Source organism: Aulonocara stuartgranti (assembly GCF_965226115.1).
Source record: "Aulonocara stuartgranti genome assembly, chromosome: 3".
Taxonomy (NCBI): domain Eukaryota; kingdom Metazoa; phylum Chordata; class Actinopteri; order Cichliformes; family Cichlidae; genus Aulonocara; species Aulonocara stuartgranti.
In genome coordinates this window covers 13,678,401-13,750,489 of record NC_138941.1, presented here as the reverse complement: position 1 = coordinate 13,750,489, position 72,089 = coordinate 13,678,401, and the positions used below count along the sequence as shown (strand labels likewise).

The 72,089-nt window shown below is 42.5% G+C and overlaps 2 protein-coding genes and 1 long non-coding RNA gene across 4 annotated transcripts in view; 2 read left to right on the top strand and 1 right to left on the bottom strand.

Annotated features, from left to right (window-relative positions):
- The window catches only part of LOC309702297 (uncharacterized protein), an 18,592-nt gene extending 11,053 nt beyond the window's left edge, over nt 1–7,539 (bottom strand). For both annotated transcript variants that reach the window (XM_082526912.1, XM_082526911.1), the window contains exons 1-2: nt 7,087–7,539; nt 2,983–3,088 (exon numbers count right to left, since the gene is read on the bottom strand). In XM_082526912.1, the coding sequence (XP_082383038.1) occupies nt 2,983–3,000 (18 nt within the window). In that variant the 5' untranslated portion in view covers nt 3,001–3,088; nt 7,087–7,539. The remainder of the gene's footprint in view (nt 1–2,982; nt 3,089–7,086) is intronic.
- Nucleotides 7,540–36,171: 28,632 nt separating this feature from the next.
- On the top strand, nt 36,172–49,206 carry LOC309703023 (protein NLRC3-like; the record flags this gene model as incomplete). The annotated part of the gene is made up of 8 exons (XM_082527731.1): nt 36,172–36,312; nt 39,789–39,859; nt 39,935–40,064; nt 40,320–40,421; nt 41,414–41,492; nt 41,654–41,840; nt 41,969–43,434; nt 49,177–49,206. Exons 3-8 carry the CDS (start codon nt 39,946–39,948, stop codon nt 49,204–49,206), a joined length of 1,983 nt encoding a protein of 660 aa, XP_082383857.1. The 5' UTR covers nt 36,172–36,312; nt 39,789–39,859; nt 39,935–39,945.
- Nucleotides 49,207–56,483: 7,277 nt separating this feature from the next.
- Nucleotides 56,484–70,059, top strand: LOC309704065. Its single transcript, XR_014276139.1, has 3 exons — nt 56,484–56,556; nt 69,383–69,542; nt 69,762–70,059. It is a non-coding gene; the product is annotated as an uncharacterized lncRNA (long non-coding RNA).
- The last annotated feature ends 2,030 nt before the right edge of the window (nt 70,060–72,089 follow it).

The window sequence follows — 72,089 nt, the reverse complement described above, 5'->3', positions numbered from 1 at the left end:
GTGGAATAAAAGTATGAACATGTGTTTATAAGTTACACTTGTGTTTGAATCCTGCAGCTTATCACACATTTGATTTCCATGTGTGACGACTGCAAGTGTCCAGAGTGAGGACAGACTGAGGGACCCACTGCTGCACATCATCTGTGAGGCTTTGCAGCCCTGATGATCCACCAGGACAAACTCAGCAGTGTGTGAGGAAGAGGAGGAGGAAGAGCCAGCAGCAGCTGACAGATGGAGAGAATAGACAGACTGTTCCCTGTTTGTGAAGGAGTGCTAGGAAAGTTTAACATAACTGTCTGTGCTGAATCAGTCTTATTAGGTAATGTTCAAATAATGTGATCATCCCAGTGTTTCCAGTGTGGGAGAAAGTACTCAGGGCCTTCAAGTTACACACTATGAAAGGCAGCAACAAGTTTAATGTTCAGAAACCTAAAGTCTGTATCAGCAGCAGGATGGAGCTAAAAATAAATGTTGGTTTCAGTTCTATGAAGCTTTGAGTCTGTGAAGGTTCTCAGTCATCCAGGTCATCGTAGTCAAAGGAGCTTGCAAAGAAAAGCGTCTGGACTTCTTTAAGTTACTTGAAGACGTTTCACCTCTCATCCGAGAAGCTTCTTCAGTTCTCTCTCTTCACTTGCATACCCACCACGGAGGCCGTGGAGACGGTCAGAAAACGACTACAAGAAGACAGCTCCTTGGAGGACAGGACCAACTTCACAGCCGATCAGATTTGCACACTGTTAGACCTCTGCCTCACCACTACATATTTCAAATACAACGAAGGCTTTTACAGACAAAAACATGGCTGTGCCATGGGCTCCCCCGTGTCACCTATTGTAGCCAACCTTTACATGGAGGAAGTGGAAAGGAAGGCTCTTGTCTCTTTCAAAGGAAGAGTACCCAGCCACTGGTACAGATATGTGGACGACACCTGGGTCAAAATCAAGACACAAGAAGTGGAATCCTTCACTGCGCACATTAACGCTGTGGATAAAAACATCAAGTTCACCAGGGAAGACACAAAGGATAACTGTTTGCCTTTCCTGGACTGCGCTGTGCACATTGAAGAGAACGGCAACCTCAACATCGAAGTTTACCGGAAGCCCACACACACGGACCAGTACCTCCTGTTTGACTCCCATCACCCTCTGGAACACAAACTTGGAGTAATTAGGACCCTACACCACCGGGCAGAACATGTTCCCTCTAAGCCTGAAGGAAAAAAGAAGGAACACACACATGTAAAGGAAGCACTCAAAACGTGCGGCTATCCTAAACGGGCGTTCTTAAAGTCAGCAAAGAGGCACAGAAAAGAAGATCAGACACCAGCGAGGGAGGATAAGAAGGACAGACGCAACAACATTGTCATCCCCTATGTAGCCGGTGTATCAGAAAAACTCAGGAGAGTTTTCTCCAAGCATGACATCCCGGTGCATTTCAGACCCAGCAACACGCTCAGACAGAAACTGGTTCACCCGAAAGATAAAACGCCAAAACACAAACTTAACAATGTGGTGTATGCTGTACAGTGCAGCGAGGAATGCCCAGACCTCTACATTGGAGAGACCAAACAGCCACTTCACAAGCGCATGGCACAACACAGAAGAGCCACCTCCACAGGACAAGACTCAGCAGTCCATCTGCATCTTAAGGATAAAGGTCACTCTTTCGAGGATGCCAATGTTCACATTTTGGACAGAGAGGACAGATGGTTTGAAAGAGGAGTGAAGGAAGCCATCTATGTCCACTGTGAGCGACCATCTTTGAACAGAGGCGGTGGTTTACAACACCAACTCTCTGCCATCTATAATCCAGTTTTGAGATCCCTTCCCAGACGCCTTAACGCCCACTCACATCCTGGGCCATCTGATCTCAGGAATTCGCATGATAAGGTGGGGCCAGGTTTCACAATGAACTCACCCGAAACTCTGGCTGATTGGGACCCACACCCAGTTTCACACCTTGGCTCAGGCGATTAGAGGATCATCAGGGGGTCCTTTTGTCCCTCTGTGGGGGGTCACTCCCACTAGGTTTATATCTGGGACTCTCCACCATTTGACCTTAGAACTGAAGAAGCTTCTCGGATGAGAGGTGAAACGTCTTCAAGTAACTTAAAGAAGTCCAGACGCTTTTCTTTGCAAGCTCCTTTGACTATGAAGCTTTGAGTATTTTGGATCAGTAGCTGCTGTGTTTGTTGCATCATGTTGCTGTAACTGTTTATATGCTTTATATATTCTGAGCTAAGTTGATCTATAGTGTTACATCATATTCTATAAGGATGTTATGTGTTTGTAGACCTTCTGCCCAGTTTGACCCATTTAGCAGAAGTCAGCCTGTTTAAGGCTCTGATATCTATTCTGTGTGACTTAAAGCAGTTATGACATGGTCTGATTTTCTCACCCAATAAAGGAATATTTCATATATCAGTCTACTCTTCATTTTATCAGAAACAGTTATCACAGCTCCTACATTTGCTTTTTACGCATATATGTAAGCATTGAGCCAAATTTAGTAATGCCAACAATATAATAACTATAATATTGGCCATATTATATTTACATTACCACAGTGAGATGACTTTAGTCTCATGAACAACATCAGCTAATTGTTATTTACAGCTAATCTTAAACGACTGTTCAGCACAGAAATGAAGCCCAACAATCATGTTTCACAGTCCTGTGGTCTCAGCCTCAGATACTCATCAAATCACACAGAGCTCATGTAGAAACAAATGAACTAAATATGTTCTCCTTCATTTCTGTCAAACACAGCTGTATGAAACGTTTCCGGCTGTTAGTACATAAACACATAAACAACAGCTGCTTGTTTCAGTGAAAATACATTGATGGGATTTTAATAAAGTTGTGGAGCTGTAAAGTATTTTGTCTGGTGTCAATTCTATCGTCAGCTACATCGTTATGGCAAATGTTCAAATGTATATGGTGATAAATATCTTTGGTCATATGGTCCTGCTCTGTCTGTCACCTTCTGTGTTGAGCTCATTGTTTCCTCTGTAGTGGCTGAGCTGAGTCCAAGTAGCTGAAAATGTTCCTCTGCTGCTCCGTCAGACTCTCCTCCTCCTGCTGATCAGCTGGGACACAAAACAGATCTTTGTTAGGCTCCACACTGCACTGAAGAGTCAAAGTGTCTCATATGTTCATCTGACAAGTAAAAGAACACATTTTTGTTTCCCGAGGTGGGCAACTTGTTGGAAACAAACACAAAAGGTTTGAGCACTGATACCTGCCTGAACAAATTAACACAAGTATAATCAGAGTCATAAAAATAAAAGAGTAGAATTATGTTCACAGGAAAAAGCCACCAATAGAAAAAATATAACTGTCAGGAGTTTTCCTGTAATGCAACTCAGGTCAGAATAAATGACACTCAGACAGGTTTGCAGGTTTAACGTGCACACGGGTGAGAGTTCAAACGAAGACTCACACCCCGCAGCAGTTGCCACCCTTTATTTATACTCAAACATGTTTGCGTCACAGACACATGCAGGAAGAGATAACATACAACAGTAGAGACTTCATCACAGATACATGAGTGGAAGAGATAACATACAACAGTAGAGACTTCGTGCTGAGCTTGCACAGTGTAACTTCTCTAGTACAAAGAGCAAACACATCTAGAGAACCTCAAATGAAATGTACTTCTATACATAAACATAATAAAATCTTTCAACAATAACTATAGCACATAGCTATAGCACAATATAACTGTGCCATCAACACACAATGGGGATAAGACATACACAGCGCAAATAAAAAGCAAGATAGGAAAATTAGTAAAATAAATCACTGCAGACAAGGCCAGCATTTAACCGGTAGAAAACGCAAGATTAAACAAATACGTTTTAAGCCGTGATTTAAAAGATTGAATAGAGTCAGACGCCCGAATGCAAATGGGAAGGTTGTTCCACAACTCTGGTGCGGCCAGGGCAAACGCTCGATCACCTCTAGACTTCAGCCGAGATCTAGGCTGCACCAACAGTAACTGTGAGGATGATCTTAAAGCCCTAGCAGGAACATATAAGCTTAAGAGTTCCTTAAGATAGCTCGGTGCTGTGTTATTAGTGATTTTAAAAGTAAACAGCAGAATTTTAAATTGGATACGGTATTTCACAGGCAACCAGTGCAAATCAGCTAGGACGGGAGTAATGTGGGCAAACTTCTTAGTTTTGGTTAGAATGCGTGCAGCAGCATTTTGGACTGTCTGTAATCTATGGAGGAGGGCAGAGTGGAGTCCAAAATAGAGTGAATTGCAGTAATCCAGCCTCGAAGTTACAAAGGCATGGATGAGTTTTTCCAGGTCTTTATGCGGGATATACTGCCTGGCCTTAGAAATAAGGCGGAGTTGGTATAAACTGGATCTAACAACAGCAGACACTTGTCTATCAAGTTTAAATGAGCTGTCAAGTAACACGCCCAAATTCCTAACAGTGTCGTAAAAGGAGCTAGTGAGAAAACCAAAAGCATCACGAAGTTTGGCACGAAGGACATCACTGCCAAAGACCACAATTTCAGTTTTCTTATCATTAAGGATAAGAGTATTTGCCAGGAGCCATTGCCTGACCTCACACATGCACCCTCGAAAACTATTCAAGGACAAAGCTAGGTCATCATTTAACTCAAAGTAGATCTGAATGTCATCAGCATAATAATGAAAAGCGATGTGATATTTCTCAAAGATAGCGCTTAATGGAAGCATGTACAATGAGAACAGAGTAGGGCCTAACACAGATCCCTGAGGGACACCACAACAGACAGGTACAGCGGAGGAAGAGGAAGTGGCCAAGTGAACCGAGGAGAGCCGATTGGACAAGTATGATTTAAACCAATCCAAGGCAACACCCTTGATGCCTACAGTGTGCTCAAGTCTCGCCAATAGGATTTTATGATCAACCATATCGAAAGCCGACGATAAATCCAATAGCACTAGGACCGAGGAGCGTCCATTGTCAGCCATTAGTAGAAGGTCATTGAGAACTCGGAGCAGCGCTGACTCAGTGCTATGATGTGGTTTGAAGGCCGATTGGAATTTATCATTAATGCTATTCTCATCCAGGTAGGCCTGGAGTTGAAGCAACACTATCTTCTCAAGAATTTTGGCCAAGAACGGAAGCTTGGAAATCGGCCTATAGTTCGCATAATCATTATAATCGAGGTTCCTTTTTTTAAGAACAGGCTGAATTATAGCATGTTTAAAGGCTGATGGTACGCAACCAGAGAGCAAAGAAGAGTTCAAAAGGGACAATATACTAGGTCCAATTGCACTAAAACAGTCCTTAACTATACGAGATAGAAGAACATCATATACGAGATTAGTATTGTTCAGTTGTTCAACCAGACGCTTAAGAGTAGGGAGTGAAACGGGTTCAAACTGATAGAAGGAAGAGGAACAGTCAGGGGTAAACGCAGGGCCTGTCATTAAAGGAAGAGCAGATTTAAGAGATGAGACTTTATCTAAAAAATAATTTAAAAATTGTTCGCAAAGAACCGGGAGCACGGCAGCGGCATAGTGGGGCAGGGGTTGACCACAGAGTTAAAAATTTTAAATAAAATTCGAGGATTGTTACCATTGGTAGAGATAACTTTTGAAAGAAAAGCTGCTTTAGCCATTTTGGCAGCAGTTTGAAACTTCAAGCGACTAGTACGTAGGATGTCGTAAGATGCCTGGAGTTTATCTTTCCTCCACCTTCTCTCATCCCGCCGACACGCACGTCGTAGAGCGCGAACAGAGTCACTTAACCAACATTGTGAGTAAGTTCTGGGGCGCTTCATTTTAATAGGTGCCACAGTGTCGAGGATGGAGGAACATGTAGTTAACAGGGTATTGGCAAAATTCTCAACCATATGAGGGGTAAGACAATCTGACGTAATAGATGCAGAATACACAAAAGAAGCAGAGAATTTCACCACAGTATCAGCATTAACAGTACGCACATCACATAATAACGTTACATGTTATTATGTGATGTTACTGAAATCATCATGAATAACAGGAGTGGTGATTCCTGTAACTTTGTGTATATAATTTGGCATTTCTTACTGATGTAGGCCAAAAATAAATACATAAACTGAGCACCTGATGGCTTTGAACTTTTGTTGTCCATCTTCCATTGGTTTGAATTTTGCGCTCCAGTACAAACACAAATCCCCCAACCCGAGGATCAACACAATTAACCTAACAGACCTACACCTTAGTTCACAGATTCACTTTGTCTAAGGTTGATTTCTGGGATTTCACACAACCCAGGATTCAGATCGTGAATCCATGATGGGCTTGGATTTACATCATTATAAATGAAATGTGCTCTACTTGGAAGCAGCCGGCCCCGCCCCTTTTGACGGGTTGTGTGAGACTTTAAATCATCAAACTGTAAATTATAAATTTTAATTTTTATTGATCCTTTACCCCGAGTCCTAAAGTGTAGATTTATTTTCTTCTTATATTTATTGTTTGTTTACTTGCACCGCTGTAACTGCAGCCTCGTCGTCTCGTCTCTCTATATGCTGGACTGTCTGTAGCGGAGATGACAATAAAGTTTACTTTGACTTCAGCAGCGCGCAGGCGCACCGAGGGCTCTCGCGCTCACTTTATAGAATTTAGAAAAAACATCGGTGCAGATTATAAGTCTGTATCATAATATCTGTTTGTTGTTTTTATTTTGTTTTGCGAGTTGGTTATTAGATGCCGCTCCAGCCAGCCAGAGACTCCCCGCCGCCCCGCCCTCTCCTCCCTGTGCCGCCAGCAGCAGGCGCACCTCGCAAACGGAGGGCGCCCTTACTCCCAGCAAATGGCTGATAGAAAACCGATCGGTGCCTACGAATTTCCCAATATGCGCTGGCATGACGTCGGGGAAGCATGGGTACGACCGATTCTTTTATTTTTTTCTTGCCAATGCCCGTGATGCCCCCCCCACCACGATGCATTCTATTGGTTTGCACACTTACACACACCCAGCTGTGGTTTCCTGTTTTGCTGGACTCTGGAGAGCCCCGCCTTTAACGCTCTTCTCTCACAGAGAGCAACAGAAAACTTGGAAAAACTCCAGATTGACTGAACTCAGTTCAAAGTTACCTTGACACCTTTAGATGTGAGACGTAGTGATGGTCCGCTTGAAGCTGACGCTCCGGTGCGTGTGTCAGAAAGATCAACGCGCTGCTTCAGAAGCACCGTGTCGAGGCTTGATTCGTTTGGCCAGAGTCACGTGATCAGTGACGTCTGAAGCTTCGTTTAGAACGTACCTTTTTTTAAATCGAACTTTATTGAAACACAATGAGTATACAACATACAAACAGATGAAGTTTACAAAAGAACAGAACATGAACATACAGAACCAGGAGTAAAAAAATTATGATATGAGTAGGCGAAAAAAATCAACATATTGTAACGTGCAGTGGAGATGAAGCCAGCCGCGGAGGTGTGTAGGTGGATAGCGAATGAGCAACAGCTTCTGACTTTCCAAAAAGTACTCATTTATTTACAATATCAAAAATAAAAGTGCTACCTCTACCACACATTACTAAAGAGCACACTAGTCTGCGTACACACGGGAGCATCCATTACAGGAGGAGTGCAAAGAAGAACAAAAAGGGGGTGACACCAGTCGTGAGACAGGAGGCGCCGCCATGTGGTGATACACTGCATTACAATAGCAACTGTTACAATATAAATATTGTTCTGAGAGGCTTTTTGTTGGTTGAGTCTGAAATTGATTGTATGTACAATTCATATCCTTATAAAAAGGCAGAAATATGGTGTTTTATTAATAAACTTACATTTATGGATATAAAATAGCTAAAAGTATTAACAATTTTTTTATAAAAAAACATTTAGCATTCTTCCTGGGGAACTTAAAGAAAAAGAATAAAACATTTTCCCATCGTAAAGAAAACTCCCTTAAACTATAGACAATAACAAAACTGCTAAATTCTTCCAGAATCTCTGTGTAGAGGAACCAAAAGAGATGTGCCAAAGTTTCTGGATGATCCCCACAGAAAGTTCAATTAGTATTTATGTCTCTTTTAAATGTTACCATATAGTGACTGGCTGGGTCACATTTATGAAGAATTTTATATGAGATTTCCTTCACCTTGTTCACAATTAGATATTTATGGGATCATCCAGACTGTCTTCCAGGTGATATCTGGAACATGTCGGTTCCAGTAAGATATTCTATATATGGGAGAGACATGATATCTTCTTGGAATAAACTACGTATTCTCTTATTGCTGTTACCAAGTTCCTGTGAAAAGCAGATTTTTCCCACTGCTGACTCAGCTGGATCAGGGAGAGTGACTGAGGCAGATATTGAGCTGTCGGTGTTTTTATATAACATTAAAGTCCCTGAGGGTATGGCACCAAGCACCATTGAGAATTCCCCAACACTGACGGGAAAATTATATAGTGTAAGGAATTCATTGTAAGTAAGTAGTACTCCCTTGTTAAATTTTAAAACTTAGTAGCGGCCGCCATTGTTGGCAGCTGAAATTTGGCTGGGCCGCGCTATGAATTCTGGGATATGGTGGGCCACGAAGGACACACCCGACCCATCCTTCAAACTCGGGGGAATGAAGGACGCATTTGAAGGAGTCGAGGAATCGGGACAGCCTTCGTCGCCTGGCTGTGACGTCATCGGCCTTCAAATGCGGCCTCCGGAGGATGCAACCGATGTTTTGGGACACAGCTTGTGTGTCTTTGTTGGTCATGTGACCTTCCAGGGACTACACATGGAAACGAGCAGTTTAGCTTGTAATGAAAGTCTTTGAAAAAATCATCAGAAATGTGATTATGAAGAGACTGAAGGTCAGCTGGATCCAATGCAGTTTGCATACAGGCCCAACAGAGGAGTGGAGGACGCACTTTTGACTTTACTAAATCTGATTCTTAAACATGTAGAGAGTAAAGGGACTTTTGCAAGACTTCTTTTCATTGATTTTTCTTCGGCTTTTAATACAACACAGCCCCATATTTTAATTAAAAGACTTTTAGAACAGTTTGAAATCAGGAAAAACCTGGTGGGCTGGATTTTGGATTTTCTAACTGACAGGTCACAAAGAGTGAGAATAAATGGGGTTCTGTCTGACCCAGTGTTCTCCTCCACAGGTTCTCCTCAAGGCTGCGTCCTATCGCCCTCATTATTCACTCTCTATACAAACATGTGTCAGGGCAGACATGAAAACAGGGTCATTATTAAATATGCAGATGACTCTGTTATTGTCAGCTTACTGAAAGAGGGTGAAACTAACCACGGCCCAGTCATTGATGACTTTGTTCAGTGGTGGGAGGAGTCTTATCTCCAGCTGAACATATCTAAAACAAAAGACATGGTTGTTGATTTTAGGAAACAACAAAATGGGCATGGAGTCACTTTAATTAAAGGTCAGAAAATAGAGCAAGTACAATCATATAAATATCTTGGGACCATAATCAATGAAAAACTGAACTTTGATCAAAATTGCAAATCAGTTTGTAAAAAGGGTCACCAGCACCTTTATTGCCTTAGGAAACTTGTTCATTTCCACATTGACCAAAAAATTTTATCTTTGTTTTATCGTTCTTTTATTGAGTCTGTTTTATCCTTTTGTTTGGTGGCATGGTTCGGTCAGACCTCTGTCACAGAGAAAAACTCTCTGAATCAGATAGTGATATGGTCCAGTCGTCTGATAGGTGAGCCACAGTCTTGTTTAGCCTCCCTGTACTCTGAGCAGGTACAGAGGATGGCTTTATCAATCCTTAAAAATGGTTCCCATCCTCTAAGGGGTGAATTTCAGCTTCTTCCCTCAGGACGGAGGTTTCTATGTCCGAGATGCAGGACAAAGCGTTATAAAAATAGCTTTGTCCCCGTTGCTGTCACTGAATTAAACAAGAACTGTTTTTGATTCGAAATATTAAAGTATGTGTCACAGTGAGCTTTATATATTTACTAGGTATGTGTGTTTTTAAAGGGATGTCAAATGCTGTCATTTTTCTGTAAAGCAAATTTACCTTGCCTTTAGGTATAAATAAAGTTACCTTACCTGCAGACGCTGTGCGCAGAGGTTCAGGAGCAGAAGTCCCGTTGTAAACATATCACGGCAGACCCGACGATGTTTGCATGAACGCGCTTTTCAGCATCTCTTTATTGACCACTTTACACACACGGTTGCTGTACGCACACAGCCGGCTGTAGCTTTGTAGCTCACAGCCCGACACACACCAACAACAGCAGAGAGAGCACAGACGTTAAGGCGTGATTGCGGGTGCCGCTCAGGTGCGTCCGCCTCCCCTGCAGCGGCGCTGCAGACCACGCCCGCCACACACAGTAACCAGGTAAAATACATACTTGGGCAGAATTTTGCAAACATCTATTTTTCATTTTGTAGCAGCATCGAGCTTTTTTCCAGTTATTTTTTAAAAGTCAGGTCAAGGCTCCAAAAGCCCAAAGGCGATATAACAGTTTGTGTTTGCTACATGGATCCTTGTAGTTCAGCTTTCCTTTGTTATATTTCTTTAAGAGCTCAAAATGTGTTCATTACATAAATAAAATGTCATTTTCTCTGTAGCACTTCATGGATTTCATAAGCAACACACTGTAGTTGTTCACACAAAGCATAAAGGTAAAAACAATATACACAGTGTTATCTTCATTTTAGATGTCACAAAGTATTTGCGGCTCCCGGTGTTTTCCCGAACCCTGACCCTTTGCGTGGAAACCGGGTCCAAAAGGCTCTTTGGGTGTTAAAGGTTGCTGACCCCTGCACTAGGCCCAACTGACACATATATTTGATTCCAAATACAAAAAATAATGTGTAACCTGCTGGAAGAATGTAGGAGGTTGAGACAGGATCTCAACACTTGGTGTCTGCAACAAAAGATAACAATATGTGGGCCGATCGTGGCTCAAGAGTTGGCAGCTCGTCTTGCAATCGGAAGGTTGCCGGTTCGAGCCCCGGCTTGGACAGTCTCGGTCGTTGTGTCCTTGGGCGAGACACTTCACCCGTTGCCTACTGGTGGTGGTTAGAGGGCCCGGTGGCGCCAGCGTCCGGCAGCCTCGCCTCTGTCAGTGCGCCCCAGGGTGGCTGTGGCTACAAGCTTGCCATCACCAGTGTGTGAATGGGTGGATGACTGGATGTGTAAAGCACTTTGGGGTCCTTAGGGACGAGTAAAGCGCTCTACAAATACAGGCCATGTAATGGCAGAAACATTCTCTAGTGTAAATCCTGACTAGTTCATTAACTACAGATCAGTTTCAGTGAACATTATTCACAGAGGGATCTGAGTTCCTTATACCAGACTCTACAGAAACTGTAACACTGTGCAGCTCTGCGACTCAACAATATGACAACAATGTAACACACACTAGAATCATCAAATAAAGCCCCACTAACCACTAGAACTAGAACTAACTAACTAGCACTGGACACTTGCATATTAGAGATTTCTACCACCATAGGAGGCGAGATATCATCCTTGAACCAGAGCATCCAGCCCTCAATTTCGGACATAAAAAGCGACGTGGCCAGGCATGATAACACTTTGACTGAACTGCAGGACTGTGCCTCGAACCACTCTGACACCATCGCCACTCTCCAGGCCACTGTGGAGCGTTTGTCTGCGGAGGTAAAGAAGTTAGATGAGAGATGTGGAGCTCTTGAGGCACTCCAGGAGGAATAATTTAAGAACTGCAGGAATACCAGAAGGCACAGAGGGACCCAAGATGACCGAGTTGGTTCACACCTGTTGGCGGAGGCGCTATCTCTCGAGGAGAAGCCACTCATCGATCGAGCACATAGAGCGAATCGCCAGCGTCCCAAACAAAGTCATCTTCCTCGGCCCATCATCTTGAGATTGCACTACTACCACATTGGTGAGGAAATTCTGCTGAAAGCTGCAGAGAACAAGAACCTGATGTATAAGGGTTTTTAAAATAAACATCCTCCCAGATTTCCCTCCCTCTGTTGGAAACGCAGAGCCGCATTTGCAAATATGAGAGGAAGACTACGTGGGATGACCGGCGTCAGGTACAGACTGCTATACCCTGCAAAGCTGTTAGTGACCCATGGTGATGTGAGGAAAAGCTTTACCGATCCCAAAGAGACCGTAGACTACGCAGAGAAGCACCTCTCCCACCCACCTTCAAATGTATTAAAAGCAAGGATATATCTATATGTCTAACGCTGACACAGCACTGTGTTTCTTCTTTTCCTTTTATATTCCATGTAAAGGTGAATATGGAGCGTTTATGGCGATTTTCTGAATCTCGGGCAGATGAACTTCCCTGAAGTGTTTCCAGCTGGGCGTCGAGTGTTTGACCGACGCATGAAACGACACGTTTGTGAGTATTTGTGAGTATTTATCACACGGCGTGCTGCGGGGAAAAGCCTGTTGTAACATTCATGTTTTAGCCCCTGACGGCTCTTTTTGGCTTTTCATCCCTAAACTCTCTGCATGCTCTTTCATGTGATTCGTTTTATTTTGAAAAGTCTCAATAGGATCTTGAGCTTTATTGTGAAAGGTTTATGTGGAAAATAAAGAAGCGGAGGGCGGTTTTACCGTGGTTGTTGCTAACGAGCATCCGTAGTGTGGTTATATTAAATATAAGAGAAAGAGAGAACTTTAATACAGACACTACAGTGAGCATCACAACCATGTAACATATTTTACACCATGAAACAAACGATGTTTCATATCATCATCTGATATATATGTTATATGGAACAGGCCCAGCTCAGGCTGCCTGTGATGCAGCACAGCGCCACCCTGTGGTCATCACTGCACTGGTGACACTACAAACAACAAGTATACAGGATGGACGGTGGCCCTGAGAGCTCACACACACTGCTGCTACTAAAACACCATGAAACAGGAAAATGCTGTGAAAGCACAAAATAATCACAGTTCAAAGAGACAATAGTGACAGAAACAGAGGCTTCACTGGTGCTGAGGGAGAAATCCCAGAGAAGCTTCCTTCCTGCCAGTATACGAGCCCACCAACAGAGACAGGACCAGTTCATCCTCCATCACTTACTGGGGCTCACGTTGCTCTTCTGTTGCTTTGCATCACAGACGCGTCTTTACTGGCTTCTTGTTCTAATTGCACTTAGAAACATGTTGTCTTTAACCTGTCACAGCTGCCCAGATGTTGCTGCTGAGAACATGTGGAGCTGATTCATGTAGTCATGTGTCTGTGAACAGCCAATCACAGGAAGACTTTCAGAAGAAACTCAGAGGAACAGCTGAGATGTGCTGAGTGACACAAGAACTGACAACAAATGTTAAAGTTCAAATGGTGGTTTTGTTTGCAGGGACTGTGAGTGGATGGAGATCCTGGTCCTCCTCAGCTGTGAGTTCTTCCTCTGTCATGAGAACCTCAGGGGGAGAACATGTGCTCACTCTCAGCTGCTTTAACAGGAAAGAAGCTCTTTTAGATCAAAGCTGAGAAACTGTTTGTAACAGCGAACTCTGTCACCTTTCTCTCCTCAGCCTGCTGCTGTCAGGCCCATGAAGCTCTGCTGTAAAGGCTTCCATGTCCCAGGCTTCACCTTTACCTGCTGACCAACGGGAGGCGTGGCCAAAACAGCGATGGGGAGTGGAGCAGCAGGTAGCAGAGGTGAGCCTCTTGTATGCAGCCTGTTATCTGTGGGACCAGGGAGCATGTGACACAGATGTTGCTGATTCAACATCTGTGTGACAGCTGGAGCAGCACAGTCTGCAGGAAACATCTGTGCATGTAGGAGACACCAAGGTTTACATGGTGGAAGCAGACGACTGACTCAAGCAGCCTCACATCACAGGCTGCTGGCTACAAGCACATGACCACAGTGACTGGTTTCACTGGTGTCTGTCCCAGTCTGTGGCAGAGATACAGGAAGTCACAGACAGCCTGCACACAGCGTTTCCTCTGGAGTGTGTTTCACACCCTGTTTGTGTTTCTCACTAACATGTTGTAGTTCTTCCTGCACACAGCAGCACTTTGATCATTTCTCCTGCTTTTCTTCCTTTTCTAGCTTTTATACACTGACAGTGACACAAAACTCCAAAGTCATCATTTGAGGAGCTTCTTAAGAGTTTCTGTGAGTTTAGTGAAGTCAGCCTCTCAACAATAAGTGTGTGTGTGTTGATTATCTAATGTTCAGAGAGGACTGCACTGATGTAGCATCCAGGTGAGCAGCTTATGAGCCAACAGGGGAAATTTAGCTGTATTATTGTTGTTTAAATGTAATAATTTATGATTTCATGTTCCAATATTTCACTTTTCCCAACGTTTTGTTATCATTTGGTCTGAAAACCATGACAAACAGCAGTGTTACAGTTGTTAGCATTAGCTGCTATAGAGCACTCAGTCGCTGTATTGGTGTTAGCGACATGAACATATCTGAGCTAACTGTGTGTTCCAGATGTGCAGCAAACCCAACTGTCCCTGTGTTTTCCTGCTGTAGACATTATCCCCATGATGCTGACGTCCTCTGGTGGGACGAGCTCACACGTTTATGGATTCAGATGCTAACTGGACCAGACTGGTGTCAACCTTTGTGCTATAGAAGCAAATCAAAGAAGAACCAGTTGAACCTGAGCTGTCTGTAGTGGTGACACCAACACCATGGCAGCCTGCACATGCTGACCCAGGGTCAGTGTTGAACCTATAAGCTGTGTCCTCACAGTTCAATATGTCCTCACTGCACAGGTCAATGACATCAGAGCTGTAATGTTGTTCCCGTCTCACTAAAGCTTCTGGCATAAGGTGACTTTTCTGGGTGATTCCTACTCCAGGGTCACCAGTTTGAATCCCTCTGTTACTGCTGGGAACGTGCTGCTAAAGTGCCCTTGAGCAAGGCCACGTCCAGCTTATGAAGCCAACCCTGGGCTCTGCTTGCTGGCAGTGACAGAGTAGATGAAACAGCTCAGTGGATGCTAACTCACAGCTAACAGTGCTCTGTCATGGATAAGTGAAATAAAGCTGACTGACCCACAGCTGCACACAAACACCTCCAACACCTACAGGTCAGCAGGTCCACTGCTGTCTCTGATGGGCCCAAACTTTGCTTGTTCAGCGTTTGCTGCTGCTGACTTTGAAAATCACACCAAACATGGAATCAAATATATCGACTCAGCTTAGACTACAGAGAAGCTCGGCACTGCTCACAAAACTCAAACACAAAAGGCTTTTTAAAGACAACAATCACTTTGACAGACACACAAACACGACTGAGTACAGAGGAGCTGCTGGTTTGAAGCCACAGAAATGTTCAAATGTTTAAACACACTGCAGCGTTGCAGCCGTGATGCATTTGTGCTGCTAAGGCCACACACATCAGCTGCCTTACATTTTAGCACCAGTTCATCTCTGACCATGGCAGCACAGTCTTTCCAGTACAGTGATGTTGGTGGGGACAGTGGGGACTGATTGTTCATTGGCTGTAAGCCGGTCACATGGACGTTTAACTGGTGCTTTGATTGCTCTGTAGTCTGTTGTGCCTGTGAGCTGCTCCTAAAATGAGACAGATTATAATTGTCACCATTCTGTTAATGACTCTTATTATGTGCGCTCTCCTCCACTGTCACACTAAACACATTAAACCTTTATTTTTGTGTAAAGTCAGGATTTATTGGCTCTTCTTAAAAGCGTCATGAAGTGCAAAACTCAGCAAACATTATACAAAAGTAGATTTAGAAGCTGAACAGAAAACATTTAAAGTGACAGTCAGCACAAATCCAGCTGACATCTCCATCCAACCCAAGTCTTCATTTAAAGTCATTATAACTGTGACACACGTTTGTTACAGTATTAATCCTGCCTGATGCTGCAGGGCCAACATCATGAAACAGGCTCAGCATTTATTTCCATTATGAAACTTTATCATTAAAAACAAACCATTGTTCTGCAGTCGTCCCAGGACTGTCGGTCAAACGTTCTCTCCACATGTTTAAGGCTGAGCTCACTTTATCGTCTGCCTGAAGGAGGAAAGCAGATGTTACTAAACATCACAATAAAACATATGAAATGGGTGCACATGAGGAACGTCTGCACTGTTAAAGCCATGCAAACATCTTCACACATGAAGCAGCAACACCTCTCAGTTTAGCAGCAGCTGGTAAAAGCCACAGTGATCCTGGAGCCTCCCTGAAGGACTCGTTCATCAGTAACTGTCAGGAGGACGATTAAACCTGCTGCACACGTCCTGTAGTTACACACTCGGGAGGAAAGACGACGTCCTCGCTCTGCAACATGATCTGTGTTTCATCCAGGACGCTCAAACCAGAGGTGGGACCAAGTCATTGTTTTGCAAGTCTCAAGTAAGTCTCAAGTCTTTATCCTCAAGTCTCAAGTCAAGTCTCAAGTAATGTCAGGCAAGTCAGAGTCGAGTCTCAAGTCACTGGTGTAAAAGTCCGAGTCAAGTCACAAGTCTGAAATTTTGAATTTCAAGTCCTTTCGAGTCATTAAAAAAACCGAAAAAAAGCATGTTGCAGTTATATGCTAAATGTAAATATTAGACCATGTAATTTTTAAATCTGTGTTTTTCTCAACACATGACAAAATAGTGAACTTAGAAAATATACACAAATTGTGAAATTGCACCTCTTTAAAATGCAGCTCAATTAAACCTAGCTCCAAGAATAATTTTCACCGACATTTCTGAGATAAGCTGCATGTTATTCTTGGATGCGGTTGTAGGACCGGCTTTAAAATCGCATGACAAAAATATCATACACATTAAAAAAACTGTATCACCAACGTAGCCTGGACAACATTTGCTAGTTAGATGGAGTCAGCTATCTCATCGTAGCATATTTATATGCATATTTATAATCATACGGTTCTTGGAGTGAGTGCATACACTCGTGAAGTTTAGTAACTTCCGGTCACTGCAACAAGCCCAGGTACAGTTTACCGACGGATGGGTGCAGGACCTTGAAATGCACCGTGTAGAACGAAAGACCATCGTACGTATCATAAGTTTACCAGTCTCACAAATTGTCGTCATAAATACACATTCGTTAACCGTTTATTAATAGGACCTTTGAGCTCAACGGTAATTAATTAGTAGTGGAAATAATTTCTGGTACGCGTTACAGAAATGTAGCAGTGACAATAATACTGTATGCTGTAATCGTACTGGGCAATTAGTGATACAAAAAACCTGTTTTATCCTGTGAATAAAAGTATATGTTTTTGTCAATGTGCCATAATAACAGAAGCGAAACGCAATATTGTGTCAGGACAATTCACTATTTATGCACAATAAATAAAGGAGCATAGCGCCACAATTTCTGTTCAGCGCCAGACTTGCTTGTAACCTATATCACCAATTATGTTAAGAAAAATGACGCATTAACTACAACAGCAGACTGACCTTTGTGGGAATGCTTGGAGCAGACTAACCTGTGAGCTGGAGGGTTCTGGGACGTTATATTTGATCTTTGAATGGCTGCAATCCAGGCCATCCGTCGCCTGTTTGTCACTTCGGAAACATGGCTCAAACAATTTCTCTTCAACGACGTAATCCGATAAAAAAAAAACGATCTCGTTACCCGTCGGCTTCCCGTGGCTGTCATGCGACCGGCTATTGCAGTTAATAATACAACGGCTTCTTGCCATTTTTGTGTTTCTTTTTATCGCTGTATAACTGATTTTAATTGAAAGCCTGCATGCGCTAGTACCGCTTGCCACGAGTTCCCAGAATCCTTTGCGGTTCTACCCGTGAATGACGTCACATTTTCAATCTCTATATAATATGCATGTTAAATTTTATATTTGGGGTAAAATATCAAGTCTTTTCAAGTAAACCGGTTCAAGTCCAATTCAAGTCCCAAGTCATTGGTGTAAAAGTCCAAGTCAAGTCACAAGTCTTAGAACATTTTTTCAAGTCAAGTCTAAAGTCATAAAATTAATGACTCGAGTCTGACTCGAGTCCAAGTCATGTGACTCGAGTCCACACCTCTGGTTCAAACACAGACTGGTTTCCAAATATTAGACGCACTGGTTCTTCATGCGTTTCTACCTGAGCACTCAGAGTCATTTCTACAACAGGCCTCTTCACCTGCTGGTGCCTCTGTTTCTGTGTTTGGCTGTTTCCATCAGTGCCTGATGTTTGTGATCTTTGATCTGTTCTGAAGTCTCTCTTTGTAACACAAATGTTGTTTGGCTTCTTTTGCAAACAAGGCAAAAGAACTTTAATGGATTCATTCGCTGATCTTACTTTTCTGATGCAAAGCCGTCCTTTCAACGCTTTAGAAAGGAAACCAAACAATGTTTTTAAAACTTTCCCAAAATGTAAAAGCTATTAAAACCATAAACTTCTGCTCCTTGATCATGTGATTCTTCTTCTAGACTGTCTGTAATTGTTATTGCTGATTGTCAATAAAGTTGTTTTTTCTAAGTTATGTTGTAAAGGAAGCTTGTGGCGAGGGAGGAGGGGCGACTAAAAGCAGGTTCATATAGTGGGAAAGTCCTCAGGTCATGTGAGGATATTTACTGATGCGTCAACACTGTCAGATAAAAGAACGGCTGCTGCATTTGTTCTCCCACAAATAAGTTTGGTGATGAGTAAAAGAATTACAGATGATGTGGCAGTTTATACTGGGAGCTGGTAGTGATGTTACTGGCTTGAACTGGGTGGAGGACGCACTAATATGGAGGTATGTGGTTTGCTGGGACTCTAGCAGCGTGCTAGTGAGCACAGGTGATATGTCTTCAGACTCTAGGCAAGATATTGTTTTTGATATACTTCATTTACTGTATAGAATCAAACACAGAGGGATAGAAGTGGATTTCTTATGGCTCCCTGTGAATATCGGTGTTGATGCAATGAACAGGACGATAAGTTTAAAAAGGTGCAGCAAGAAGAAGTCGTGCAGGTTTGACTATAAAATACAGTGAAAGTGAGGTGAAGAGTATAATGAAGGTAAAGATGAAGGACGAGTGGCAGGCACACTGGGACAGAGACGGGAAAGGCAGATATTATTATACAGAAAACAGTCGTGTAGAAGAAGCTGCAGCAGAGACCAGGATGTAATCTGGAGAGTCAGAGTTGGTCACACAGGCTTGAATAGCACACTTAAAAAGGTAAACATGACACAGGAAGTGTGACTTCTGTGGACCAGAGGAGACGTTTGACGGGTTGTTAGCGTAGTCAGGATGCTGGATGGAAACGCTGTGCCTGATAGGATGATTACAGGCTGGACTTTGTCTTCCTGTTACAGATGGATCCAGGCCCTGGATGACTGCTGGACACACATGACCCACACTAGGCTGCCTTCATCCATCCTTTCCTCCTTCACTGAGACTCAGAGTCAGCATGTATGTATTTATCAGGGATTTGAATCCTTTCATTACAGAGTGAAGTTAAAGTAGACGTGTGAACACACTAATAAACACAAAGGGACACAACTACTACTCCATGATGGAAAGCTGAAGCATTACACAGCTTTATGAACCTCCTGTTATCCTGGTAGACGAGTACAGCAATAAATCTTTTACTTGAACATCTTCTGGCTCCAATAAGCTTTGAAATGTGACCATGAAGTTAGAGACACACTGACTGAAACCCACAGCTGTGACTGTGGATCACATCCACACACAGTGTAGCTGCTGTCTCTGTGTGAGCCTTTGCACTGCTGCTCGCAGCACCGTTATATCACTCAGCGCTCGCTGCTGTTATTGAATCCACTTTTTACTGTCCGTGCAATCAAGCTCCTCTGCAGAGCTAGAAAATATCTTCGAACCAGTTTATGTGTTAGGGGATCCTTTGCAGCTGTGACTGTTGCCTCTGTTTTTGTCCTTTGGTTCCTGGGAGCCTTTTACATTTCCATCAGCAACAAATATCTGAACAGGCTTTATTGTAGGAAATACAGGATTAAATAGTTGTCATTATTTATTAGATGTTGTTAAAGATGATCAGATGCTTGTTTAGTTTAATGCTGTGGCTTCAGTCAGCATCACTGTGCTGTATAGTTTTATTTTTCTGATCCTTCTGTTAAAGTTGCTGAATAAAAGCTGGTTGGTCTGCACCTCACCTCTGCCTCGAGCCTCCTTCTTTAAAGCAGCAGAGGCTCTTCATTCAGGTATCACAGCTCGAGTTGTTCTGCAGGAGACCCAGAGTACTGTCCTTGGTCCATAATGACATTAATCCTCAAAAATAGTTCTGGCATAATAATTGTGCACACAGTGTAAAACTGAAGAAGCTTCTCAGACGAAATGTCTTCAAGAAACTTAAAAAAGTCCAGACACTTTTGTTTCTGAGCTTCTTAATTCAATTCAATTTTATTTATATAAATCACAACATAAGTCGCCTCAAGGCGCTTTATATTGTACAGTAGATCGCACAATTATAGATACAGAGAAAAGCCCAACAATCATATGACCCCTTATGAGCAGCACTTTGGCGACAGTGGGAAGGAAAAACTCCCTTTTAACAGGAAGAAACCTCCGGCAGAACCAGGCTCAGGGAGGGGCGGGGCCATCTGCTGTGATTGGTTGGGGTGAGAGAAGGAAGACAGGATAAAGACACATAGTGAGTGAGAAAGGTGACTGAAAGGAAAAACTCAATGCATCATGGGAATCCCCGGCAGCCTACGTCTATTGCAGCATAACTAAGGGAGGATTCAGGGTCACCTGGTCCAGCCCTAACTATATGCTTTAGCAAAAAGGAAAGTTTGAAGCCTAATCTTGAAAGTAGAGATAGTGTCTGTCTCCTGAAAACTGAAGGTCTGTGTATATATGTATATATTTATGCTTATATTCATATTCTCTTATTCCCCTTTATTTGATATCCTAATTCTGTGCTGTGTAAAAATTTGTCGGTGTTCTGCTGCTACAAACTGGATTTCCTGGAGGATAAACATGAGGGATTCATAAAGTTCTATCTCTCTGTTAAAATCCCCCAAAATAAATGAAATGTGAATTTCAGGCAGACGTGTTTTTAAAAGAGTCTCTTTAATGGAAAAATGTGTTTTTAAAACCAGCCAATAGGAGCGTCTGTGGATATCAGCTGAGGCTGCACTCAGGAACACCATCACATATAAATACACAGAATTAAATCACTAGATAAAAGACGTCATTAAATAAGGATCAAATCAACATGTCAGAGGTCAAAGGTCAGTCAGAAGAGGTGTGGTTAATCACTGGCAGTGCAGCGACCTAATGCAGTTTGGCTACCGCCACGGGAAAAGCCCCGCCCCCTCTGAGCCTCTGCTGTGTCCTCAGCACATCCAGGAGCAGCAGGTCAGAGGGGGCGGGGCCATGTCAGGACTTATTTTAAGTAAAATTTAAAGTGGAGCGACGGCAGGAGTCACACAGCAGTAACCAGCTCTGTCTGCCAGGGTCAAAGGTCAAACAAGTCCTGCAGCTGACGCACACACAGACTTACACTGATCCACAGAGAGTGATGAATCCACACATCACTCGGCTGGAGGAAGCTGGGTTTCCACACCGTCCAATCAGAAACCAGTGTTGACGCTGAGACCCGTCTCTGTAACAGGAAGTCCATGAACAGGCAGACCCTCTGCAGCAGGCTGACCTGTGACCTCTGAGACAGAGGGAGGAGTTTGTGTCAGCAGGGGGCGCTGCAGCATCACCTGAGAGCTTTAAGAACAACAGTAATAAACAGGAAGTGAAAGTCACACTTCTGTTGGTGTGCGTTATCAGCAGACCTCCACCCTCTGCAGGAAGCTGAGATAAGAAGCAGCCAATCGCAGAGCAGAGAGCATGTGACTTCCTGTTCCTGCTGTTACTGTGACAACAGCTCCTGGGACAGAGAGCAGCTTTCTAAAGAGGAAAGATGCTGCTGTCACCCCCGGGTGTCATGTGACTCACCTGATGTACCGATTTAAGACTGTAAGAACAATAATAACAACATGTTTTAGTCAGGTGATCCATGCAGAGCAGATCCATGTGACCAAACACAGCTGGATCACATGTTTCCTCTCCTGGAAACAGAAACCCTTCGTGTATAAAGGCTCATGTACCCACTGAGCCCTGCTCTCAGATCTGTGAGGCTTTAACAAACAACAGTTTAAAGTCATGTTTAGCATCTTCTGTCAGTGTGGAAGGTCACACACTTTCCTGAGTGTTGAACCCTGAACTACTGGCTGTTCATGTCAGCCTGGATATAAATACAGACCTGCCTGCTGTCATAGACCCCAGCACTCACATATTGCTTATAAGTGACTCATATGTATATATATATGCATGTATATATTGTGTATATTGTGCTATTTCTTACTTAGTGTGTTGTGTCTTTGTTCCTGTTTGTGCTGCAGCACTGTAACCTAAATAATTTCCCCTGGGGATCAAAAAAGTATTCTGATTGTGATTAAATGAAACCAGTCAGAGCAGAGGACGGTGATGTAAGGAATGGGATTTTAATCAGCCAGTCTCCTTTAACTCTCAGCATCACAAAGTAATGTGGTAACATCTGGACTGATGTGTTTACTGTCAGCTAGTTTAAATGCTGTAGGCTGCAGCCGTTGCTCTAACACTATAACTGTAACAGGGCTCAGTGCTGCTTCTAACAGTCTGAGCTGCTTCAGGCTTTATTTGTGAGGAGCACAGCAGCTTACAAACACGTGGCTGGGCCTGGACCCAAAGGAGTGTTTGTTAAAGCCTGCAGTGAATCCAGCAGCAGAATGATGGAAATGCAACACAGCAATGATGAAGAGGAGCAGCATTAAAGCCAAAGTCCAGTTCATACAGTTAGGTCCATAAATCAAATAAGGGAAAATAAAATGTTGGTTGGATGCACCTGTCTGCACCCTTAATGGTCGCTATGGTAACGCGTAAACATTTCTTTCAAAATAAGACACACGACTACAACACAGGAAAAGACCCAGGGAAACGAAGGTAACGATAAAAACCCTGAAAACCATTGTTGGATTTATATTTTATCATTGTCATTGTTATTGGGGAATATCTAACCATATATGCTTAGAGGTGTATAACCAATTGTGTAATGATAGTAGTCTTTAAAGACTTTGTGTGACTCCAGAGTGTTCTGGCATTCACACCCACGTCCTGGGATCATGGGAGAGGTGCTACCTTCTTATTGTTTTGTGGTAGGATGTCTGTTTTAGTCTAAGTGCCTTTTGTTTAGATGAACTGCTGGACTTCCAGACCAGCAGGTTTAGGGAAGTCGTTTATGGGGTCACACTCTGACTCCACACACACACACACACACACACACACACACACACACACACACACACACACACACCTACATAACATACAGACTGGTACCTTTGTTCACGTGTATGTTAATGAACCTATGTATATTCATGTAACCTCAATAAAAGAACAGTGTTACGAGGGAACGGACGAGAGCAACTGTGGTCAAGCGAAGGAACGGCATTGGTCCAGTTCTCTCCCGTGCACGAGAAACATAAAGAACTACTCGTGTGTTGCTTTGCTGTGTAGCTGGATTGTATTGAACGATCCAGCGAATAGGTTTATGCTACAAACCTATCAACCATCAATTTCACACCGAGCCTCGACTCTCACGGCCCGGTACCAAACAACTCACGGACCGGTCCGTGACCCGGGGGTTGGGAGCCGCTGAGTTAACGCATGAGTAGTTCAGGGCTGCACGTCATTTTCATTGTTAATATCTTTGTGCTGCGTAAACATAATGTGTCCTTCCACATCTTTGCCGATGATATTCAGATCTACCTCCCTCTGAGGTTGGACTGCAATGCTTCTTTGCAGCCGTTACTCTCCTGTTTGTCTGACATTAAGACTTGGATGACTCTTAATTTCTTACACCTAAATGAAAGTAAAACTGAAGTCATTGTGTTTGGGCTTCCTAAAGATCCCAACTTCTCTTTTGACTTTATGGGACCCCTAACCTCCGATTGTACTTCTTCCATTAAGAGCCTCTGTGTTATTTTTGACAATGCTTTTAAACTTGATAAACAAATCAGCTCTGTAGTCAAGGGATCTTTTTATCATTTACGGATTTTAGCCAAAGTCAAGTCCTACCTTTGCAGGAACGATCTAGAAAGAGTGGTCCATGCCTTTATTACTTCACGGCTGGACTACTGTAATTCCCTCTATGCTGGCCTAGATCGTTCCTGTCTGCATCGCCTTCAACTGGTGCAGAACGCTGCTGCCCGCTTGTTGACCGGTTCTAAAAAAAGAGACCACATCACTCCGGTTCTCTGCTCTCTCCACTGGCTCCCAGTTGCTTTTAGGATTGATTTTAAAATTTTACTGCTGGCTTTTAAGGTTTTAAATGGCACTGCACCTTCTTACCTGTCAGAACTCCTTAGTATTTATCGCCCCAGGAGATCTTTGAGGTCAGCTGACCTGATGCTTTTAGATGTTCCCAGGTATAGATTAAAGACTAAGGGAGAGAGGGCGTTTTGCTGTGGCTGCACCCAGACTGTGGAACAGTTTACCTCCTCACGTCAGATTCTCACCTCTTTTCATTGGCTTTTAGAAAGGTTTAATTTATTTGTTTATTTATTATTTTTATTAGCGAGGTGTTTTATGGAATTGTGTTTTATTGTATTTTATTTGTATTTATTGTACAGCACTTTGGTCAGCCTTGGTTGTTTTTAAATGTGCTCTATAAATAAACTTGACTTGACTTGACTTGACTTTGTGAAAAGCACATTGATGTGAAAATCTTCATGAGAGTCAGAGGCCCTACAACACGATTAAAGATTCATTCAAAAGAAAATCACAAGTTATTATCATCTTCAGAACATTTCATTAAACATTAGAGACAGACTGCTGAGTACATCTCATCACTATCCAAACAACCTACAGTCCACAAACACATCATGAACCAGTGCTCTGGGCTGTGGTCTGTCCCTAGTTACATGGATCCAGCTGGTTCCCTGGAGGTGACTGCTGCTGTGGTTTGGAGCGGATGAATAAACCTGAACTGAATCAGGTGTCCAGTTACTTTTGGTCCCTTTAAACCAGGCTGTCACATGTTCAGGATGTGAAACTCCTCTTCCAGAGTTAAGGTGGAAACCCTGAACTATGTCAGGGTTCCTGGGTCGCTGAGCGAGTGTTTCCTGTTTGATTGTGCCAGCCGTCTGTGCGTCATGTTCACTTCATCCTGTCATCACCATAAACCCCGCCCACATCCTCAGCCTGTGAGCGGGTCCTGTCTTCTCCACGTCCACACCACCTTCATGAATGCGTGGGCACCCCCCTCCCACCCCCTCCAGACCTGATCCCTCCGTCCGTGCACATACCACTCACACCCGTCTCCTCATAATGGGGCGAGTTTTATAAAGTGATATTTCAGTGTGAATTTATACAATGACTTTATCTTTGATCCTGACACTGTGGGGCCCCCTTATACACAGACTTGTTTTAGACACTAGTCTGTAAAGGTGTATGTTAGACAAATTGTGTTGCCTTTGATGTACATTGTCACATTGTCTCAGTAACGGGACATTGACAGATATTTTAGACAACCCCCCCCCCCCCTTCACTAAGGTGTCGGTTATATTCTCCTCACATATGTAATAATAACTTCTAAGCTCTCTTGACAGGATAATAACACAAACAGACACACATTGTCATGGGTAGTGAGGCAGACTCAGCACAGACCACAAACTCCTTCAAAAAGAGTGAATTTATTTACAGTGCTGGAACGGTGGAACTCTCAAAGCATGTTTTTGTTCAGAACAGCCGCCCGGGACCCAGAAGCGTTCCTCCACGCCATAGCCTTCCCAGTCCACCAAGTACTGACAGCCACGCCCCCGGCGCCGTGAGTCCATGATGCGAGTGATGGAGTAAGCTGGCAATCCATCCACGAGCCGGGCGCGAGGAGGGGGCCTGGAAGGAGGGCACAGAGAACTGGACAGGTTTGATTTTTGAAACATGGAAGAGATCATGGATTTTCATATTGTGAGGGAGCTTCAGCTTCACAGAGACTGGGTTGACTAGGGCAGAGATCTCAAAAGAACTGATGAAATTGGGTGTAAGTTTTTTGGATTCGGTCCTGACGGGAACAAAGCGGGTAGAAAGCCATACCTTCTGACCGACAGTGTATTCGGGTGCTGTCCGGTCCAGTGCCGGCCTGCGATGCGTTTGTGGTTCTACTTCGTGCATAGTAGGGCCGCTTGAGTGGCCCGCCAAACCCGTCGACACCTGTGTAGATGAGCCTGGACGGAGGGTACAGAGTGCTCACCTTCCACAGCAGGAAATAGGGGAGGCTGATATCCCAAAGAAGCTTCGAATGGAGACCGGCCGGTGGCAGAGGCAGTCAGGCTGTTACGGGCGTACTCGATCCATGGCAACTCCTCACTCCAGATGGTTTGGTTGGTGGAGGCCCGGCTACCGGGCCTGTAGGTGATTGAGAAGTGGAAACGGGTGAAAAACAGAGCCCACCTGGCCTGTCGAGCGTTGAGATGCTTCGCCGTTTGGAGGTAGGCCAGGTTTTTGTGATCTGTCCAGACCACGAAGGGTTGAGTGGTGCCCTCCAGCCAATGCTGCCATTCCTCTAAGGCGAGCTTGATCGCCAGCAGCTCCCGTTCGCCCACATCATAGTTACGTTCTGCAGGGGTGAGACGACGGGAAAAAAAGGCACAGGGGTGCAGCTTACCCTCCTTCTGCTGGGAGAGGACAGCCCCCACCACCGAGTCGGATGCGTCGACCTCTACCACAAATTGAAGAGTGGTGTCAGGCTGGACCAGGATGTGTGCTGAGGCAAACCGTCTTTTGAGCTCCTGAAAGGCTGATTGGGTGGCGTCACTCCACTGAAAAGCAAACTTGGGAGAGGTTAACTGGGTTAATGGTAAGGCAATTCTGCTGAAGTCCCGGAAGAATCTCCTGTAGAAATTGGCGAAGCCCAGAAAGCGTTGCAACTGGCGACGGTTGTTTGGCTCTGGCCAGTTCACACCAGCCTTAACTTTCACAGGGTCGGGTCAGAGAGCTCCCTGTTTGATTATGTACCCTAGGAAGGCAACAGTGGGCACATCAAACTCACATTTCTCGCTCTTGACGAACAGCCGGGTCTTCAGAAGGCATTGCAGCACCAGCCGGACCTGGGTCTCGTGTTCAGCTTGGGAAGAGGAGAAGATCAGAATGTCGTCTAGGTAGACAAACACAAATCTGTTAATAAAATCTCTTAGAACATCATTGACCAGAGCCTGGAACACGAAATGTCCAAGGTGGGTATTGATCGCTGTTTTCCATTCATCGCCGTCCCGAATCTGAACCAGATGATAAGCGTTTCTTAAGTCCAGCTTACTGAATATGGTGGCGCCCTGGAGAAGTTCGAAAGCAGAAGTGAGCATAGGTAGTGGGTATTTATTCTTGACCATAATGTTATTTAAACCCCGATAGTCGGTACAGGGCCGGAGGGTTTTAGCCTTCTTTTCCACGAAGAAGAATCCCGCCGCGACAGGTGAGGACGAAGCGCGGGTGAGGCCAGCAGCGAGGGATTCAGTTATGTATTTCTCCATAGCCTCCCGTTCCGGCAGCGAGAGGCTATAGAGGCGACTGGTGGGTAACGGAGCTCCTGGCAGCAGGTCTATGGCACAGTCGTAGGGTCGATGGGGTGGCAGCAACTGGGCTCGATCCTTCCGAAACACCTCTGCGAGGTCATAGTACACAGATGGCACATTGGCTAAGTCGGAAGCCCGCGGTGGCTCTGGGCCGGTAACTGATGTGCTCGGAGGTGAGGCAGCCTTAAGGCAGGTCATGTGACACTCCTCTCCCCAGCCCGTGATGCCTCCTTTCTGCCAATTAATCATGGGATTGTGTTGCTGAAGCCAAGGATGCCCGAGAACTAACGGCGTTTGGGTGGAATGAAAAACAAAAAAACTAATCTCCTCTGAATGATTGCCAGACAGTGTGAGGGTGAGTGGTTCAGTGATGTGTGTGATGTCGGGGAGGCGCTGCCCAGACAAGGCCGTGACGCGTAAGGCGTGAGGCAGTGGCTCCGCAGTTACACAGAGTTGCCTCGCTAGCTCGGAGTCGATGAAGCTTTGTTCAGCTCCCGAATCAATGAGCAAAGAAAGTGAATGACACTCGGAGTGGACCAGAAGTTTAGCCGTCAGGGCTAGGCATGGAGGAGATTTGTTCTGATTTAAACCACCCACCAATACTCCTACCATCACTGGCGGGCGCAACCTTTTGCTTGTGACGGGCAGGAGGCAATCATGTGTCCCTTGTTACCGCAATACAGGCACTCACCAGTCGTGATGCGTCCACGTCGCTGTTCGTGGAAAATCAATGAGCATTGGGCCAGAAAACCAGAGCATTTTTCCGACTCACCCGTAAAGGGTTCAGGCGAAGGTCATGGGACCGTCAGAAGATGAAGTGGCTGCCGATGGGGGGCTTGCCGTGGCCACCGCGAGTGTTTCCTGCGGGGTGGGGTGATTCTCAGGCGGCACGCTCCCTACTGTGGTCAAACGGGAAACAGCTTGGGTTAGTGCGGCAATCTCACCTTGCAACTGGTGTAACATTTGTTCGTGGCGGGTCAGCGCTGCTTCCTGGGCAGCCAGTGCCTGTCCGACGGTAATCTGGTCTGCTGAGTCCATGTTGTGGCTGGATCGTTCTGTCATGGGTAGTGAGGCAGACTCAGGCGCAGACCACAAACTCCTTCAAACAAGAGTGAATTTATTTACAGTGCTCTCCACAGTGAAACATATGTACAACGGTGTTTGGGAAAAGGGCCGGAGTCCAGGAAGAGAAGGTTTTCACACGGATTTCACAAACAGCTCCTCTTCTCTCCACCACCACTCTGGCTCACGCTCAGTCACAGTGCACAGGGAACGGATCCACGGGGAATGCTGATGGCTCAATGATCCAGCGACGAGTTGAGCAGGTCCACAATCTTAAGTAGTGCTCTAATTCGTGATCGGCGGCAGGGGTGCTGATCATCCCCAGGTGCGTGGGCCAGGGGCGGGAGAAAACACTGAGCTCCGCCCCAGCAGGAGAAAGAGAGAGCAGGAGAGAGCGAGAGAGAAAGAGAGAGCAGAGGCGAGAGAGGGAGAATGAACAAAACAAAGTGTCTGACTGTCGTCAGCTGGCGAGGTGCGGGGACCATGACACACATGGAGCTGACTGTGAGTCCACAGGAGGCCTCAGTCCCCTCACTGTCTCTGCTGTGGTGAACATCTGGAGTCCTTTAACTGCTCGTCTCACAGGAGACTCAGCGAGGACGCCTCTGGTCTGCTCACTTTATCTCCACCATCTCCACCCACATCACTGACACTCAGCCCCACCCTGTCTCTATCTGTGACCTTTCACCCACTTTAACTAAGGTGGTGATCTACTGTGATAAGTTTCATCAGAAGCTTCATGGTAGAATCAAACTCTGTTGGTTCGTTTGCACGATAATGTTAATCACAGGCACACACACACAACAATTCTCACACTGGGGTTTTTGCAAATGATATCAGTGACCACAACCAAGACCACAAATAGCTTTTAAAGGAGATTTGAAGCTTTTCTGGCAGCAAGCTTCATGATTTATGGGACTATAACTGGAACAGAATCTACCTGATCACCAATGGTGACACTCCAGATAAAACCCTGATAACCCATAACCTACATGGTAATTTCAAGTGTGGGGGATGCATTAATTGTCAATACACCAAAAATGTCAAATCATTCAAAGACCCTATAGGTGACAAAACCATTGCCATAAATGGCTTTATCACATGCAGAACTAAAAATGTAATCTACATGATACAGTGCCCATGCAATAAAATATATATAGGAGAAACATCCCGCCCTCTTAAAGATCGAATTAATGAACACAGAAGTTCGATCAAGAGGAATGATTTAACCAGCCCTGTTGCAAGACACTTCAATGATAAACATCCAAATTCACCATTATTTTTCCGGCATTGAAGCTATTAAACTAAACCAAAGAGGTGGCAACATAAATTTTATCCGGAAAAAAAGAGAAGCATCTTGGATATTCCGTTTTAAGAGTCTGCACCCCAGAGGTATGAATGAGGATTTTTCGATCAATGAGGTTTTATGAACTACACCTTTTTTAAAAAAAATTAATTTTTTTATCCTAATTTTATCAGTTAAATTACTCTCACATGAGTAATGTTTATTCAAGTAATCTTGTTATTTCAGCCAAAGAAGGAGTAGCGTTCTAGACATCTCATCTTAAGTCTACATTTTAAGTCTAATTTTTAGAGACTTTACAATTTAGAGACATAAATAAGGTTCTTTTAACAAATGTGTTCCCATGTGATGATGCAATCTTGTTTTCTAATTCTAACGTGCTTTTACCATTAAAGACTGCCCCCCGTTTTTGTTTTGTTTTGTTTGTTTAAAATCTGTGTGTATATTTATAGCATCCTTCTTATGCATTTCATGCATGTGTTATTTTCAGATATATGGGGCTTATGTCACCCCCTCCTCATCATTAATGATCTAGCCCAGTATTTACTTGGGCGAGACTTAACCAATTAACCAATACCTACCTATTATATGTAAGCTGACCTATCTATGAAGTTTTGACTGGTAAATTTGAATTTTTTTCTGTTTCCTGTCTTGTATTTAAGCAATTCTTTACAATGTTTTACTATGACCGTGATGAAGGCCACAAGCCGAAACGCGTTGGTCAATTATTAAAGTTGTTCTTCTTCCCTCAAGTGTTGCTGGAGTTCCTGCTTTTTTTATATACAAGTTATATGCCAGACAAAGGAGCAGGTGATCAGTCCAATATAAGGTGCAATGTGATGGGTGGTGGTGCACAGTGAGTGTCCAGGGTGCGAGGGGTCCTTGAGGACGACATTGCCAGTATATAAATGTCTCTGAGGGAGGTTAGTGTCGGGCCCAGGGCCGCTCTGCTGCCCTCACCACCCGCTGCAGTTTCCTCTTGTCCTCCACAGCAGCTGAACCACAGTGTGCAGCAGAAGGCTCTCCATGGTAGAAGTTCATTAGCAGTTTGTGATTAGCATTCTTGGACATACGTAGATCTTGTGGAGAGACAGAAATTATTTTACTGCAATAATATAACCTGCATTATTAACATTGCCTTAATAATATTACTTACAGGATTGATATTGTATCAAAGATGTTGGCCATCATAGTAACCTTTTTCATTACAGGTGTAGCTATGATCATTTTATACACATTGCATATTTGTGCTCATTCAGAGTTGATGTTCAGTCTATTAAAGGTCTCAAGCTTTGTGAAGCGCTATGTCTTCACAATCCATTGTGTGGGTGACTTGGAACATAGAAGGCCGCGTACACGCTTACAAACACATATAATCTAGAAACGTGCCAGGCCAAAGGTCTGGAATTCATTTAGCTTCTAACTGCATGTTAGTCTACTTGGTAACAGATGACAGGAGAGCAGTTAAGAAAGGGATCAGTCTTCAGGGACCATGTAGGCTTGAAATGTATTACCATGTATGGCAGGTGTTATCAAAAACTGAACTTTTGTATCTCTTTTTACACATTTAAGATGTACCATTGACTGTAATCGATGTATTTTAATCTGTAATTGACGCACAAGGGGGCGTAAAACCCTGATGCTATAAAATCATCATCTTGTGTATTCTTAGGGGGAGGCATTTTGCTGATGTGATGCTGTATACTTCTTCTCCTGCGTGTGTTTTAATAAACTCATTGTCTGATTGCACTCTCCTGAGCCTCTGTTGGTGTGTTCTGTTGCTCAACATTTTTCGAACTCGAAACAATCTCAAATTAAAAACCAACGATTGATGCAAAACTCATTTGTTACTTTGGGTTTGCTAGTTTCAGTTTATTTAATATAAACTTTTAGTTGTGTCATTTCTTCTTCAAGTAATGATTCAAGACAAAGAGAAGGTAATAAGGCAAAGACGTGGTATTGGCCACTAGTGAAGTGTGTGACTGTCAGGCTGCCAAACAAACCTCTTCTCCAGCACGTCACACTTGTGGAGCTTTCTGGAAACTGTGACTGTAACAAGAGCAGAGATCAGATGTGGAAAGGGGTAATTCAAGTTTAATTCAAATGTATCTGCACCTTTAACTTTATCTTCACCAAGTCTGATCTGTTTGATCATTCACATGATCTGAAAGCAACTTAAAATTCTAATATAGATCTTGGGGAAGAAACACTGACTCCACATTCATAGGAGACTGAAGACATAAAAATAAAAGAAATGAATTAGCCAGTTGAGCAGTGTGCTTATTTTAGGAGCTGTTTAATATCAGATTTTTCATAAACTCTGAGACACTGTAAGTACATTTGTAAATACACCCTCTGGTGGAAAATTTGTGTTGATGAAGATGAAACAAGGGCTGACATTTCAGCAAACAATGATCCCAAACACAGCCAGCTGGTTTCAGAGAGAGAAACTAAAGCTGATAGAACGGCCATTGACCTGACCTGAATCCTCACAGTTTATAGAAGGGGCCCTGTTGATGTGGAGAAACATCTGAGCACATGTAATGTGCAAGTTAAGAGCATTTGAGCATCTCATGGTGGTTACCTCGGAGACTATCTGTCACTTTGTGTAGAGCCACGCCCACAGCGCACAGAATACATGCGTTCGACTAATTTGTCCACCAGGAGGCATCTTGATGCTGTCATCATACACAAAGGCTTTTGTACAAAGTGTTAAACAAACTGCAACAAGTGTGTTCAAGACTTTTTCCTTGTCTTATTTCTCTTTATTACACATAATCTATGGAAACGTGTGGTTTGATTACTTTGCATGTGTGGATTTGATGGGTGGTTGCCACATCTGGTGAGATTTTCATGTCAACAGAACCTTCTGAAATATATTTCTTTAGAAAATTGGTGACATTGGTGACATTCGTCCAATACCCGCTCTATTCAAACCCCATAACCACAATGGGTAGCAACATCACCACTACATGGCCACAGAGATTTCCAAAGTATGCACCTGTGTGGAACAGGAACATGACAAAGAAATGTATTATTTAAATGGTCTGTTGGAAAATACATTCAAAGCATGGATGGAGAGATGTCCCCCTAATCACACACTGGGAAGCTCGACTGCAAAATCTCTTAGTGAAGGACTGAAAACATCTGTGCACGAGCACTTTGTGCCAATGGAAAGATACCCCCATGAGATCCCGAGAGGGGGGGAGGATGAGGTCTCCAATCGGACGGACTCAAGGTTAACGACCAACGCAATTGAAAGGACTACGAGTAAGACATGTATCTGCGGCAAGCTGTGTAAGAACCAGCGTGGCCTAAAGGTCCATCACACCAGAATGAAATGTTTGGAGCGGGAGAGTGAGGTGCAATGCACAGGCCCTGAACCTGGTGAGACGCAGGAGGAGCCCGGCCCGGAGGCACCCCACAGAGCCCAGTCCCTCCACGCACCGGACTCTTCCAATCCAAGCAGTGTAGTTCCACAACAGCGGATTAAGTGGCCCCCAGCCAGCAGCCGATGCGAGTGGCAGAAGTTTGATGAGGATGTCTCCAACATCATACAAGCTGTAGCCAAAAGAGATGCTGACAGCAGGCTTAAAACAATGACCACCATCATAGTCAGCTACGCCTCAGAAAGGTTCGGCCTGACCGAGAAGTGTAACAACAAGACCCCTTACACCATGAACCGCAGGGCCATGAAGCGTCAGGAGCTTAGGAGCCTTAAGAAGCAGTTCAAGAACGCTGATGCGGAGGAGAAGCAAGCTTTAGAGGAACTGCATAACATCTTGCGGAAGAAGCTGATTACCCTCCGTAGAGCAGAATGGCACAGGACGCGGGGAAGAGAGAGAGCCAGGAAACGTGCAGCTTTTATTGCTGATCCCTTTCGCTTTTCCAAACAATTGCTTGGGGTTAAGCGAAGCGGCCAGTTGGAGTGCTCAGCAGAGGAGGTGAATAACTTCCTTCATGAGACCTTGAGTGACCCACTGAGGGAACAAGACTTGGGACCAAACGAAGCTCTCATCAACCCTGCCCCACCATCAGTAGAGTTCAAGTTGACGGAGCCAAGTTTGAAGGAGGTGTGTGAGGTCATCAAGGCAGCCCGATCAACATCCTCCCCAGGTCCCAGTGGCGTACCCTACCTTGTTTATAAGTGCTGCCCAGAGCTGCTTCGCCACCTGTGGAAGATCTTAAAGGTGATATGGCGGAGAGGGAGAGTTGCTGATCAGTGGAGGTATGCAGAGGGAGTCTGGATTCCTAAAGAGGAGGACTCAAAAAACATAAACCAGTTTCAGAGCATTTCGCTATTGAGCGTGGAGGGGAAGGTGTTTTTTAGCATTGTCTGCCGGAGATTGACCGAGTTTCTCCTTAGAAATAATTACATTGATCCATCAGTTCAGAAGGGGGGGATCCCAGGAGTTCCTGGTTGCCTAGAGCACACTGGTGTAGTTACACACCTTATAAGAGAAGCCCATAAGAACAGAGGTGACCTAGCTGTATTGTGGCTGGACCTGACTAATGCGTATGGGTCGATCCCACACAAACTGGTTGAGCATGCTTTACACCTCCACCATGTCCCCAGCAAGATCAAGGACGTGATCCTGGACTATTACGCCAATTTCAGGCTTAGGGTCACTTCTGGGGTAGTATAATAACAGGCTGTACCATCTCAGTTATGGTCTTTGCCCTTGCAATGAACATGGTTCCCAAAGGCCCAGGTCAGCAGGGCACAGGGAAAGGAGAGACACCAGTTACTCCAGGAAGAGGTCCGAGCAGGTGTGGAGGAGGAGCGAGTAAGTAGAGCTGTAGGCCTTAAGCGGCAGGGAGCATGGACAAGGTGGGAGAGCATCTTGCAGCGCAAGGTCACCTGGGCAAACATCATGCAGGCAGACTTCCACCGGATCCGATTCCTAGTGCAGGCAGTATATGATACTCTGCCAAGCCCAGCAAACCTCCATCTGTGGGGGAAGAGCGAGACACCTGTCTGTCCCCTGTGCTCTGGAAGAGGGACCCTAGAACATCTCCTTAGCAGCTGCCCAAGGGCCCTGGCCGATGGTCGGTATCGTTGGCGGCACGACCAGGTGCTCAGAGTAGTTGCTGAAAAGATTGCCTCAGCAATCAGCACCAGCAAGCATCATCATGCTCCGAGGAAGGCAATCTCTTTCATTAAGGCTGGAGAGAAACCCCAGGTGCGCCCGAATTTAACAACCGGTCTCTTCAACACAGCCTCTGATTGGCAGCTACAGGCTGACCTGGGTAAACAGCTAAAGTTCCCTCAGAACATTGCAAAAACATCCCTCCGGCCAGACATGATAATTATTTCTGAGGCCTCAAAACAGCTGATCATGCTGGAACTCACAGTGCCCTGGGAAGAGCGGATCGAGGAGGCCAATGAAAGGAAACGAGGAAAGTACTAGGAACTAGTGCAGGAGTGCAGGGGAAGGGGCTGGAAGACTTTCTATGAGCCCATAGAAGTGGGTTGTAGGGGCTTGGCAGGACGATCACTATGCAAAGTCCTAGGCCGGCTGGGCGTGGCTGGGGCCACCCTTTTTGGTGACACTCCCATAGGGCTTCAAATCTGGGACTTTCCACCATTTGACCTTTGAACTGAAAAAGCTTCTCGGATGAGAGGTGAAACGTCTTCAAGCAACTTAAAGAAGTCCAGACGCTTTTCTTTCCAAGCTCCTTCGACAACATCATTCATAGAACAACTTCCAGCTTCTTTTGCTCGGCTACACTTTGGATGGATTTGCATTTAAAGATGCAACAAGACTAAAATGGTTAGGGTCAGGAGGTCAAAGGTCAGAGCTCCTGTGGGTCTGAGGGCGGCCTCACGCTGGAGAAGGATGAAGGAGTCTGACCTGAGCCAGTGTTTGACATGAACACATCAGCACTGCTGTCAGTGAGCCTAACGACAGCCGTTAGCATCATTTCAGTGTTTCAGTCATAAAAACACTTCCTGTCACTGTGGTGGTTACAGTGACATCATGCAGTTTGTGCTTTGACCTCCAGGGGGCGACAAATCAGCACAGACAGAGAGCTCTATTCAAACTTTGCTGCCATCAGGAATAATTCTTCAAATATCATCATCAGTGTTTGAGCAGTTATGATATCAGGGACAATCTAGACATGTGTGACAATACTGAACATGTCACATGACACACCTTAGACATCATGTGATCCACTCTCAGTCTGCACTTTCATTCATAGGTTGAAATGAGCTTTGAAGAAAAATCAGTTCAGTGCTGAAATATTTAAACACTGCAGGAAGAAGAAGAACAAAGTGATGACAGATGTTTGTGCTTTAAACAGGAAAACCAGCAGAAATAAATCACAGCCTCCCAGAGGTTTGTAGTTTCCGAGGTGCACCTGAACGCAGCACAGTGTTCCAATGCTCCTGATTGTCCTCAAACGTCTCTTTGGGTGTTTCCTTCCTGCTCAAAGTTTACTTTCACGTCCTGAACTTCGTGGAGTGGAGCTTGTTGTTGGTGTGTGAAGAAACTGTAAGTTTGCTTTGTTTCCTCCTTTAACAATTTGTCTTTAGGAACTTTACTGTTTGTTCAGCTCATGTTTGATTTCTTCACACAACAAACTGTGTGTGTTTGTATTTCCGGTCTCTCCATTAAAGTCAGTGGCTGTATCCCAATTCAGGGTCTGCAGCCTTAAAGTAAGCAGCCTCAACAGTCCTCAAGGGCCGCGTACTCAAAGACCGCTAAGGCCGGAAGTGCGAGGCTTGTGAAATGGGACGGTCTAGCCTCCGTTGCGCTGCCCAGGTTGCCTAGCAACCATGATACTAACAGCTGGAAACGTGTCATACAGCTTTGTTTGACAGAAATGAAGGAGCTGATCTTTTGTTCATGTGTTTGTTTCTTTCTACATGAGCTTTGATCATTCTCTGTAAGATTAAGCTCAGCTATTGAACGACGTATATTTTAAAGTAAAAGCTTTAAAACCAAGTTAGTACAAACGTCACTAATGTCACATAACTTTGCCGACATGTTGCCAACAGTAATGTTTTAATGTTCTTCGTTATTAAACATTTGCACATAAATAAGTAACATAATATTCAGTATTTACTTAAAGTTTACCCTTCGGGTGCCCCTCATTCGCCATTTTTTTTCGGCAAAATTATCCACACCCACCGCCGCGCTATGCATTCTGGGATATGTTGGGCCACGAAGTCTACACTGCCACAGCCTTAAAATTCAGGGAAATGAAGGACGCATTTCAGGGCCGCATTTCGAGCAGCCTTTGAATTGGGACAGCCTTCGGCGCGCCGCTGTGACGTAATCGGCCTTGAAATGCGTACTTTAAGGCTGCAGACCCTGAATAGAGATTGACAGACCACGAGACTTTCGCGCATTGCATGCCGGGAACTCGTGGTAAAACAATCCAAGTACCTGCATCAAATGCAAGCATTTGCAGCACCGTGAGACGTTCATTCTTCGGTTCCAATAAATTCTTGCTTTTTCTTTGCCCCCCAAAAAGGTATGTACAAAACGAAGGAGAACAATGCCGGTCCGTAAAAAGACAGACTTGATGAAAAGTCAAAGAAAAGATACGAGGAAAAAAATCAAACCAGTGAAAGGGTCAGACCCTTACGAGCACACAGAGGGACAAAATACGTTAGCGTGCTGCCCAACTTTCAACACGCTCAGATTTATAATTATACGGTTCTTGGAGTGAGTGCATACAATCGTGAAGTTTAGTAACTTCAGGTCACTGCAACAAGCCCAGGTACAGTTTACCGATAGATGGGTGCAGGACCTTGAAATGCACCGTGTAGAAAGTAAAGACCATCGTACATATAAGTTTACCAGTCTCACAAATCGTCTTCATAAATACACATCGTTAACCGTTTATTAATAGGACCTTTGAGCTCAATGGTAATTAATTAGTAGTGGAAATAATTTCTGGTACGCATCACAGAAATGTAGCAGTGACAATAATACTGTATGCTGTAATCGTACTGGGCAATTAGTGATACAAAACAACTGTTTTACCCTGTGAATAAAAGTATATGTTTTGTCAGTGTACCATGGTAATAACAGAAGCGAAACATAATATTGTGTCAGGACAATTTACTATTTATGCACAATAAACAAAGGAGCATAGCGTGACCATTTCTGTTCAGCGCCAGACTTGCTTATAAACTATATCACCAATTATGTTAAGAAAAATGACGCATTAACTACAACAGCAGACTGACCTTTGTGGGAATGCTTGGAGCAGACTAACCTGTGAGCTGGAGTGTTCTGGGACGTTATATTTTGTCTTTGAATGGCTGCAATCCAGTTGCCTCTTTGTTACTTTGGAAACATGGCTCAAACAATTTCTCTTCAACGACGTAATCCAAAAACAACCGATCTCTTTACCCGTCGGCTTTCTGTGGCTGTCATGCGACCGGCTATTGCAGTTAATAATACAACAGCTTCTTGCCATTTTTTGTGTTCCTTTTTATCGCTGTATAACTGATTTCAATTGAAAGCCTGCGTGCGCTAGTACCTCTTGCCACGAGTTCCCAGAATTCTTTGCGGTTTTACCCCTGAGTGACGTCACATTTTCAATCTCTATAGGGATACAGCCACTGTGTAATGTTTCCTGGCTAACATCAGCTGTGTGCAGCTTAGTTCCAGCACTAATCTGCCGCTCCATAGTTCACGGTAACGGACTCACAGCTGGACCAACGAGGCCGAGTGTGTCCGCCACTCTGAGCTACGTTCGTGTTTGTGTACTCGTACTTTGTACTTTGTGAGTTCAGTCAGAGCCCACAGAGGACGCAGCGTACGTGATGACGTCACAGCCCTTTACCTCCTTTAATGTCACTGTGATTACTATTTACACACGAGACACCTGACAGCATGTTAATGCTAAGCTAAAGCTAAGCTAACGCTAAGCTAACCTAGAACCCAGAGTGAGGTTAAAGCTGAGTAAACACTGACCCCAGACCAGCACCGTGATAAAGTGAGCTGCTGCTGCTGAACTTGAACAGGTAACAAAGTGATGAGCAGTCAGGCTGCAGGTTTCTACCTGTTCATGTTTCTACAGTAGAATCACTTTGAAGTGTCTTTGTGCTGTTTCATCTTTGATTTGTGTTCATAAACACTCAGAGAAACATCACGTGACCTCATCAGGATCTGTGTTGGTGTGTGGGGCTGTACCTCAGCTTTATGTTGTTACATGCTCATTTGTTCATTTTACACAGTAACATCAAAGTAATGTTATGAGGAGTAATGAAGTAACGTACTCCATTACTTTTAATTAAAGTGTTTTGTGTAATATGTGTAATAATGACTTTTTTGAGTAATGACCAACACTGATCACAACAAAGAGGAAATGCCTCCAACATGCACAAACATTTGAGCCACAACATGCAGTTAATGTGCACAAATGTCTTTGATATGCTGCTCAGTGATGGTGGTGACTGTCAGAGCAGAGCTACTGAGAATCAATAAGTAATATCAATGATGGGATCAGAATCACTAAATTCTTCTCATCCCTGTCAGTATCATACATGTGCTGTATAATGTGATAAATGTAGAGGTGCTGGCTGTTCTCTCACTCTGCTGTTTAGCTGTAAAGGACGCCTCCCTGCCTTTGTCTCATTCATGACCTTTAATAGTCTCTTCTAACATGCAGAGATCTGTATGATCTGTTTCATAGAGTCTAACCAGCCTGTACAGGTAACAACAACAGTCACTGCATCACTGACACACAAACGTCATCTCTGTCAATAACAACATTCATACATGGAATAAAAACACATCAGTGGATCATTGCTGGAGCTGATGTTTGTGCTCCTGGTGAACAGGCTCTCAGTTTCCTCCTTGAAATAACATCAGTGGTGGGTCAGCGACATGCTTTCTTTTCCTCTCAGGTTTAAATATCTGGGACTCTCCACCGTTTGGTTGTAGAGCTGAAGAAGCTTCTCTGATGAAACGTCTTCCAGAAACTTAAAGACGTCTCTTTTCTCTCCAAGCTCCTTAGATCACATGACCTGGATGACTGAACCTACAGACATATTGACCTGGTTTCATGGTCACATGACAGGTCAGAGGTCAGCGACTGTAACTCAGTTCCTCCTGTTAATGTGAACTCACTGAGTGTTTGTGGTTTACCTCTCAGACTGACTGAAGATGATGATGGAGGAAGAGGAGGACAGAGCAGAGTCTGCAGGGTCCAGCTGTCCGTCTGTGAGGAGTGACCGGTCCAAAGATTATAATCCAGACTTCAGTGGTGAACCTGGAGCAACGAGGTCAGAGAGCTGAACTCACTGAGTTACAGAAATAATTCTGCACTGACATTATAATCAGTGTTGACTCTGGTTGATTGTCTGACTGTGTTTGTGAGCTGAGAGGAAATGAAAATGAGTTTGTAACAAAAATCAGTTTTGTCCAGTTTTCCTGTAAAAAGCTGAACTCTAATCTAAGAGGATGTTACTGACAGGAAACAGCTGCATTATCTGCAGTCTGTGTGATCACAGCTGATTCAATCATGTTTGTGTCTGCAGAGGTCAGAGGTCACAGTCTGCAGGGTCCAGCTGTCCGTCTGTGAGGAGTGACCGGTCCAAAGGCAACGTTCCACTCTTCAGTGCTGAACCTGGAGCAACGAGGTCAGAGAGCTGTGATGACTCCTTTACATGTTTGTGTTTCCTGGATAAATATGACCTGAAACATCCTCAGATTGTTACAAAGATTCATTAAAAAGAAAACAATGAAAGAGAAAAGATCCAAATGTTCGACTTGGTGATTTGCTGTTTGAGGACAGTGATGCTCATATCTGTGGGGAAAGTGTGACCTGAGTGGGTTCATGTTTGTCTTTAAAGAACAGAGCTGCTCTGATTCTCTTTGTGTCTGATCTGTTAAACAGTCTGAGAGGTCACACAGAGACCCAGCAGCTAAAGCCTGGATCATACTGGCTGCTGTTACTCCATCAGGACAACACTGAACCACAGTGGTGTGGATGTAGTGGATAAATCCCACCATACTGATGCTCAGAGTTAACCACAGGGAACAAAACCAGATGTTACCTTCAGATTGTGACCTTTGGAGTGGACGATGCAGATTTCAATAGAGAATAAATGTTGTTGTTTTTCAGCTGTGAAGAAAGAATCGAATTTTCTGAACTTAAGAATTTATGATGCTGGAAACAACATGGAGACTATAACACAACATTTCCACTGTGTTCATAGAATGAATGTAAAACTGTCAGACATTCATTAAATATGCAAAATCTCTACAGAAGCATCAGAGGGTCAGACGTGAAGCACTCAGTGATTTTGATCAAATGACTCATCAGTTATTGATCTGTACTACACTGATCTACCACGTTAGTAAAGCTGGTGTTCTGGTGGTGGAGGGAGACTCGGATCATGTTCTGGTTTTGGAGCAGTGATCTGCTGATGGTTCAGTTTGATGAGCTTCTTCAAAATCATCCCTGACATCACCACTGAAAGGACGTCCATGAAAACAGACTGAAAATTACTGATATGTTCACAATCTGAGAGTTTAAAACTTGACAGACTTGATTCAGATGAAGTTATTTGAGCAGAAACTCCTGGATCTTTATCCTGTGTTGATCTAATCCTTCATGGTTCCTCCACAGAGTGGAGCAGCAGAGCTCAGAGGTTCCCAGTGGTCAGTCTGCCCAGCAGCATCAAACACAGCTGGACTCCATATTTATGGTCTGTACATGTACAACAACTACTGTTACATCTGTTCTGTTCACAGTCGTCTCCATGCTGCTCTTTGTAGACCAGTGGATCGTCAGTGTGTCCAACATGGATCTGATGTTTGGCTCCATGATTTCAGTCTGATTGGCTCATTCATAAATATTCTGTTCCAGCTGCTGGAGGACAACATCATCACTTTTGTGAAGAACGAGCTGAAGAAGATCCAGAAGGTTCTGAGTCCAGATTACCCAGAATGCTTTGAGAGTCAGAGGAGCAGCAGCAGGGAGGCTTTTGTGAAGATCACAGTGGACTTCCTGAGGAGAATGAAGCAGGAGGAGCTGGCTGATCGTCTGCAGAGCAGTAAGAGGATTTCTGTAAAGATTTAAGCTGCTGGATGAATGAACATTTTCCAGAGATGGAAGATGGAGCAACATGTTTTAAAGATTAGTTCTTTTTGGAATTGAGTGTTTATTTTTCTTCTCATTCAGAACTTCAAGCTGCAGTTTGTCATCGTAACCTTAAATCTGCTCTGAAGAAGAAGTCCCAGTGTGTGTTTGAGGGCATCGCTAAAGCAGGAAACCCAACCCTTCTGAATCAGATCTACACAGAGCTCTACATCACAGAGGGAGGGACTGCAGAGGTCAATGATGAACATGAGGTCAGACAGATTGAAACAGCATCCAGGAAACCAGACAGACCAGAAACAACAATCAGACAAGAAGACATCTTTAAAGCCTCACCTGGAAGAGATGAACCAATCAGAACAGTGCTGACAAAGGGAGTGGCTGGCATTGGGAAAACAGTCCTAACACAGAAATACAGCCTGGACTGGGCTGAAGACAAAGCCAACCAGGACGTCCAGTTTCCATTCACTTTCAGAGAGCTGAATGTGCTGAAAGAGGAAAAGTTCAGCTTGGTGGGACTTGTTCATCACTTCTTTACTGAAAACAAAGAAGCAGGAATCTGCAGCTTTGAAGACTTCCAGGTTGTGTTCATCTTTGATGGTCTGGATGAGTGTCGACTTCCTCTGGACTTCCACAAAACTACAATCCTAACTGACCCTAGAAAGTCCACCTCAGTGGATGTGCTGCTGATAAACCTCATCAGGGGGAAACTGCTTCCCTCTGCTCGCCTCTGGATAACCACACGACCTGCAGCAGCCAATCAGATCCCTCCTGACTGTGTTGACATGGTGACAGAGGTCAGAGGGTTCACTGACCCACAGAAGGAGGAGTACTTCAGGAAGAGATTCAGAGATGAGGAGCAGGCCAGCAGGATCATCTCCCACATCAAGACATCACGAAGCCTCCACATCATGTGCCACATCCCAGTCTTCTGCTGGATCACTGCTACAGTTCTGGAGGATGTGCTGGAAACCAGAGAGGGAGGACAGCTGCCCAAGACCCTGACTGAGATGTACATCCACTTCCTGGTGGTTCAGGCCAAAGTGAAGAAGGTCAAGTATGATGGAGGAGCTGAGACAGATCCACACTGGAGTCCAGAGAGCAGGAAGATGATGGAGTCTCTGGGAAAACTGGCTTTTGATCAGCTGCAGAAAGGAAACCTGATCTTCTATGAATCAGACCTAACAGAGTGTGGCATCGATATCAGAGCAGCCTCAGTGTACTCAGGAGTGTTCACACAGATCTTTAAAGAGGAGAGAGGACTGTACCAGGACAAGGTGTTCTGCTTCATCCATCTGAGTGTTCAGGAGTTTCTGGCTGCTCTTCATGTCCATCTGACCTTCATCAACTCTGGACTCAATCTGCTGGAAGAACAACAAACAACCTCCAAGAAATCGAAATTATTTAACAAACTAAAACTTCAATCTCTCCACCAGAGTGATGTGAACAAGGCCTTACAGAGTCCAAATGGACACCTGGACTTGTTCCTGCGCTTCCTCCTGGGTCTTTCACTGCAGACCAATCAGAGTCTCAGGGTGTATCCACAGGCTGTGAGGCTCCTGAATTCTGCCCCCTCTCACGGACAATAACCATATCCAACTTCTTAATAGCACTGAACTGGTTTGCATTGGTGCATCATATCTTTATTCTCTCTCCCCCCCCCCCCCCCCCTCTTTCTCAAATAGACAACCATCATATCTCACAGTACAATAATATTGAATGGGTTGCATTGTTGCATTTTGTCATGTTTCTCAGGTCTTTGTCTGAATGTCCTATGAACATTACCTGTCTTGTTCTCATGTTGTTGCTAAGGATTGTCTCATTGCACTGAAGTCACACTGGGTTAAATATTTACACTTGGGTTTTAAGGGGTATTTGTTTTTTTTTTTTTACTGGTTGTACGGAAGCCCCAAACGCAATTTCATTGTTCTTTGACAATGACAATAAATAAATACTTGACTACTCAGACTCTCCTACGAGGTCTGCTGACACAGACAGGAAGTAGCTCACTGACCAATAAGAAAACAGTCCAGTACATCAAGAAGAAGCTCAGTGAGAATCTGTCTGCAGAGAAAAGCATCAATCTGTTTCACTGTCTGAATGAACTGAATGATCGTTCTCTAGTGGAGGAGATCCAACAGTCCCTGAGATCAGGACGTCTCTCCACAGATGAACTGTCTCCTGCTCAGTGGTCAGCTCTGGTCTTCATCTTACTGTCATTAGAAAAAGATCTGGATGTGTTTGACCTGAAGAAATACTCTGCTTCAGAGGAGGCTCTTCTGAGGCTGCTGCCAGTGGTCAAAGCCTCTAACAAAGCCCTGTAAGTACATTTGTACTCATGTCTTTACTTTTAACATCCAACTGTGTCAGTAATTTATTTCACCAGGCTTTCTGTCTTTGTGTGAATTTGTATCCTAAAGTTTTGCGATTTCTCCAATACAACTGTAACCTCTTTGATGCCTCCAGAACTCGGTGTACTCGAGACGCTGGATTCACCATAAACTCTGATCATCACTGCTGCTGTTATGTTATCAGTCTTTGCTTAAACACTTAGGCTGCATGTGCCTGATGTTGTGATACTTTATATTCACATGCATGCTCCTAGATACATTTCTACTGCAGGTCTATTTTTAGTCACAAATGTTGATGAAACACTTGCTTTTACATGCATGGTGGGTCCTGCATTAAAGAAAGCATTTGAATTACTCAGTGAATCATGGCAGCCAGAGAAACATCCTTAGTTCCACTTTAAACTAAACTCTGCTTCGGTCTTCCACAGTGTGTTTGTTGTTTCTTTGTTGTTGGCCTGGGGTCCATTCTTCGTACCTTGCTTACTACATCCAAGATCAAATGACACATCCAAGATCAAATCATTGCGCTAACTTTGAGCTCGCTAATCCGGTTCTCCGAACACACCTGTTGTTGACGATTAGTATAGCTGGATGAAGTAATGTGAGATCACTGGGTGGCTTAACAGGGGCTACGCATCGATAGTAGAAACATTGATCGGCAACCCTCTGATTGGTCGGCGAAAATGTCGAAGGAGCGCGCTCGGTATTTTTCGGCAGCAGAACAAGAACTCTTGATTGAGGGATTTCAGGAGTTTCAGAGTTTAATTAAAACGCAAGGAAACACTGCAAAGGCTGCAAAAGCAAGGAGAGAGGGCTGGCAGAAAGTTGCTGACAAATTAAACTCGTAAGTAATTTAATAATAACAATAATAATGGATTGGATTTATATAGCGCTTTTCAAGGCACCCAAAGCACTTTACAATGCCACTATTCATTCCCTCTCACATTCACACACTGGTGGAGGCAGCTACGGTTGTAGCCACAGCTGCCCTGGGGCAGACTGACAGAAGCGAGGCTGCCATATCGCGCCATCGGCCCCTCTGGCCAACACCAGTAGGCGGTAGGGTAAATTTATTATATTACATTATATCCTCTTTCACATTAGAGCCACAACAGGACCCACTAGAACATGGGAACAGGTAAAAGTGAAATATAAGAATATTCTACAGAATGGTAATATTTATCACTTATATTGCTTTTAGTCTCTTGAAAAGAGACCCTGGAATAATCTGTTTGTTTGTTTATAACAGCAACCAAGAAAAGGGCAGAGCAAAAAAAGACAGGTGGTGGTCCTGCACCCCCTCGTCAACAAGTTGGTTAAGTGAATAATACCCTCACGGGAAAATCGATATCTCTCTATGAGCACACTGTCGCGCTGAGCTAAAGGATCCTGTCTGTCCCGCAATATACGCTGAATTCTGAAAACTCTCCTTATCAATCTTGCACCTTCCGCAATGGGCTGCTCGCGTATACGGACAGGACATGGCTGCGACAGGCTTCCCAAATCCACCTTCGCTTTTATAGCCGTGGTCTCTCATCTTACTTACATGAAGTAATTTACTATTACTACTCTGAACTGTGAATTACATCTGAAATAATCAAATACATGAAATAGAATGATTAATAGTACATTTCCCTTCTTTTAGGAAATGACCTGTATGTATCTATATGGAATCAATAAAAGGATCAAGTACTGCATTATCTTTAGTTACATTGATAATATTTATTTATGGAAAAACAGTGGTAAAATATCGCTGTTGCTTTCGTATAAATGAAGCGGACATACCTGCGTGGCCGCGATCTAATCTTGTTTACATAAAGTAATCCTGCTCCCGAGCAGGTTTACGCTTACGGCTCTGTTGCTATGGCAGCAAGTCCCGGATGAGCTTCGGGGAACCGAACGATCCAGGATCACGCGAAATCGTCAACAATCAAATCCAGCTAACTTACTTAGCGAGGTACGAAGAACGGACCCCAGCTCTCTCCTCTCACTACAATCTGGTTGCAGCAGATGTTTGTCCCTCCCTGAACCTGCAGACTTGGGGGCAGCACCTCAGTTCATCTTCAGTCTGAAACCAGCTGTTGTAGCTATATCCCCTCAAGCACACCTTCCCTGGTCATCTCTGCTGTGGTTGCTATAAAATTTAATCTTGATTTAAAAAAAGAACAAAAAAAGTAAACTAAAGTCAGACTTGAGGCCATTTATTGGCAGCATGGTGCCTGTTTGTCAGTCTTTGATGATAAACTGCAGCACAGTCTAAAGCAAACCTTCTGACTTTATTGACTTTATGCATGTATATATTCTTCCTGTTCACCTTGGACACACAACAGCTCTCTGTTTGTTGTGATTGGATCTAGAACACAATTCCGATCAGCCAACATATCCTAATCTAGATGATTTTTAAGGTGGTATCTGGGACGAAAAGTTAAAAATCAGCTTGGATGGCCTGTACTGTATGATGACCTTTGTTGCACCACATTGATAGCCATGCAGGGTGGTTCACTCCTTGTGCAAGAAGACCGAGGAGTGAGCCACCCTTGGTCAAAGCTTGGTCATTCAAGCTCACTGTTTTCCCCTTGTTGGTTGATGATAGTATTTTTTTTTACCTGACTTATAGTCATCATTGACTTCAAATTAACTCACACACTGCTGACTGCTGTAGCTTACCTGGCTGAGCAGGTGACCCATGCACTGAAGGTTAGAGTCGTGACTCCAGGGCCTGGTTTGAGTCTGCCCAAGACTATTTCCTGTGTGTTATTCTCCTCACTTCTCCCTCCCTTCCTGTCTTCTCTGTCCTATACAGTGAAGACAAAAGGCCTCAAGTTGTGAAAATTCTTCCCCTTCATCATCTTCCAAATCATCTCTCTCATCTAAAATCACCAGTATTCTCTGAGTAGAGAATCTTTTCACAATCTTGAATGATAAGGATCCAAGTGGGTAAAGTTATTTATTTGTTGTGTTCCTATTTGCAGCTGGGATAGATTGTGAAAAACTCTCGGATGCCAAAATTACATCCAGTGTAGAAGAAAAACATTGAGTGAAGTGTTTGTTTCATCATCCTTCACAACTCATCAACCAGGTGTCACAAACTGCAGCAGGACAGTACAAAGCATGTCATACTGGATGGCTGCAACAACCAGAGTTTTACCTACCTTTGGTATTTCTTGACAGCATGAGCGTAATATTTACTGAACAGAGTCGTCTTCTGTAATCTTTTCAGATTCAGATTCACAACACTGTATTTATTTTCAAGGGGCAATTAGGATACTGACCTTGCCAACTGTACATACAATACACAAACATCACATTGGGGAGACAGGTCAGGCTAGGTAGCTGGCCGGTCAGCCGCTAGAGCAGCGACCCGGAACTGAACAGTGGGAAATGCACATCATCAGGAAAGATGAGGAGAAAAAAAGAACTCCCCCCAGACTGAGCTCCAACAGGGAGATCAGTTTGAGAACAGAAAAAAAATGACCTTAGCGCAGAACACATGAGAACTCATAGAGTTTTCATGTGTTCTGCGCTAAGGTCAAGTTATTTTTACTTCCAATAGTGTTAACATACTACACAGATCATGAATGTCAGGGGTTAAGACATTTGTTCACAAGTAAGAGAAATAAGACACTGCAGACCGACTCAGAGAGTTTTAAGACATGCGCATGGGTGTGTGCCTCTCAGCAAAATCACACACACTCAGCGCAGGCTGGTTGCTTTATTTATAAGGCAAAATGGGTTACATAGTACTTCCTCTTTTAACCGAAAGGGAAAAGGCCAGACATTACCTAAGCTTATCTGACCTCTGCACACAAACTAAGAATAAAAACATAGAAGTATATCACACTTATCTGACATCACACACACTGGGTTAAAGAATACATACTTGTATACTTGTCAAACATCTCAGACACTAAAGTAAGGAATGCATTATGTTCTCTTTAACAATAAACTTGGTTATGTGAAAATATATGAACACTCGATTATAAGGCACACTTGATTATACTTGATTTCATAAAAATCCTCTCACATTTCCCTCCTGTTGTTAATATATTTCACAGGTTTTAATCAATGCATAGTCACTTGTTAGTCACATTTTCAACTTGCATGTCATTCAGTGAAGTATTTAAACAAGAGTTCTGTAAAGACTAGAATAGGGATTTTCCACTCTTTCCTCCATATTCAGCATATCATATTGGCGATAGGGATCCTCCATATTCCTCTGAACCAAAACATAGTTTCCTAACATACGCTTGAACATGTTTGACATTATGCTTCTCAGACATGGGATAATACAAGCAGTGAAAAGGCAAAATAGTAACATCTCATTGAAAAGGGCCAACAGGCCTTTAATCAGTAAGGATTTCCAGGAGCCACTCAGCAACCAGTCCCACCAGCCTTGCTTAACGGCTACGTAGTCCTGCTGCTGAGCGTCTCTCTATTGTTTCAGAACATTCAAAGCATTTGTCATGTTTAATGAGTGTATGTTGTCAGGTATGTAGGTGCAACAGGTGATGTTGAACAACACGCAGAGACCTCCTTTCTCTGCAAGAATAATGTCCAAAGCTACTCGATGTTGCATGACAGTGATGCGGATTGCATCAATTTCTTCATTCTGTGATTTGTCAATGCGGGCAGAAGCATTCAAAAACAGTCCAAAACGATAGTCTAAAGTCTCTATTTGTAGTGCGTGCTTTCCTACTCCGATCCAGGGAAACAAAGCGTGCATTACCTTCTGGCCGTTGGTCCAGAGTTGTAACTTACAAGCACCTAAGCACAACAGCTTTGGGGCTGGGGCTGGTGCTGGTGCTGGGGCTGGTGCTTCTTCTGGATTCATCGGGCTGGTTTCCTCAGTCATCTTGTTGGTCTTCAGGCGTCCCTGGTGTCGTTATTGGTTCTTCTCCTTGATGGGATAGGTCACTCTTTTACTATGTGTCTGTTCTTCAGGATGACCTGGTACACCTAAACTTCTGGTGAGTAGACTGCCAGCGAAGTGGAGTGGCGGGATATACCCAATCAGCCCTTCCTCCACCGGCAGATCACCTGGAAGCTAGGGGAACCGGCGTCTTATTGTGGTGCAAACACTTTCTTCACGTGGCTTTGATGGATCCACGAAGGTCGTTCGGCTATCTTACAAGCTGTCGGTGTAGTAAGCAACACCTGGAAGGGCCCCTCCCACCTCGGAGCACTCCAGTTTTTCCGCTGGAGGACTTTAATCAGAATCCAATCACCGGGGTTCAACCTGCAAGAGACTGGAGATAGATCACTCGGCAGTTGATTGCTTAGTATCACTTCTTTATTCTCAAACAGTTTTGTCATCCATTCTGCCATCGTTGTTTCTGCAGGAAGCAGGGTGCTGGGGTTTAGCTGATTACACTTCTCTATAGTAATGTGTGAGTGTGAGAGCAGAATACCTACATAAGAGAGTTGTCTCCGAAAGCTTGAGTCAAAACTGCCTTCATGTACCCCGCTACTCCATCGACATGGAGAACAAAAGGTTCTTCATAGTCTGGTAATGCTAAGACGGTACATGTCTGCAATGCTATCTTTAAATCCATGAAAGCTTTTTCTGCTTCTAGGGTCCACTGTATTTTGTCTTTTAATGCTAGGTCTTTACCATAAATGAGGTTCTGTAGTGGCTGGGCCAGCAGTGCATACTCTGGAATCCAGCATCTACAGAAATTGCACAGACCTAAATAACTCATCATTTGTTGCTTAGTTATTTGGTTTTACTGCACTTTGGACTGCTGTCTTTCTGCTCTCTAGTAGGGTGCGGCCTTGGCCTGTTAGCTGATGTCCTAAATAGATGACTTTATCACTCCACAGTTGTAACTTGTGTTGTGATACTTTGTGGCCTTGTTCTGTCAGATGTTGCAGAACCGTCATTGTGTTTTCTTTACAATCATCTTGTGTATGGCCTGTAATCAATATGTCATCTACATACAGCAGAAATTTTCCTGGAGCAGGAAGAGAGAGCAAAGTGACATTGATTTCTTTAGAGCTTCTGCATACAGTGTTGGGCTATTTTGGTTTCACAGGCCTTCTGGCCCTGATGCTGACCTAACTATCAGAGTGTCATTAGAGAATCTCATTTTCACTTGAGGCATTTTTAAATACCTTCTAGTTTTTCAAAGAATTCACACATCTTACATATTTCAAACTTTGAAGTTTTTTGTTTTGTGTATATATATTTTTTTTCCTAAACTTTGCATTGTTCATAGCTCACAGTTCTAAAACTGGGTATTTGTAAATCATATGCATTTGTAAATCATATGCCTAATCACTATGTGTCACCGTAATCCACAAGTATTGGCACAAATTTGTTTCCAAACCAACAAAATAATCAAAAAACAAAAACATACATGAGTCAGGACACAAAAAGACAAAGAAAAATGCTGCCAGAAACAAAGCAGAAGTGTGAGGGGAAACTGAGCTCACAGACAGCTGCATGTGTTGGCTTTTAATAGCATGCAGCCTCTGCTCTAAAAAAACCAATAAATAAAAAATAAAAGAAAATGTGTAACATGCTCATCAACTTAGCGGTGTCCACACATTTAATTCAGCTTCATAATCCTGTAGGTTTAGTTATTTTCTACAGGGTTTGGCTTATTAGTTGTTATTATAGATGTGCTCCACATCTCAGTAATATTTATCTAGGATAAATGACAGGTTTTCAAGCAGGTTAAGTGCCTCTATGCACCTAATTGGTTTAGATATTGCTTTTATTTTCTTCATCTCATATTTCATTATACTGAGTTTGAGGAAACCTTTAAGCTTGATGCAGACTACTTCATAACAATTGTCCATCTCACATCATACTGGCTAAGATACTTCTTGTCAATATTAATATTATATTTTTTATTAATTATTATCATCTTTTTCTCTCTATATAATAACAATAGTATATCACAATATTTTATTAGTGTATATCACTATACTACTACTGAGCCAATTTAATAGTTAGGATCATCTTACTCGGCAAACAGATAATTTATAGTTCATCCAATCTGTACAAATTTGCTTTTTCTCTGAACAGGTTTGTGCCTACTTTTAGACTGGTCTTCTGTTTGCCTCATCTCAGATCCAACCTTCAGATTATTATATTTTATTTTGTATCCATCAGGGACTGTGAGTGAGCTGCAGTCTCACCCACTTCCAGGATGGAAACATTTCTCTTTTCACACATTTTCCTTGGCTGTACAATGACACAGCCTTAATCTACCTTATGCATCTCTCTTTTTGCGAAGCGGTTTTTAAAGCATTTATTGAATCAGGGTTGCATTTGCCTTGCCAAGCTGGACAATATATTTTATGTGGATTTCTCCACCTTTTTGCACTGATTACTCCTGCATTTGAACAGTTTTTTTTTTCTAACCACTCTTCATCTGCTGTTAATTTTACTTTAGCTTTAGAATTACCCATTTTGAACTAATTACGTCAGAACTGTGACACTGTCTCTGGTATGATGAAGCGGGCAGGTTATCAATAACAGGCTTCTACTCTCCCACTATTTGAGAGAGCGGTTATTGATTTTACGTGATGACGCACAACCTTATCTCCACTCCAACCAGTTTGTGAGTGTACACAGGAAAACAGTTTGAGAAGCGGTTCGACCGCGTATTGGGTCGTAAATGACAACTCACTCCTCTTAGTTAACACAATTAGAGCGCGCTTTTATAATTTTTACTGAGATTTTCCGTATTTTCGTTGTGCAACCTTCTACCTGTTCCGTTGCAGCCACTCCCAGAGCGACCGGAACTCGTTCCGTTCAGCTGCTACCCAGAGCAACCGGAACTTTTAATAGCGATTTCTAGAATCTCGCTCTTGCCTGTCGTCTCTAAGTCCCTCTTGGACTGAGATCTGTCGGCGCTAACCAGGTTTACACACTATTTTAAAGGAAAATCTCAATATCAACGTATTTTAGCGCTTGATGGAGTGCAGTGTTTCATATTCACCTTACTGTGGCGCTGCGTTTTGGATTCGGTTCATCTGGTCCTGGCGCCGTGGGGCCTGTATAAGACGCTGACCGGAGATCGAATGGTCCCGGTTTTTCTCCTTTACTGTGCACAGGTTTTTTCCAGCGCAGGCAACACGACGTCAGGATCCGATGAAAACCGTCTGTGGACAACTAGACGTTAAAAATAACAGTCAGTTCTCCGGCTCGGAGGACCAATTAAATGTCAGGGGTTAAGACATTTGTTCACAAGTAAGAGAAATAAGACACTGCAGACCGACTCAGAGAGTTTTAAGACATGCGCATGGGTGTGTGCCTCTCAGCAAAATCACACACACTCAGCGCAGGCTGGTTGCTTTATTTATAAGGCAAAATGGGTTACATAGTACTTCCTCTTTTAACCGAAAGGGAAAAGGCCAGACATTACCTAAGCTTATCTGACCTCTGCACACAAACTAAGAATAAAAACATAGAAGTATATCACACTTATCTGACATCACACACACTGGGTTAAAGAATACATACTTGTATACTTGTCAAACATCTCAGACACTAAAGTAAGGAATGCATTATGTTCTCTTTAACAATAAACTTGGTTATGTGAAAATATATGAACACTCGATTATAAGGCACACTTGATTATACTTGATTTCATAAAAATCCTCTCACAATGAACAAGATTGTTTTTAATTTTCATTGTAAGTGGGCTAAAGCAGTTAATTAAAAGTAGTCTAACATAAATGTAAATGCTGTAATTTGATTACTTTAATAAACCATGTAACTTGGATGGATAAGATGCTGGCGTGACCACAGTGCACACGTCTGCTGTTGATCACAGTGGTCCAAGGGATGCTCAGGGAGTTTGTGTGTTCGCTCAGTGTAAGGAAGAGGACTCCTTACTATATTTATTTATATTATCTGTATAGCACTTTAGAGCACACATTTCACTTTATTAAAAGCACCTTATCAAGCACTTTATTTAGCATTGCACTTTAAGCATGAATTTGCACACAAGAAGTTTAAATATTTATTGACTATTTATTGGGAATTTTAAAATCAGTTGGTAGCCTTATTTCAGATCCTGCACAGCTGCTCCTCATCAAGGAATGTGGTGGTTGTCTGTCAGGAGAGAAGAATGGTGATTGAGATTGTGATTAAGGTTTACCAGTAAGGAAAACTAATGCAAATGTGTGTGTGAAATCTAGGAATAAAAGTGGTGCAAATAAGTGTTTGTAAGATATGATTACTCACCTTTCTTGCCTGTGTCCTCTTCAAGGTGTTTGGGCAAATGTTTCCCCAGGGGTCCAGACACCATTTAAAGGTTCCGGGAGAGACCATTGGTAAAGAGAGTGTGGTGAATCTTTCTGTGCTTGGGTTTCTGGGTTTTTATAATATGGGGTTTGGTGTTAGATTGAAGTGTGAAATATTTATTAATATGTAAATGTGAAATGTATTTATGTATTTATTTATTCTAATTGATATATTGTATCCCAGCCAACATGTATATATGGGCCCCACCTGGTTTTTGCTCGGGCTGGATGGGTACCATGTGGGCATGGTCTCAAACTGGGCTTTTTGTATGGGGCCTACTTGGGTTCTTCACATTAAACCCATATGGGCCATCCCAAGTGAGCACTTTTAGTAGGTCCTAGCTGGGTCAAACATGGGAAACACTTAACTTGGTCCAAAATGGGAAACACATGTAGGACCCACTTGGGTTTTCCACCTGGGATAGACATGGGCAAACACAGTCATTTAAGGATAGGCTGTTGTTGTGTGCCCCAGGTGGGGCAAAGTTAGGTAATCAATATATGTTTTAGTATCGATGACACAGGTGGGGACCACCTGGTCGAACTACATGGGTCACACATGGGCAAATGCAAGTCAGACCCTACATTGAGCATTGAGAACCAATTTCAGCTCCAGAAGTGTGTGCTGAACCACATCAAAACTTTCTGCAAAGATTCTATTGCCTTTTCAAGGTTTGAGCCAAAGGAATAAATAACTCTCTTTTATAACCTGCAGACGGCACCCATGTGGTACCATTCTCTAACAAATCACCCTAACTTTAACACATTTGGCACAACCTCAGTCTATCACTTTTGCTACCCTTACATACAGTCAGATGTTCTTTACCCTTCATTTTTGACCCTCTCAGTATTTAGCCTTGGCTGGCAAATGTACTCAAAGTCCACACTGAGACCTCAAGATGTTATGTGTTATCAGACACTACAACCCAGCTGTCAAGTGAGACTATAGGAACTTTGGTGTTTTTGAACATTCAATGTTACTCAAAACACTCTGCACACTATTCCAAATAACTGGTTACTTTTTAATTTTAGATTTCATTTTAAGTACTTAATGTGAACTTTCAGCACTCTGCATGGTAGGCTGCATGGTGAGGATCAGATAAGATAAAATAAGGACTTCATAATTCTTCTTAGGTAAATTCACTTGTCACAGCAGTAATAATAAGTGATTAAAACGGACACAAGAGTAGAAAAAAAGAAAAGCAAAAAATACAAATAAAAAACCCAAGATAAAAGTGAATTACACAGACAAAATCCAGATTTGGCATTTGCAAATTAAAGATTACTGGTTGTTCAAACAATTAAGACTATTTACTTGAGCAAACATGCAGTTGAGGATTTTTAGTAGATCAGACACACTCTACTGTATTAGAGAAAAGACAGTTAGCTACATGGAAGATGGAAGTTTTGGTTAATCAGATCCAGTAAAGCTCCTGAAGTATATTACCAATCTGTTAAAATGTTACTCTTCAAACTTGTGCCCTCAAATTATATAACCAGAAATAATTTATATTATCTTTGAACTAGTGGAAAGGAGAGGGAATGGGGTCTTTCAAGCAGTCACACTTCAACTGTGAAACTCCCTTGTCCTTATGGTGTATTGACACTATTGAAACTTTTCAAAAGCAGTCTAATGTTAGAAGAGCTTTTAGGTAAACTGTTATTCTTCTTCTTATCATTATTATATTTTTATTATGATGTTGATTTGGGTGACAATTTTTGATAAATATTATATATTAATTTTTTAAACATATTAACCATCCAGAAAAAGGAGTCAAGGAGGCGAAACAGTTTAAATAAAACAGTTTTATTGAAGTAAGTCAACTAAAAGAGACGTTATCACCATAAAACACCAACAAAACACAAACTCAGGCGTTGGTCAAATAAAGTAAAAAGTCAAAAGGAAAGCGCAGCTCACTGGCTGGAAACCACACTACACAGCTCACTAGCTGGAAACACCACAAGACACACAGCTCACTAGCTGGAAACACCACAAGACACACAGCTCACTAGCTGGAAACACCACAAGACACTCAGCTCACTAGCTGGAAACCACTCTACTGGCACTCTGGCCCAGAGCTCACCCTGCTCTGGGCTTAAATACCTTTAATTGCTGATGGGAGTCAGCTGTACAGGAGGGAAAGGTGGCATCTCAGGTAGGAGGTAGTGGGACACGCCCACACAGGCACCTTCAGGAGGAGAGAGAGACCCTGCTAGGGCCGTAACATATATTAAGCTTTTTTTTTTTGCTCTTTTTTTTTAAATTCTTTTTGCTAATAATGGACTCAATTTTATTATCAACTTCAAAGACCTATTAAACTTTTAAACCATTAAATCCAGGAAATTAGATGCCCGTAAATGTACAAGACCCTCTTTATGGCTTGTATCCCCAAATATTTAATAATCCTTTCTAAAAGTACACAAATTTTGTTCTTTTCAATTAAATAGTGCATGTTTAATGTATTCTTGAGCAGGTAAAAATTCCACTAAATTAGTTTTTGCATATTTTTAAGTATAATCAAATTTTTATAGTTTGCAAGTACTTTTAATTTGGAGATTTTGCCACTTGATTTGAAGTTTGGATAGTGCTTTAGTGTATAGTGGATAGTGTAATTTGTAAATGTTTTGAACTCATCTGGCTTCTTAATAATTTAATAAAAAATTAACAAGCCATGTGATAATTTGAAAACCACTAGGGACCACTTATTACTATGTCACCAATTTTTTACTTAAAGGAATTTAGGATTTATGTCTGTCAAGTCACTTGTTCTGGCATAAGTCACCATTTTGATATATCTTCCTGTGACTTTAAAGTCTGTCAGCTAGTTGGATACATTTTTGCACTGCTAGTGTTTGCTGCTTGAATTAGTCAGTTTATCATATAAACACATGCAGTGCCTTTCAAACTTTTAATTACACTGTTCATTTTGTGCGTTAGTAAGAGAATCTTTTATATTGAATTATCCTGGGAAAAAACAAAAATGTTTCTATTTTCTCATGCACTTTCTTTCATTTCCTTATCACGTTTAGATTCTTCAAGATCACAAGCACCATCTTTGACATGTAAGTAACTTTCATATTATTTGTATTACTTATTATTATTATTTTTGAAAAGTGATGGTCTTTGGGGCATCCTTTTTTTTTTTTTACTGGTATTCAATGTGTATGTATATGTGTGTGTGTATATATATATATATATATATATATATACACACACACACAGGTGTATATGATCAATTTTAAAATTTAACATTTATTTAAATTTCCATCTTTTATACTAACAATAATGCCAACAGTGTTCTCTTCACTTGTCCCACAACTCTGACAGTTTTGGTCCTCTGCTCTCCTCACAATTGGCTGATTTCCATCTGAGCTACTACTGTCAACTGCATTAAACTGATTTTACATCGCCTTGTTATTCTAATCTTTATCTGCGTTTTGGACTCCAAACATTCACACCTGCTGTTAGTAACCAGAGCTCACAAGAGTGTAAGGCGTGTTGTTCAATAAAGTGATCGATGTGTTCACTAGCTCATTTAAATAAACCGGTAACTTATTAAATCCATATTTTATAGGAAGTACATTACTGATAAAAGTGGTAATAAACACGGTAACCAATAAAAATTAAAATTTCCTGTTATAAAAAAAAAATACTGCTGTGAGCTCGGTTTTCTAACACCAGGTGTGAACATCTACAGCAGGGGTCACCAACACGGTGCCCGCGGGCACCAGGTCGCCCGCAAGGACCACATGAGTCGCCCGCGGGCCTGTTCTAAAAGTAGCTCACCATAACAACTTACCAGTAAGCTGCATCTATTTTTATTTTTTCTTGCTATTTTTTTTTATCACAATTGCATTGGTGTTAATTTGTTAGAGATAATATATATAAAAAAATGTTTATTATTAAATATTAGATCATGATCTAATATTTAGTGCTAGCTGGTCTCCACGGAAACAGTTGCCGTGAAGACCAGCAAAGGCAAAGGTGAGGAGATGAGGAAAACATGGCGGAAAAAAGGAAGAAAACATATAATTTTCACAGTGAATGGGAGGAAGAGTTCTTTTTTACCACTGTGAAAGATTCATGCGTGTGTCTCATTTGCGGGGCAACTGTGGCAACGGCAAAGCGGCACAACGTCGAGAGACATTTCCGAACGTGTCACACAAGCTACCATGCTAACTACCCAAAGGGCAGCACACTGCGAGCGGAAAAGGCCCGCGAATTAAAGGCAGGTTTGAGCAAACAGCAGTCTTTTTTCACGAGACCGGTGAAAAACTCTCAAAAAGCAACCGAAGCCTCATTTAGAGCTACACATTTCATGATTAAGAAAAAGAAGGCATTTTTAGACGGGGAGTAATTCAAAGAAGCAATGATGATAATTGCAAAAACTGTGCTTAAAGACGAGAAATATGGAAACGATGTAATCTCCACTCTGTCTGATGTCCAGCTGGGGGCAACTACAATTGTTAGAAGAGTGTCGGCTATGTCCGGGAACTTGGCCGATCAGTTGGATCAGGATGTGGCAAAGTGCAGTTGGTTTAGCATCCAGTGTGACGAGTCCGTCGACAGCAGCAGTACAGCACAGCTGATGGTCTTTATCCGGATGGTATTTGATGGTTTCTCCACAAAAGAAGAACTTCTGACACTACTGCCGCTAAAGACAACTACGAAGGGAGTTGACATCTATAACGCGGTGAAGGAGTTTTTCGCGAAGAAAAAGGTACCGTTGGAAAAGCTGGTATCAGTGACTACCGACGGGGCTCCTGCTATGATCGGCCGACATACGGGATTCATCGCTCACTGTAAAGGTGACACAGAGTCCTCAAACTTCATGCATTACCACTGCATCATTCACCAGCAGGCGTTATGCGCAAAGGTGATCGGCTTCGAGCACGTCATGACTCCCGTCGTGAAGATCATAAACAGCATCCGCTCCAGAGCTAAACAGCACAGAACATTCAAGGTGCTATTGGAGGAGCTGTCAGCTGAATATGGTGACCTGCTACTACATACGGAAATCCGATGGCTCAGCAGGGGACGGATTTTGCTTCGTTTTTTGTCACTTTTGGGTGAAATCAAGGAGTTCATGCAATTCAAAGGGGAAGACACATCTCTGCTGGAGGACACTGAGTGGACACTTGACCTTGCGTTTTTAACAGACATTACTGGGAAACTGAACCATTTGAACTGTGAGCTGCAAGGCAAAGGTAAGACTGTTGCTGACATGATAAGTGCTTTAAATGGATTTAAAGCCCAGATGAACATTTTCTCTGTGCATTTACAGAGAAAAAAGGTGCTGCACTTTCCCTCTGTGCAGATGGTGCTGAAAGACAATGCTTCTGCATCTGAGACTTTTGACAAAGTTGCAGAAAAGTACACTCAAGTCATAAACCGACTTGGTCAAGAGTTTGAGAACAGGTTTTGTGACCTTGATCAGCTTGAGCCATGTGTCTCATTTGTTTCCAATCCTTTCATGAATGTGGACACAACATGCATTGCTGAGCAACTAAGTTCAATGTTCAGCTTGGATGCTGGACAGGTGGAAATCGAAATTGTAACATTGCAAAATGACGTCCACCTCAAAGCCTATCTGGGTGCACCAAACTTTTGGTGCCTTGTTGACACAGAAAAGTACAGTGGTGTGTGCACAGCAGCTATGAAGGATGCCAGCCTGTTTGGTTCAACCTATCTTTGTGAATCAGCCTTTTCTGACATGAACTTCATCAAGAACAAACACAGAACACGCCTCTCCGATGCACATCTGCAAGACTCAGAGTTGCAGTGTCAAGTTATACCCCAGATTACAACACACTGGTGAACAGCATGCAATGCCAGGTTTCCCACTAACAGACGAAGAAAGCCATATTAGATGTTCTCAGTGGCAACATTACAGTGTCATGTCAAAGTTGAATTTAATTATTGAAAAACAAATGTGTTTGTTAAGTGTAACATGTGACAATTTGCTTTAAAATGCTGACAATTTGGTGAAAAGTTCTGTAAAATTTGAAAGTTGATTTTTTTTGTATGTTACATACATACAAAAATAATGTATGTAACACTGCATGATTTGTTAAAATTTGTTAGTGGTAAGTGAAAATGTTGTAGAAGTGATCACTTCAAAATGTAAATACTTGCAGAGATATATAGAAATAAAGCGTTGCATATTGATATTTATGTTTCCTACCTTGTTTCCTACTTGCATTCTTTATAATTATGGTGAAAAATAATTAACATAATTAGTGTCCGTACATAGATGAATATCATTAATTATTAATGATAACACATAATTAAGTTAAACTGAGGAAATTTGTTATTTGAGAAGTGTGTGTCAAACTGGTAGCCCTTCACATTAATCGGTACCCAATAAGTAGCTCTCACTTTCAAAAAGGTTGGTGACCCCTGATCTACAGTCTTTAAGTGCTGGTAAAGATTTAAAAATAAAAGCATTCAATAACATACCATTAAACACTAAATTAGTTTGATGGTGTTGACTGCAGCAGCTCAGTGTTAATCAGCTCATGGTGATGGGAGCAGATGAGCGTTTTTCATCATGGTTGTTAGTGATGTGTTGGTCAAAATGAAACGGCTCTTTGAAGTGAATGACACAAGCATGTGTTTTTTTTTCCCTCACTCTCGCACTTTTTCCCCCGCCTCACTCCGCAGCAAGCCTAGTGCTTTGTGCTGGGAAGAGGGGGGAGGGGCGGTAGTTACACACGCAGTAGCACAGGAACAGAGCGGGAGGGAGAGAGACAGAAAGAGAGCCAGGGACAACAACGTCACATTACAAAGGTATAGTGATCATGCACAACTATTTTCAATTGCAGATGATAAAGGACTCAGAAAGTTTATTCATGCAGGCCCATATGACAGAGAATATGCATGTTCTTTTTGTTTTCATATTATAATTTATATTTGTGTTGTGGTTTGTAGTGTTTTGTGTTGTTTCACTTTAAATTTGTTTAAAAGGAAAAAGCTGAAAATTTAAATAGTTAAAAGTTGAAATGTGACTAGTTGTTTTTTGTATTATATGATTTATTTATTACATTTTATGTGGAGAGAATAAATAAAAGTATATTTACGGTGCCCGATAGAGACAAAGCACGTACAAACCCCAAAACACGTAAAAACTCTATAGCATGTACAAAACTCAACAGAAGTGCTCCAGAATGCTAGGCACAGCGTTGAGCTTTTGTTACCTAGTGGCTACACAAGCTAGGAAGTACCAACGACCGGATTTGGTGTGTGGTAGTAACAGGTAAATGAACAGTTTTTGGAATTTTTTATGAATATATATGAGTGCTTGTGTATAAATACACAAACAATACACATATGATTTCAATTGTGTAAATTAAGTGATCTAGATAGCTCTGTTTTGGAAGTTCAGTTAATGCTAGAAATGGGTTTTGTAGTTTGTACATGCTTTGTCTCTAGGGGCCACCATATACATTTATATATAAACATATATAAATAAAACCATGTTTCTTTTTTTACGTTAGTAATTCCTTTTGTGCATAATTTTATATTGTTGTTAATAATAAATTAATTAAAGCAACAAAACAACCTGAAGAGCCAGTTGCGAGCCGAAAGAGCCGGCTTTCTAAAAAGAGACGAAAATCCCATCACTAGTTGTGTAATATGCTGGTATTGATATGATCAAAAATGAACTTAGTTGTTTTGTATTCTATAGAAATTGTACATCTAATTATTAACAAGGCTTTCTGCTGATGTTATCAATTAAAAATTTATTGTTTTATTTTTAAGGAACAACTTTTTAGTATGCAATCAGTCCATGCTGTACAGGACAGATTTGTAAACTGTGCATACAAAAATAGACTTTTTTTTTTTTAAACGTATGTTTATTTGTTTTTTCAACAGTATCAACACCAACATAAAATGAACGTATGGCAGTCATTAAAATAATAATAATAATAATAACAACACTAATAATAATAAAAATAATAATAATAGTAATAGTAATAACGATAATTGAAGTGTTAGTCCTAAAAGGTTCCAAATAAATGCATAGTTAATAAATTAAAATTAAACCATACAAATAAATACAATTAAAAAATAAAATAAAAAATAAAAAATAAATCATAATATAGGTTACATAGTATATTCCCAACAGCAAGTCAGACATTATTCATTATCTAGTTGTCTTATTCACTCACCCCCCCCCCCCCCCCATCCCCACTCCTCAGTAGATCCAAAAATATCTTCCAGATGTTGTAAAATTCAGAAGCCCTCTTTCTAACAATATAGGTCAGTTTCTCAAGAGCTAAACTCGATGTTAAGTTATTTAACCAGTGGTTAAAAGAGGGGCAACCAACATTCTTCCAGCATAAGGCGATACAGCGTTTGGCCTGTAGCAAACAAAGATCGACCATTTTTCTTTCCTCACAAGACAGAGTACAGTCATCTGGATACAAGCCTAAAATGCATAACTTAGGGCAAAGCGGTACAGGAGAAGTTGTGATCTGAGAGATATATTTTAACACAGAGCTCCAAAATTTTTGGATCTCTTCACATTTCCACAGGCAGTGATATAGTGTGCCCTGATGTCTATTACACTTATAGCATAGATCAATTATATTAGGATCAAATTTATTTAATTGTACAGGGGATATGTATGTTCGCATTATCCAATTAAACTGTATCATTCTCAAACGAGTGTTTGAGTGTGTGTTTTTGAACATATTTTACCCCATTCAGTATATGAAATATCTTCTTGTAAGTCACTAATCCACTCCCGTCTTTTACTATCAGAGTTATCCTTATGGTTTTCAATTAACAGGCTATAAAACTGGGACACCAGTCTTTTACCAAAACAGTTTTTTGTAACATGAGTTTCTAGGATGGAGAGTGGGGGTTGGTGCACTGAATTGTTTAAGTGTGCCAGAATAAAACTTCTAAGTTGCAGATACTTAAAAAAGTGTTTCTGCGGTAAATCAAACTTTGCCCTTAATTCACTGAATGACATTAGAGAATATTCCTCATATACGTCCTGTAGTTTCGCAATGCCCTTGTTCAGCCAAGCTTTAAAGCCCATGTCATTCTTAGCCGGGGCAAAGAGTTCATTACCCCAAATTGGGGAGAAACAGGACAACCCAGAAGAGTCATTCAACATTTTTTGTACTTCATGGCAAACAACAACAGTGTTTCTTACAAAGGGATTAGTAGTAATTTTCTTTAAAGTTTTAAAGGGTGCTGAGTATAAATAGCTATTTAACGACAGACCCTTTGAGGACATTCTTTCAGTTGCTAACCAGGGAAGGGAAATATCGTTTGAAAACCAAAACATAGTGGTCCTCAGCTGAGCAGCCCAATAGTACCATTTTAAATTTGGAAACTGTAGTCCTCCCCTATCATATGGTAAATACAAGAGGGAGAGTCTGAGTCTTGGCTTCCTATTGTTCCAGATGAAATTAGAAAGAAGCTTTCTGGTCTTGGAAAAAAAAGAAGGAGGAGGGGCCAGCGGAATTGACTGAAAGATATATAGGAATTTAGGTAATATAGTCATCTTTACTATGTTTATTCTTCCCAGTAAAGAAAGAGGCAATGATATTAATCTAGTGATCTCATCCGACAACCCTACCACCAGGGGCTCATAATTGGCTGAGCTAAGATTGCTTATCGTTGGGGTTACTCTGATGCCTAAATATTTGAATCCCTCTGCGGCATTCACAAATGGGTGGGATACAACTGGTTTCAACCTCTCGTTCATATTTAAAAACATAATGGATGATTTTTCTTCGTTCACTTTGAACCCAGAGAAACTGCTAAATTGATCGAATAGCTTCAGGAGAGATGGTATTGATTCTGCAAGGTGTGATAGAAACACAACAGTATCGTCAGCGTACATTGCAATTTTGTGCAGCATCTCCCCGATTTTAATACCATGGATCGAGGGATGTGATCTAATTGCTATCGCTAAAGGTTCCATGGCTAGTACAAAAAGCAGAGGTGAAATCGGAGACCCTTGCCTGGTGCCTCGAGATAGCTCAAAAGGACTAGAGATGAGATTATTGGTAGATACCATTGCAACCGAATCAGCAAGTAAAATTTCAATCCATCGGCGGAAGTGATCACCAAATCCAAAACGCTTAAGCACCTCAATTAGATAGGGCCATTCAACTCGATCGAACGCCTTCTCCGCGTCGAGTGATAGTATTGCAGTATCAGGTAACTCTTCACATTCGTGGATTATATTGAGAACTCTCCTCACATTGTGGAACCCCTGGCGATTTTGAACGAAACCATTTTGATCTCCGTGTATAATGGCTGGAAGAGCCCTCTCCAGCCTCATAGCCAAAGCCTTAGCTATGATTTTGGAGTCAGAATTTAACAGCGATATGGGTCTGTAAGAACCGCTTTTGGCTGGCGCTTTGTTCGGTTTTAGAATGAGAGTGATCAGGGAACTACGAAATGTAGCAGGGAGGCGACCTGTTTCATAGGATTCCAAATAAACATCTAATAATGGGGGAATTAATTTTGCTTTAAATAGCTTGTAAATGTCTATCGGAAGCCCATCAGGACCCGAAGCCTTACCACCTCTCATGTTCGTAATTGCATCAGAAACGTCATTGAAATTTATTTCTCTCTCCAATTCATTTTTCACAACCTCAGAAATACAGGGAAAGATCAATCTATCCAAGAAAGCATTTTGGCTTACCAGGTCCAGTGGGCTGTCAGATTTATATAGGGTTTTATAATACGAGACAAAGGTGTTATTAATTTCTGTGGGATCTGTAGATAATTCCCCTTGATCGTTCCTAATTATATTAATGGCTCTGTCAGATTCAAGTTTCTTTATCTGCCAAGCTTTTTTTTAAAAAGCCCAGAAATGCGCCGTATTTGTAGTCTACCCGGCTTTTCACCCTGATCATAAAACGTCTGTTTCAATCTTATTAAACCATCTTCAGCTTTAAGCATAGACAGCTCCTCATATTTAGCTTTAAGGGTCAATAAGTCCTGTTTTTTCTGTGTTGAATCATCTATGTTAACTTCTCTCTCTAATTCTCTAATTTTATTGTCTAATTCGTTCATTGTCTGTTTGAATTTGTTAAATTTAGAACTGGTGAAACTTATCATTTGTCCTCTAATATATGCCTTAAAAGCTTCCCACCTAACGGCTGCAGTTGTTTGAATTGTATTAATTGAGAAGTAGAGATCAATGTGTTCTCCTACAAATTTCATAAAGTCAGAATCATGTATCCATTTAGGGTGCAAGCGCCACTTGTTTGAGCGGCTATTCACTTGTTCTACCTCATAAAATAGTGAGGTTGGGGCATGATCTGACAACACAATGCGTCATATATACACTTAGTTATATTGGGTAGCAAAGATGAGGAAATTAAAAAATAATCTATTCGGGAGTGGGATTTAAATACTGCTGAATAGCATGAGAATTCCCTTTTATTGGGGTTTTGAATTCTCCATGGATCACAGAGGTTCAGATCTTTCAAATATTTTTTTTCTTGTTTGAGAGTGTGAAGTGTCTATCCCTGATGAGCGGTCAAGCTTCGGGTCCAGAGTGCAATTTAAGTCACCTGCCAATATTATCCTACCAGGAAGGGTAGCTATCAATAGAAATAAATTCTCAAAAAATGAAGGGTTATCATCATTAGGGCCATAAACATTAACTAAATTGAAATTCTCTTTCAAGAGAGTTCCTTGAACCACCAAAAATCTGCCAGCTTTATCATAAATAGTGTTATTTACTTGGAAAGGCACTGAATTATGAATTAACACCATAACCCCTCTCGCGTGCGAAGGGCAACAGGACGCTAGCACTTTGCCTGGCCATCTCCTACGTACTTTCACCAGATCCTCTCTGAGTAAATGGGTCTCTTGGATAAACGCTATTGATGACTCAAGTTGTTTAAGCCTGGTAATAACCTGTTTTAGTTTAACCACTTTTACCATTCCTCTCACATTCCAAGAAGTAAATTTAAAAGTCTTATATGAAGTCATCTATTCTTCTTAATACAACAGATTGTGCAACATAGTATCTTCATTTGGTTGTTGGTAAACCTTTCAGTATCTCTAACTGTTGTGCTGGGAGTAAACCAGTAAAAAGCAACACGTTGTGAAAAATACAAAAACACAAAGAAATAATACAAAATCTGCCATAAATGAACCCCCTTAGCTGTCAACCTGAACCGGACAGCCCCTCGCCCTCCCCCGCCCTCCCCCTGACCTTGGGGTGCAGTTAAGTGCACACGCTGATCCAATGTAAACAAGGGAGCAGCTAGACCAAACCGAGCTGACATGGTCAAACAAAACAAAACCACCTGGACAATTGCGTCTCCTGACGAAAATGTATATCCTACATGAACAAGTATGTATACAATGATCATTACAAACTTTCTTGTAGCATAACTCTCATCCCGGAGAGCCGACTGTATGTCGAACAACCAGTACTCCAAGACACAAATGAAAGCCCAATCAACGAGCGGGCGTGGCTAGTTATCTATAAGGGATAAATAAAATGTCCAATACAACTGAGGAGAACGAAGGAACGGTAAACCAAAGTAAATACAAAAAAGAAAAATACTCTCCCCAAAAAATTCAACAGTAAGGATGAGCGATATTGATCATTAAATCCAACAATTTCAAACTACAGTTGTTATGGGCAGATAGTGAAGGATTCGGCAGTCCCCATCAGATATTCTGCTAGTCCTCTGTATTCTGCAAACCTCGGATGAACTTTTCCGCATCTGCTGGGGTCTCAAAGACATGCGTATGACCACCAGATGACACTCGTAGCTTCGCCGGATAAATTAATCCGTAACGTACGTTCATCGCCCTGAGCTGCTGTTTCACCCGGTCGAAGCCCCTCCTCCGTCGGTGGAGATCTGTAGAAAGATCCGGGAAGAACATGACCTCTTGACCCCCGCAGATAACTTTCCCTTTGGCCATAGCCGCCCGCATCACCCGAACCTTGTCTTGGAAGTTTAAAAACTTCACGATGAGGACTCTCGGTGAGGGTGGTCGGTTGGGTTGCGTCTGGCCGGGCAACCGGTGAGCTCTTTCGATGAGAGGTTGTCTCGGGAATGTTGCTGGTCCCAGCGCTTCGGGGAGCCACTTCTCTAGGAAAGCCACCGCGTCATGTCCTTCTATTTTCTCCGGCACATTAACTAGTCGTAGGTTGGAACGACGAGAGCGATTTTCGAGGTCCTCGAGTTTGTTCGTGAGGAGAGTCACTTGTTTAACTAGCGCATCTATCTTGCCTTTCTCTGAGTTAATGGCGTCCTCCACGCTGCTAATGCGCATCTCTGCCCCATCCATGCGCACCGAAAAGTCCTGCACGTCTCTTTTAACATCTTGGATCGCTGACAGGACCACATCAAGTTTTGTGGAAAAGTCATTTCTGATTCCGTCGAGTATTTGAATAACATCCATGTTATGGGCCATTCCAGTACTCACGTCCAGGAGACTCCCAGGGCTAGCATCACCCGCAGAGTTAGCTTGACTGCTAGCATCAGAGACGTCATCTCCCTCACTCAGAGAAGAGTGTGCCTTAGATTTACTTTGTGCTTTCTTAGCCGGCATAATGTCGCGGATACACGATAATAACTCGTTACAAGCAATAGTTATCACTGTTCACGCAGTTAAAGGACAGTTTTCAGGAACTTACTAAAATATCGCCAGGAGCTCACAAAAATACGTGTGCCTAGTTCAGCGCCATAACCACGCCCCCCAAAATAGACTATTTTACAAAATTGCTCTTTCAACAAATGTAAATCACAGCAGATTTTTTTTGTTGTAGGTGCACTGTCACAACTAGAAATGTGGGAGGAAGTCCTCAAAATTGAAGGCAGAACAGGAAAATACATGGAAATAACAATTTTCCTTTAAGCACATCAGTAAAGGTCGATCCAGATACTTGATAACTGTTGGTATAGGTATGACATGAATTTGAATCTCCATTATCACAGGTTTTAATTGGGAGGCAACATGCAGATATACAGGAGGATTATAAACAGCAATTCCTATTGCATACAACTGTTTTAGAAAATACCAACAACACTGTTAATTTATCACTTGCATTTATCACTTTACAGTGTGGATGGAGGGAAAATCCATCTGGCTCCACTCTGGCTGAATTGGTGCTACAAACAACTCTGCGCTCGGCTTTCCTGGCTGTGTGTGGATTTAAACTTACACATCCAAATTTTGACCCTATTTTTCTTTTTTTTAGCTGATTGGTCAATTTCATGTCAATCACCAATTAAACAATCCAATCAGAGAACATCTCCAGAAGTTGATTCTGTTCATCTGGACGTAGCATTTTCAGTGGGAGAAAATGCTGCAAGCGCTACGTCCAGATGAAGAGAATCAACTTTTGGAGATTTACTTACCTGGATGATTGAGCATGCATCAAGGCAATCAGAGAACAGATAAGTTTGGCTGTTGGAGGGCTGCATTACGGAGCTTCAAGTCATGGAAGAATAAATTCCCTTTTACATACCAGAGCAGCATTTTTCTTCATTAGCTCGAAGTAAAACAGTCTGTGCGTGTCAGAGTTCAGTGGTTTTTGTGTCACCGGGCTTATGTGTAAAAATCTGGCCAGGGACCATCACATTACACTGCTATCATATTTTTCTGTTGCTATCATGTTTCTTTTCTGAGATGTTGTTACTTTTATGACAGATGTAACGAGAAATCTTCCAGAAAGTTACATTTTTTTATGGTAATGGTAAATGGCCTGCATTTGTATAGCGCTTTTCTAGTCCCTAAGGACCCCAAAGCGCTTCACACTACATTCAGTCATTCACCCATTCACGCACACATTCACACACTGGTGATGGCAGCTACATTGTAGCCACAGCCACCCTGGGGCGCACTGACAGAGGCGAGGCTGCCGGACACTGGCGCCACCGCGCCCTCTGACCACCACCAGTAGGCAAACATGGGGTTAGTATCTTGCTCAAGGATATTTGGCACGCAGCCAGGAGGCTGCCTGGGATCGAACCACCGACCTTCTGATTAGTGGCTGACCTGCTCTGCCACCTGAGCTACAGCCACCCCTTATTCTAATATTCTAATCAAATATTTGATTCTGATAACAGATAAAGATTTTTTTTTAACTTTTGTTCTGCTATTTCATAGTTTATACAAATTTTGGCCAATTCCTATTTATTTTATCCCTTTAGCCCCCAAAAAGTCGCCAGCGACATGTTTTTCCAAACCTGTCTCATCAAACCTGAGCTCTGCCAGGGGCCCAACACGCCTGGACATTTAGAAGAAAGGAGATGTCCGAAAATAAACCACAGGGTCAAATACTTGATTTTTTTCAGTGTTTTAGAGTTATTAATTTGAATTGACTAATTTAAATATTTTATTCATGTACATTTTGATTGCCTTTAGTAAAAATGGCAAAATTTCATTTTTTTCCCCCCTGTTATTAACCCTTGATTACATTCATATAGTATACAGTAGAGGAAAAAACCTACCAGACCTACCAGTTATCCTGCGTAATATTATTGGGGATAAGGGTTAAGGAACCGCAATTGATTTTTTTTAGTTTAGCTTGTGTTTACTACCATATTTTTTTTATTATCACCACACAGTAAACATTAAGTAATATGTAAAGCGTCCATTTATCCTCCATTCCGGTCCATTATCTTAAACTTAGGCTGTTGCCCCTCAACCCAATCCGGTACTAAGTATAGAGGCCCAGACTTCGCTCTCTCCAGGCACTTGGCCCAGCTCTTCCGGGGGAATCCCAAGGCATTTCCAGGCCAGCCGAAAAACATAGTCCCTCCAGCATGTCCTGGGTGTTCTGGGTCTCTTCCTGGTGGGACGTGCCCAAAACACGTCACCAGGGAGGCATCCTAACCAGATGCCAGTATCTAATCTGTCCTTTTTGTATGTTCCCCTCAGGTTGCCATGGTAGCAGATACAGGGGAAACAAGTGTAGACGATGCCACAAGAAGGATGATGAAATTCCTCATATCACCTGAGCTGGCTGTGGAGTACAACATGCTTGGCCGACATGGGAAAAAAAAGTTCAGAGATTTGCGTCTTTTTAATGTTGTGTATGGTAAGTTAGTTTCACTTGAGACACTTGAACTTTAGAAAACTAAACTTTTTTAATAAAGTGTTTGAAAGTGTAATTGAGAATGGTTATCATGCAATTTGTATATATTTTTTGAGGCAATAAAGTGAAATGAACATTGTTCTTTGCAAATCATCACCAAATGAAGTAAGCTAAGATTAACTTTACTTTGGCTTGCCCATTTTTCTTCTTCTTCATTTGCAGAGGCACTGAAGAATTATTTAACATCAAAAGTCAACTTCAAGAAGCAGAGAAGGCTCTGTCAAAGTGGTTCACTGGAGCTAAAGACAGAGGAGGACCGAGGGCTGCAAGGGTACAAAATAGACTTACGACTCTGTAAAAATGCAAAACAAGAAACCCTGTTGATTCAAGATAAGCTTTTGAGTTTTCCATCTGACTTTTTCCCCATGTTGCTACAGTTCCAAATATCTAAGGAATTTTGCTGTAGTTTGACATTTCTAGTTTTTAAACGTTTACGCACTTTGGAATACAGTTACGTAAAGTCACAGTTGTTGGACAAAATAAATGTGAAAAATGTTGTTTTGTGTACCCTCGTGATTTTTGAAATGGTTTTATTTACAAATTAGATTTTGTTTGCGGTCAGCTTTAATATATTTGGTGTCTTTGTGTCACAGAACCCGTATTAGCTGTCTAAAAAATTGATTTTGTGACTGTTTTACTACATGGGGCCCACTCAGTGCCAGAACTTAGTCAATTCAAACTAGAAGGAAGATGCAAATACAGAACCTACTGCTAATGCCATTCCAACATTTTAGCTCATGTTTTCCTCATGTTGTACCCACTAAGAACTTGAAAAATGGGGCCTAGGTGGGTTTCAGTGTACTTTGCCCAGTTGGGGTTCATTTAGTTCCCAGATTTTACCAATATAACACCAAAATGGGCTTATAAAATGGGGCCATTATGGAACCCGTGGACAATCCCACTTAAAACCCACTTTTTAGCCTATGTTGTTCCCACATGGAACCCACAACAAACTGAAAAATGGGGCCCAGGTGGGTTTCTGTGTACTTTGCCCAGTTGGGGCCCATTTAGTTCCCAGATTTTCCTAACATAACACCTATATGGGCATTTAATGTGGGGCCATTACGGAACCCGCGGACAATCCCACTTAAAACCCACTTTTTAGCCTATGTGGTACTCACATGGTACCCACAAAACAACTTGAAGGGTGGGGCCCAGGTGGGTTTCTGTGTACTTTGCCCAGTTGGGGTCCATTTAGTTCCCAGATTTTATCTATATAACACCAAGATGGGCTTATAAAATGGGGCCATTATGTAACCCGCGGACAATCCCACTTAAAACCCACTTTTTAGCCTATGTTGTTCCCACATGGAACCCACAACAAACTGAAAAATGGGGCCCAGGTGGGTTTCTGTGTACTTTGCCCAGTTGGGGCCCATTTAGTTCCCAGATTTTCCTAACATAACACCTATATGGGCATTTAATGTGGGGCCATTACGGAACCCGCGGACAATCCTATATGGGGCCCATTTTTCAGCCCATTTCCAAACCATATGGGCCCCACATATAAATATTGGCTGGGATACTGTGGTGGAAGGTTGGGATTTAAAAATTTACCTGAGAGTGGACTATGGTTAAGTCTGTGACAGCTGAACATATTTAAGGCTGCCAGTTGTCATTAGAGGTGGATTTTTGTGCTGTGAAGAAGCTCGACAAGTTAATTGTTGTAAGGAGAGCTGTATAGCAAATAAATACTTTGTTCCACTACACTTGCCTTGGTCCATCTCACTGTGTTTCCAGCCGCTAAGGGCCGCCCTGTTACACTCAGACACGTGAAACATTAGAGGGAACATTGGCGGTGACTGGCAGGGAAAAGGGGAATGATAAGACTTACTGTAAATATAATTATGTATGTATTGAAAAAGAAACAACTAAAATGTTCCAGCTCAAAAAATGAAATCAGTTTCAGTTTATGAGCTCTGTTTGTTTTCTTTACAGTTCCAACCTTTTATATTGAAATGAGCTGCTCATCCCTGTTTAGATGACCTGCATAAAACAATACAGAGCACATTGGGCTGAATATGGAAGCATCACAGTACAGCTTCACTGAAGCCTTAAAGTCTCTGTTATGAAATGAAGCAACCAGAGCTTTTTCATGAGTGGAAATCCACTGTGACTGTGAGCTGCTGCTACAGCCTCCAGATTAGCCAGCAGCTCATCCTGCTCAACATTTTCTCACCAACTTTAATGGAAGTGTGATGTTTTCAGCTGGAGTGATGGTCAGGGTGGCCTCCCTCTCCTCTTCTTCTCCTCTTCCTCTTTCATTTGTAAAGCCACTTCTGCTGTTTTCATTCATTTGGAAGTCCTGTAGCTGAGTTTGGGAGAGACTAACAGCCTCAGCAGCAGAGGGGAGAAAGGCTGTAACACCACCACTTTACTCTGTTCTACCTGTCACATCATTTTATCAGGAAACAAATATGCTCATGTTTTTACTATGTTTGTCTTGAAGATGTAAGAAGATCACATGGTGCTTTTTATTATTGTGTTGGT